We start from the raw sequence: 72089 nt of genomic DNA on the forward strand, positions 1-72089 counted from the left end.
GCTGTAATGAAAGTACACGAGTTTGCAACGCTTGCAGCACGGGACGCCGCAAGCAGGCTGAGGTACGTGACACTTCATCTGCTGGGGTGGGGCGCTCGAGCGCAGCGAACGACGGCGTCGTGCGTGACCGTTCCTAGTTGTCACTAGGCCCAAATCGTTTCGCTTCGAAGCTGCGGCGGTCGGCACTTTGGAACTGATCAACTCTGTCGTAAATCGTCTACTTATGAAACTGCCTTATTGTGAATTCTATCCTGCCATAGTAAAATAATCATAGGATTAACTCTGACGAAGCATTAATCGCAGAGCTAGTACGAGCAGATCGGATAAGCCGAAATGCACCAGCGGCAGCTGGCTGGAGCGGAAACTTGCTTGTATCACGGCTATCGCTCTTACCAGCAATTTGCTGCTGGTCAGCGATCCTCACGAGGGCTTCATACTTGATATTCAGCTCAGTATTCCAAATGCCAACAAATTTTAGCACGCTTTATTTCTGACATCGGTGCTAACGATCCGCTGTGTCGTTCGCGTACGGTATGCGGGAGGAGGGGCCACAGCGGCAGTGTTTACGGCGGTCGAGGAGGTGCTGCCATTGTGCGGTGCTTGAGCGCCTGAAAAGCTCGCGCAGCGCACGAGCAGACGACTTTTGCAGCTACCGGAAGTGTCTCCGTGACGTCATGGCTGCAGTGGGCCGCAGCGAATGGCAGCTTCTAGCAAGCCTTGCCAGTCAACTCACCCGTGACGTCACGGTTTAAGAAAATAGTTCCATGCGACACCGCCAAGCGACAACCTCTCTGCCCGCGAATTTCAAAATACGCTGTTTTTTAAAATCAATAATAAATCGCTGGCTTTGTTCCAAGGCGTTATACTTTGGGTTAATGCTCAAAAGGATTCGTTTTACACACTGAACGCATTTATCAGTGGCTTCTTGGTGCCCGTTTCTGTGGACCTTTAATACCAGTGCAACAACGACAGTCTTTGGGCACCAAGGAGACTATATTCCTTGCACCAAAAATTTATGAGATGCCGCCTTGGAAAAAAAAAAATATTTCAATGCAGTCACCTGAGGAATATGAAAGTACGAAAGAACATGCCTCATTTGAAGACAACTGTGCCTAATAAATTGGTTGCGAACTTATTATCTAGTGAAACAGCGCCTTATATATATATATATATATATATATATATATATTTTTTTTTTTTTTTATTTTTTATTTTTCAAAACACTCATCTCGTAAGCTTTTGCTGCAGATAATAAATAGAAGTGTGGTCATGAGAAAAGCAGTGGTTTCTTGTATGCAAATCTTGCGGCCACAAATGGGCTATATAATTGTTAATGAAAGCAACTTTTGCTGATGTAATTATGGGACATAATTTAAGGTCACTATTTCATAAGTATCCATTGTCTATTTTCTCTTTCATCTGGATGTGAGCACGACGGCAGCATCAGACAAACGCAGCTAGCGGCCACTCAAAGAAACTGCAGGATAGTGCAGGGGAAACAAGACGTGGTTGGTTTATAACCATCTCATGTTTGGGTTCTAGAACCATTTTGGCTGAAGCGAGTCTGGAACTTAACGGTAGTGTGCCTTTGTAAACCAAGTTAGCACATGAATTGTTTGATTTTTCCTTAGAAGTAAGTACATTGTGCAAGATATCTCGGAACTTGAGTGTGGTGTCAAGGTGCTGGAACTCTTTGGCTGTGTATGTACTTCATAACTGGCGATGGGAACTTAATCTTCAGCAGCAGCTCATTTTGGGGGGTGTGCGCATGAAGCGTTGAGGCAGTCTGTATCAGCACCAGGTGGGAAAGTGCTGGAATACCTGCTGGATAGCACTGGCTTTCGAGATGCGCAAAACTTTTTCTTCTTTTTTCTCCTTCCTACTTCTTTATTCTTTTTTTCACGCTCTGGATTTTATTGACAAGCTTTGTGGAAAGTAAAACAAAGGCGACATCATTTTCCCGAAATACACAAAAAACATGTACCAAAACATCCGTGCATATTTCTCGGCGATGACCCCATGTTCTCACCCGAAAGAGTTCTTAAATATTTTTCAAAGGTAGGCTTTTTATGTCAAATTTTTTATCGACGTGGGCTTCAACCCGTCCCTCTTACTTAGATAACTAGCGTTTTAACATTTACATTTCTTCTTTTAATATTTTACTCAGACCACTATACATCTCGGAACGTTTTAGGCTCTATACACCACTGTTTTTAGAGATCATACACTGCAAACGAACTTTTAGGCCCTATACACCATAGCTTTTAGCACATCATCATCATAATCGCCAAAGCTATCACATCAACCGGAGATGGCATTTCACCTTGTGTTTGGCGCTCTTTGGCCATAGATGCCCTTGCGCCAGAAAAAATCAGTTCATCATCATCATCATCATCAAGCTTTGTGGAAAGTGTGCTCACAGCTTCTGTCGCATTTTCCAGCTTCAGCCATGGCTTGCCATGTGGGCAGGGTGTCTGGAAATAACGCTTGTGCCGGAGACATTTCAGTTTTAGTTTTGTTCGTTTTGACGAATATGTAGTGTAGGCATAACAGAATATTTAGCATGACACAGACCACACAGAAGGAGGAGACCGTGGGTGCTTACAACTGTTCATTCTTGGGAAAGCACTCTTTCTCGCTGTTTTCCTCTTGCATGTACGTGTGTTGGCCAAGAAGGCTGTAAATGTCGGCTGCTTTCCTCTGAATAAACGGTTGTAGTAGGCGGCCGGGGTGTTCTCTTTCTTGTGTGTGTCTGTGTGTGCTGCGCTAAATATCCGGTTATTGTATCTACCAACTAGCTCAGCAGTTAACTCTCTTAATGTAGTATGGGGCTGTTGAGGAAGAAGCGCCTGTGGCACAATGCCAATATCATTTCATTTTCTTGAGACATTGCATCTCGATTTCAGTGTGCACCTTGTGTGGATTTAGTGAAAAGAGACTTGTTGTTTCTCTTCCCTTGTGCAGAACCTGGGCATACGGATTTCTGTGCTGAGTGCAGCGTGCTTGCTGCCTCCAGACGAGGTCGTCAACCTGGCAATGCGCTGCCTTTCGATCTTGCGAGATATCCTGGCTGATGGGCCAGGAGAGCTCAGCAACAATCCTCGAGAACTAGGCATGGAGGGCAAGGCCTGCACACTCTTTTTGTGCAACATGAATCGTGCAGCTGACGTTCTCGGAATGGTGTCAGAGTCTGTGGAGAGGCTAAAGGCGAGTGGAACACTTTAGGAAACTTGCACTAGTTATCACCGAATTACTGCTATGTCTGCCAACCCTCCCGATTTGCCCTTTTCACGTCTGTCGCAGTGTGTCATTTAATGAATGATTAAGACAATCACTCTCAGATCAAATGAAGCAAGAGACGTCTCTCTGCGAGTGGCAGTTTAGTCGCTAAGAAAAGGTGTACTTTTGCAATTTGACCTCACGCAAGGCAGGCAGGATATATATGGCTGAGAATTAAGTGGAGACACTGGTTTAAAACAAAAGTTCTTGTAATAAAGGGACAGAACACTGACCAAAATATGTAGCTGGATTATGGTGGAAAGGAAAAAAATCTTGCCTCGTATGCTATAGATCCAGTGCTGCAATATCCAAGAAAGAAACGTTTATAATTTTAATTTGGCACTGAAAGTGCATGAAAACGACTGGTGTCACCTCTTGCAGCAAAGCTGCAATTTTTGCTGTAGTAACCCACGTGACCACATCTTAGGAAAATGTCTCTGGTTTTCGTAAGTTCGCAGTGTCTGTCCTCTATACTTTGAAGAGTGCTCGCATTGTTTTTATTATAATCTGCACTCTCTCCACTGCACCCATCAGCAAAAACCAGCCTCCTTTCGCATCACCTATGATATCTTTTAGCGTTTGTCACTAGGTGGCGCCACAGTTTTGAATATTTTTGATGAAGCGGTTGGATGGCTCACTAAAACTTCTGTCAATGATGCTTACGTTACTGTGCCATACACCCCTTGGGTGTAGAAACTAAGCTTGAGGCTATTGTGTACTAAACAACTTCTAATTACTGTCTGATGGGTGAAATTACATTAGTTTTCGGTGCATCACTTTTGTCGCCCCGCGTTTCGCACGTCCCATTGGTCACCACGACAAGTGCCATTTTCTTTTTTGTTTAGTTCGCCACAGCGGCAGCCGCTGAGCACGGTTCTTTCCTGCTCTTGCGATCATATCAATCTGCACTGATCTTACGGACGTACGTAAGTCAAGAGCGTATAGACATAAAAAAAAAAAAAAAAAAAAAAAAAAAAACTGTGGCTTTAGGTTTGACTTGGACTTCAGTCTAGCCAGTAAAAGTTGCTTTGGTTTCTATTTTGCTTGCGAAAATTTTGTTAAAGCGGAAATGCGCCGCAAAAATGGTTCATTCAGAAAAATTTAGAGCATTAATTCCTATGGGATACTGACTGGGAATAAAAAATTCTTCGTTGTCGCGGTATTCGTTGTGGCAGGACTCAGCTGTATCGTTAAAATACAGGGTACAGTAAAAATGGGTTGTCAGGGCAGATACTCCGGTACTTTAATTTTCAGCACGCAATACCTAATACCGATACACAAAAATTAGGCCGAACATACATGTCTTCGATACATGTATGTATTCAGCACAATTTTCAGTATGCAATACCTAATACCGATACACAAAAATTATGCCGAACATACATGTGTCTTCGATACTGCCCATGACTGCTTGAGCTGTATCGGAACGGCCTCTGCTACCTGGCTTGGCTCTGCATACTAACCAGGATCCCTCAGTGGGTAGTTTGCTTGCTAGCCACTTTCTGTGTGGACTTCCACGGACCTCGCAGCACTGCGTCTGTGGTAGGATATCGTGTTATTCTTCGTGAGCTAGCCTTTTCAAGTAGACTTCCAGAGGAACTCCACAATAGGTTCCGTTTTGTGGGGGTTCATTTTACTGCGCCTTTCCCTTCCTGTGAACCTATTATTTAAAAAAAAATTATAGTTGGGGTCAAAAGCAGCGCCTTTGTAGTCTTGAGAGAAAGAAGTGGAAGATTTTCCTCAAAGGTGGAAAGGAGGGTTGCTCTTGTGGTGTCGTAGATGGCAGCTGCTTCTCTGCCACTGCTTTGAGGTTGGCTAGGAGAGCAAGGGCAGCAAGGTCTGCAGCGAGGGGGCACAGGGAGGGTCAATTCCCACAGCACTCGATAAGTGCAGTGCTGAAAGTTGTCCATGCGTATGCGTAGTCTTGTCGATACATTCTCAGCTTGTTTGTTCAAGATTGAGAAAACTGACAGTTTTATTCCTGCAGTTGCCAGCCAGGTTTTCAGACTTGAATGGTATTTCAGACTTTGAGGAGCTGTAGTGCACCTCGTAGGGATGTGGCCATATTAAAGGGCAGCTGCATCACTTTTAACAAAAAAAGAGTTCGGAATACAGATATATAGTTTACGACCCCCTGAACACGAATACGAAGTTAAATTTTGTCATAAGTGGCCGCAAACTACTTTTTAATCAGAAAAACGTGCACCAACGCCGTGGAGCGTTTTGAAAGTGGCGCTCTTGCCTCTGATTGGTCAAGCGCGCCATGACGTCAATGACGGCGTGCCATTGAGTGGTAGCGGCGGTCCAAGCGATTGTACATGCACGTACGTGCTTTTCTGTGGATGTATGCCGCTGAACATGCAACGATCACGCTGCTCAGGGGAATATGATATTGAGCCGTACTTGTTCGAACCAGCGGCGGCTTTGGAACAAGGTGACACTGGTGGAAGCGGCGACATGACAAGTGAGGAGACAGCGCTAACCTTTTCCCGCATAGGAAATTCACACTGGTACGTACCGCTGCGCTGCACTCCTGTATGAGCCTGTGATCCGCTCTCAATTGAACATATCTCAGTTACTCGTGCCCTAAATATCCTGCCTGACTCGAACGCAGCAGTGTCACATCAATGCGCTTGATGTGCCGATTGTAAACAAATGAACTCATCCAGACGAGCCGTCGCCCCAGTTTTGTTGCGTGAATTTAGTCATTTATATGTCAGCAAGAGCAGCAAAAGTCATACTCTCAGCTCCCGCAACCTCGAGTACGCATAATTTTATTCTGGCGGGATTTAGCAAATTAACGCGGGAGCGCGGTATCGACGAGAAGCCAGGCCGCTGCCTTGCTGCGCGCGCGTAATCCCATTTAGAACACCTGTAAAAATACCGAAACGCTAGGACAGCTATCGGCAGTCACGCGCTGCCATGTCGCGAATTTAGCGCATTTCATTTAGCTGCGCTTAACATCGCGACTTCGACCACAGACATCAAGCTGCCCCGATTTGTTTTCTTAATTGGGATAGTTGTTGAAATGAGTCTGACAGTGGGTAGCTCAAAAGAAAGATGAACACAGAAGGCAGGGGGACAAGACACACACTAGACTTGCGACTGAATTTTACTCCGGAAAGAACGAGTTTATACGCATTTTTTTATCTTTATCCAGGTGCAACCAAGGAAGATAAAAAATGCATAAACGCATCCTCTTCGGAGTAAAATTCAGTTGCAAGTCTAGCGTGTGTCCTTGTTCCACTGACAGAGATATATAACGCGCCCCAGTCCGACGCGCGTGGCTAGCGCGGTCGTTCACGTTCTCCCGGTTCAAGTTACAAAGCACGGCGCGCACTTTGTGCACTGGGTGCGGCGTTGGGGTTCCTGGCTATGCATGAGCGCGTGGAGAAGGTATGGCACTCCTCACATTCCACTAACTACCCACTCCCTCCTCTTAAAAAAAAAAAAAAGTCCCACTCTCTGACATTACTTCTCACAGTTTTCCAGCCGCGTCAGCGGGCGCCAATACTGAATAGTTTTACTTTCACCTGTGCCTTCATCTGCCCGGCCACCCATCTGCCCCACAGAACAAAAACGTAAACAGAACAGAAGAGCAATATGATGTATTGGGCCTCTTCGAGTTTTCTTCTTTTTGCAAAAGCAGCTCTTGGCGGCGGAGAGGTGCTCTTGTGTGCAAAGACAGAAGGCACAGCACCGGTTTTCAATCACGCAGATTTGATCGGTATCCCAAAAGATCGCATCAACGACAAGCTTTGGTGATAGCCACTGTCGCGAAAATGATCTGAGCAGATCACCAACGATTTTGTAGGCTTGAAATCCTTCCTCTTGACCGCGGCAACCCACTGAGCCGATAGGTTGCGCTCCTTTGGGAATTTATGAAACGCGACATCCTCTCGGCCGCCAGTGTTCATGCAGCCATAGGCGGCGTAGAACCAGGGCATGGTCGTTCTTTTCGTGAAGAACGGTGCAAGATGCACTGAAAAAGCTTGCGGTAATTTAAAAAAACAAGCGTGAGACAAGAAAAAGGTGCACTGCGTAGCCTGCAAGCGACAGGTGATGCATGGCCTGCTCGGGCAATAGAAGCGGAAGAGAGGTAGACGCCGTCCTTGACGTCACTACCGCCTGTCGTACTCCTGTCGTCTGCTACTGACATCCCCCCTCCAGCGCTGTGCACTGCGGAGAAGACTGAACGCGGTAGCAACTTTAATCGATGATTACGTCATTATTTCAAAAGCTGAAGCCAAAATAATTTGTGTACTTCACATACAAACCCTGCAGATTCGACGCTCTGAAGCGCATCAAATTCTAAAACCGGTGCAGCTTCCCTTTAATGACCTGTATTTGGAATTCTGCCAAGGATGAAAATTTTATTCTTCTGCATTACTTGCAAATGAGTGCTGCCATTCTTTGCCATCATAGAAGGGGTCCCACCTGGGATTCTAAGCATTCAAGGTACAGCTTTGCTTGGGTGTGGCAGTTTTTGTGCCTCAATGTTTCCACTTGACGAAAAGGCATGCCCTGCCTTTTGTTTCTGGGGCTTATGCTCGGTGACCTTGTATAGTGGCATGGTAGCGTCACTGAATGTGGCTTACAAAGAGAATGCATTGATAATGTTTATTGCAGGCCAAGCTCTACGACCATTACCCAGGGTGTTGTCTAATTTCACTTGATCTCGCGTTTCCTTTCTCACTGGCTTGGTTACTGTGTTTACTCTTACGACAACGTCCTCCATGAAGCTATTCTTGATGGACTTGACGACGTGGGAGTTGGTGGCCGGCTGTACTTGTGGATTGTAAGCTATCTCAGCGGCCGCTCTGTTTACATGGCTACGCCTGAAGGAGATACTACCCGCTTTCAGATCAGTCGTGGAGTTCCACAGGGAGGAGTTCTCAGCCCAACTTTATTTAACGTTGCGCTAATTGGCCTGGTGAGTGAACTGCCAACTAACATCCACATAAGTGCATATGCTGATGACATCTGCATCTGGGCCTCTGGTTCGACGCGCCCACAACTACGTGCAAGACTGCAACGAGCTGTGTCATCAACATTGATGTACTTACGGCGTCAAGGTTTATTTTTAGCGGCAGAAAAGTGTGCAGTGATCGCGTTTACGGGAAAATGTGTCAGCCGCTACCCTATTACCCTTCATGGAGTCGTAATACCATAAGTCTCCAGGCACAGATTCTTGAGAGTAATTATTGACCACAGACTATCTTGGTCGAAACATATTGCTATGGTGAAGAAAAGGCTAATTAATTTTTGCCATGTACTTCGTTACATAGCTGACATTAAATGGGGTCTAACTGAGCGCTCCTTAATACGGCTTTACGAGGCTCTGTTTGTTGGCTACATCCGGTACAGTCTCCCAGTACTCTCTAGTATGAGCATTTCCTGCTTGCGGACTTTAGAGAGCGTGCAAGCGCAGGCACTGAAAATATGCCTTGGACTGCCCAGATGCACCTCTAACAAAGGCACAGTTGAAGAGGCACATGCTCGCCCAATGTCCATATACTTGTTACACGAACCACTTCGTGTATATTTACGAGCACTTACAAGACACCGTTTTCACCCACTCAGCAAGATTCTGAATGAGAGGCCGGACTGCAGTTTTACAAGTGCACTCCGCTGCCATCAGTCGTAAATACCTACAGGATATGCCCTCCCATATCGTGTTCCCGGAATACTAAAGAAATCAATGGTACCAATTAGTGGACTCAAACAACTTACTCTGGCACACATCTGGTCAGAATATCCCAATTATATTCACGTATACACCGATGGATCTGTGTCAGCACAGGCATCCGCTGCAGCTGTAGTCATACCAGCTCAGAAAACGACTCTGCATTTCCTTTGGGACATACCTCTACATCAACCGCTGCTGAACTTATAGCTATTCGGGAATCTATTCGCTACATATGTGGGGAACCACCTCAAAAATGGTGTATATTCACGGACTCGAAGACTGCATTACAAATTTTGGAAAACTTCTTACGCCACACTGCCTATCAGTCCCTGGCACTAAACATTATGGAGCTCATCACATCTGCCCAGCTGCAAGGCCACATGATAATGTTTCAATGGATCCCTGCCCACTGCGGCCTCCATGGGAATGAGCAGGCCGATGTTGAAGCGAAAAGCGCACTCATCATTGGCTTCCAAACAGCTTTGCCTTTTTCAAGAGCGGATACGACGTGTCTTCTAAAGAGTTGTATGAATATTGCTACAGCAGCTTACTGGGCACAACCAGACGCCCGACACATCCGTCTAAGACAGCTCGATCGAACATTTAAATTTAATGTTCCGCGTGATATTCCGCGTCATCAGGCATGCTTGATACATAGACTTCGTTTAAACGTGGCTTTCACGTGCAAGTACTTACATTTAATTGGACAGATGGACTCACCGGAATGTTCAACTTGTGGCATCCCAGAGACTGTGGACCATGTATTATTGGTGTGCCCAGCGTATGTGAACGAAAGAAATGTGCTAGCTGCTTCCTTGAAGCATTTGGACAAGAGACCTCTGTCGGAGGAACTGCTGCTGGGCGCTTGGCAGGACAAGGGGAAGGGCGTCCAGGCAGTGCGTGCTCTTTGCCGTTATTTGAGCGCCAGCGGACTTGATTCGCGCTTGTAAAGCAAGCTGCTGTGTCTGTATATATATTTTATATGCCTTCTTTCACATCGTCACCCATCATGACCTTCTTTCTTCTCTCCTTCCCCTTCCCCAGTGCAGAGTAGCAGGCCAGATTTGAATTATTCGGGCCAACCTCTCTGCCTTTTTCTTTCAATAAATCTTATCTATCTATCGCGTAACGAACCTGCTTTCTTTAAGAAGAGCTGACATCACTTTGGAGGAAGCCCTTCTCCAAAGTGAAAAGGAGGAAGCCCTCCATTATGTGAAAAAAAGTATCATGATGTTTTTTGCGAGAGTAGAAACTTCATATCATCCATCCATTAACAAAACCATGTGGTCAGCCAAGATTGTGTTAGCGGGTTATAGCAATATTTGCTTCAAAGGGTGTTTGTTGTTATCATGGTGTCATTGGATTTTTTGGGGTTTGTGGATGGCGCCGGCCTGTTTCAGATAAAGCAAACTTGTTGAACACCAGGTCACACCAGAGATAGCAAGTGCTTTGATGAAAGTGGAGGGTGGCTGGCAGCGGAGACCCTGGCCTGCTACTGGTAAAGGGAAGAGTTGGGTGGGGTGATTGGAGGGTGATTATGCCATAGTACAGTGAAATTTGTGCTGGTCCAGGTTTTATTGAGCAGACATCACACTCACTTGGTGACCCTCATTTCTCAAAGCATGCTGCTATGCACATCAGTGGTCACTGTGTGCTCTTGGTGGGTGAGGGCCTCTGGATAGTGAGTGCAGCAATTCACAGGCTGAATGATGTCAGCTTAATTCTTACCACGCCTGTTCAAATCGTTGCATTTGAATGATGGCACGGAATGCCTGCGTTCTGTACAAGTGATGCCATCAAGTATGCTGCGAAAGAGTTGTATGTCAGTTTAAGAATTGATTCTTTTTTTGTCACCCACATAGTGTTTTTTTGACTTTGCACGGACCCTTTCTACACAGATGAATTGAAAACGTGAGCTATGCCCAAGGCAGTGTCCTCGTCTTGCTGTGACCTTGCTCAGCAACAGTAGTGTTCTCGATATTTCGCAAGTTAAACACTGGACCCTGTGGGCGTGTGTGATGCTTTGTGATAAAAGGCATCCATTCATCTCATTTTACTGCTAACAGAGATGATTGCTGCGCTCAGCCTGAACTGTCAAAAGGTGGCCATCTGTAGATTTGGTAGCTTTCGTTTCTGCTATTCCAAGCCACTTTGAAAGTACTACAGAGCGTTTTGTGCACAATTCCGTGCCACTTGCAGTGTAGAGGGCAGTTTTCTGCATGATGGTATACCGTGGCACTGCACTATTGAGTAAGCCAAAGCTGTGCACGCGAGAAACTGATATTTTGGTTACTCATCAAAAGGTTCAGCAGAAAAGGTTCTGCAACTTTTTTGTGCTAGTGTGTGGCATAGGAACACACAAAACTTGTATAGTTTTCTTTATTCTAGTTTTTGACTGTTGTGTCTAATATTTTTGTGAATTTTTGTGTGAGGTTTGCAGGGTTGGCAAATATAGGATTTTTTTTCCTTTAGGAATTGCTGTTTTTTGTCGGTACAAAGAGGATTGGCTACTTTATGCTGGGCTGTGATAAAGAAAAAAAATGTTATGCACTGCACCCTGAAGTGGCCTGTTTTTCCTGCGGTAAGGAAAGAGTTGACGCACCACTTGCTCATGTGTGCGTGTGGGTTGTGCCACTCTGCAGAGGACACAGACTCCAGTCAAGGGCCGGCGGGTGCGCTTCTGTGTTCAGCCGAACACCTGCAATACAGAGCTGGCGCTGCAGGTGTTGCGGTTCCTGCTCGAGTCTCCACAGCTGCAGATGATAGTGCTCAACGGTCACCTGGTTCCCCTTTTCAACACATGGAGTGCACTCCTGTCCATTGCGGCAAGTGATCTACTCTCTCTCTCTCCACGTTTGGTTCGCTCCTCAGTTTCACTGCATTTCCCAGACTGAGTGGGACTACCTCTATGATGTGCGCCCTGTATTTATCTGTGCCATTCTGCGGATGTTGTTCCATGCATTGGCATGCATGTTAGACAATTTGCTAGGCTGACCTGACATGTGCTCATAGCAGAGTTACAACTTTGTATTCATTCAGTAGTGCACGACAAGTTTCACAATTTGAAGTGCTCAGAAATAGTTGAGACTTGAGAGCATACAGGTTACAGTTCTGCAGGCTTGTGACCTTAGACTTGGGGATGCCTAAAGACTGGATAGGATAGGAAATATGTTAGTTTCTCTAGGAGGGTCTTGTGCTAGTAGCAGAAGAGTTCCATCTTCAGTCTTCTCACAGGGTCGGTGCCCCTATTCCAGGGCTCCACTGAGCTTCGCTGCTCGCTGGGCGTGCTGGATTAGAACTAGTTGGCAATCCAAATCGCCGCTGGAGAGCCGGCTCTCCCACTGTTCCGCACTCGGGTCTTTGCGAAAGCTGTCGTTATTTTTACATTGCCACGTGATGTGGTATAGCGAAGGTTTGCTACCACACCATGGGCAGGTGTCTCGATATTGTGACGGGTAAAGTTTGCTTAGGGTATGCAGGTTAGGGAATGTTCCTGTCTGCAGTCTTCGCCAGTACACGGCCTCTTGTTGTTTTAGATCCCGATGAGGCGGCAGATAGCGGATCCGTACCCCCTTATAGTAGTTCAGAACGTCTGAGTACGTAGGGCCGACTCGCTCGGGTAGATCGTCCGATTGGGAGGAAGCTCGGCTCGTGTACCCTCGAGCTACCTGATCGGCGCGTTCGTTCCCTGCTATGTCGGTGTGTCCTGGCGCCCTGTAGATGTTGTGTTTGACTTTTGATGGGGTCGCGCTCTGGAGGAGCCTGAGCGCGGCGCGACCTATGCGGCCGTTCATGTAGTTACGGCACGCTTCTCTAGAATCTGTAAGAATGGTAAGGGACGTATTGCTTCGATACCCGGCTACCACCGCAAGAGCAACGGCCAGCTCCTCCCCTTCGGTTACCGTGCATTCCCTAACTGAGGCGCTAGCTAGTTCCTTTAGGTTGGAATCAATAGCTACCGCCACTGCACTATTATGTGAGCTTCCTGTATACGGAGCCGCGTCCGTGTATACCGTTGTGGATCTTGTAGCTAAATTTAGTTGTACATACTTCCCCCGGGCTGCTCTACGGGCCACGTGCAAGTTGGGGTCCATGTTCTGGGGAGGGGAGCTAACCTTTAGCGTCTGACGAATTGCGTCCGGTATGCTCGCAGTATGATTCTCGATTTCCGCAGTTGCACCTAGCCCCAGTCACCTAAGAAGCGAGCGCCCCGTAGGAGTCTGCTGGAGCCTGGCTATCTGCGTGACCAGTTGGGCTTCTTTGATCTCTTCGAAGGTGTTGTGAACGCCAAGAGCTAGTAGTTTTGCGTTAGAGGTGTTCATTGGTAGGTGCAGGGCTGTCTTGTAAGCTTTGCGGATGATGATATCTGCACTTTCCACTTCTCCTTTGTTGAGGTTGAAATACGGGAGGGCGTAGCCTACGCGACTGAGTACCAGGAACTGAACCAGGCGCAGGGTATCCCCCTCTCGCATACCGCTCCTCTTCTGCGACACATGCGTGATCATCCTGGCGACCTGAGTGGTCGATTGCTTGAGAAGGCCGAGCGTATGGCTGCATCGCTGATTGTACATACATCATGTGCCATAAAAATGGTTTCCAGTTCTCTCCACAAAAATCAGTAGCTGTCCTGTTCTCGCTCAAACGAGGCTTGCCTACTGCCCCAAACCTACACTTGAAAACCCTACTTCCTGTAAAAAATGAACATACATTTTGGGCATTACCTTTGATAAAAAGTTAACATTTTTACCCCACATAAACACCCTAAAAAAAAAAAGCATCTCAGTTTTTAATGGGGGGACACTGGTCTTAAAACTATTTTCCTTATTTACCAATCAAAATTGATGCACTTGGTGGGTTTGTGTAGTTCTTTGTGCAGTTTTTTGTGCAGATTTCAAAACTGTAATTATTTTTATTTTGTGATCCAATTATTTCAGGAGATAATTACACCAATTAGTCTAATTCTTACAAGAACAATTGCAAAATGACGTCTGAAGAGAAACTTCAGATGAACACATTGCTGGACACTAGAAAGAAGGAACACAATGTTGCAAGCAAAGCAGTTTTTTGATTGAGCAATTATTTCTTGTTTTATTGCATAACAATGTTCAAAGTTCAAAATATTGCATATAATGATCACAAAAAAAAGCCATTTTAAAAATTTTGAACAAGAAATTAAAAAATCTACTTGCAACATTGTGTGCTCCACATATTTGGCTTCATGCTGAAAAAGAAATTATTACTCTATCTGCAGTAGTTCAGGGGTCGACAATGCATGTTTTGAGAAAAGAGCAAAAAAGAAGCAGAGGTATATTTAACAGACATTCACTGGTGCAATGCACACATTTACATTTTAAAATGGCTATACACCTCCAGGAATGTAGTCTCTTTGCTTTCCAACGTCCAAATGTTGGCTCTTCCATTTTGATTTGCAGTTGCAGCACATTCAGTTGACACTTTTTCGGCTGCGCGAGTCACATGCAGGCAGCGGCTTTTTTTTTTTTTTTTTACTTACGTCGTTTTGCTACGTCCTCACATCAAGACCGCGGTGAGGAATGTTTATTTCGGAAAAGAAATATAATTTGGAGCTGTTTGCTGCTTCCCAGTGCTCTGCATTGCACTTGGACGCAAGTGCATTCACTAAGGACTATGAACAAGGTCTGATCGGCGCAAACGCACGGCGAGCTCTACGAAGACGACGGGTCCTGCAGTTTACGCATTGGAGAATAATGGCAATTTCTTATCCCCGTTCACATTTTTAAATGCCAATATCGCCGCTGTATGTTTTACGCTTTGCCAATCTCTGCAAACTGTTTAGATCTGTCGATTATGAACTCTGCCTCGCCAAGCGGACTGTCCGCCGGGCTGCCGTCATCATCACAAAAACAATCCGTCTATCGCTTCGTTGCTGGAGTTGGCACGAGTTCAAGCTTTTTCTGTTTTGAGCTTATCTTTCTGCTCATCTGCGGCCTTTGATATCACTGTCGCGGTGGGTGCGACCGCTGGCAGTAGCAGTCTCCCGTGCTGGGGAACGCACTAGGCCTACTTCAAGCTCGTACACACGATCGTTCGGCGCACGACTTTCGTCGGCCTGAGCGCGCACGGCCGGGGCAGGATCACTTGAGATGATTAATCAACTATTTTTTTCACTTTTTTCACGAATTCTTGCTGTGAACGCACCTCACGGTTCAGAACCAAGCGCGGCCGGCTTCACATTTCCGCCGTCTCCCTGCGGCTCGGGCGCGCCGAGCAGACGCTGTCAGCCAGCTCCACCAATGCGGTGACGCCTTATCGTCACGTGCACCCCCAAAGCTAATGGGATTGCAAATGCCACATTTTTTTTTTGCAATTTTTTATGCGACCAATGGGCGAATGTAAACAGCAGAGGCGGCAATTTGAAGACGAAAGGCGGCTCTTTCGAATGAGACCAAGATGCCTATGGTGCCGCGCACAAAATGGAAGCTACACCTCGTGGAAAATGGTTGTTTCAGGGATCGTTTTCGGACCAAATTTGGGCGACATCGATTGTATAAATTGGCATTGTGACTAAAATACCGACCCTAGAGATGAAAAACTTTAGCAGATAGGTAGATAAAGAGCTATTGATTTCACAAATCAATTTTCTGAAAAGTGAGTTTTTCGCGATTTTTTGGTCCGAAAGACCAGTGTCCCCTCTTAAACATACTGAAAGTACTGTCAAAAAAACACTGGGGGCCCGGCAGGACATGCCTTTTACATACCTATTGGTCTGTGGTATGCTCTACCTTAGATTATGGAAGCATAGTCTACGGTTCAGCGAGACCCTCGTATCGGAAGCGTTTAGATCCAGTACACAACATAGAATTAAGCCTCTCTACTGGTGCGTATTGAACATCTCCGATAAATAGCCTTTATATTGAAACAAATGAGCCGCCCCTCGCAGACAGGAGAACAATGCTTGCATGCGCATATGTACTGAATATAAGGTCCCTACCGAAACATTGATGTTACTCAATAGTCACAAGCTGCCCCTCTAGAACTCTCTTTAACAAACCCCGAGCAAACAGACCACTAATCCTCCGTTTTGAACAGGCATGCCAGGAATTAAATATAGTGGATTCACTTCCAAATATTGCCCAGAGACCAAGCCCACTGCTACCCTGGTACCATTTCCCCTCTATGTGCGACTTCACATTAACCCACTTTCATAAGAAACAAACACCGCATAAACACACAGTACAAGAGTTCTTCGCACTGAATGAAAGATACAAGATTACACAGTATTCTATACAGATGGTTCAAAGACAGCACTTTACACTGGATGTGCTGTAATGAAAGAGAAATGGGAGAAAATAGTACGGTTGCCCAAGTATTCATCGGTTTTCACAGCTGAATAATGCCATGGCATTTTCATGGCTGTAGAAGAAATATTAAGGGGGGACAACCCTCTTAGAACCATTTTGTTCTTATTTATGGCCGAATTTGCACCATATCTACACCACTTGTGCATTTTCTCATGCTCATTCCAAAACTGTAAACTGTTTTTACCAAATACAGGTGGATTTAAATATATTAGGGAAGATTGATCTTTTGTTTGGAGGAAGCATGGTTAGTAAACATCAGGTCTTGAGGAGAAGAGTTTGATCCTTAAATAATGTGGAATCACGAAGGACTGCAGTAAGGCATAAATGAGCATTCTAGGATGATTTGGAAGAAAGTTGTGGCTTGTCAAACTTGCAAAAACAAACAGCTCATTTTGGTAACTGGGACAGATAATTTATTTTGATAATTTTGGCAAACAAACAATGGTTAAAAAGCAGTATTACTGGAGAACTTGTGATTTTATCTTCGTGGCAAAAAAAAAAAAAAGAATTAGAGTGGTAGCTGCTATAGAAGCCGAGATATCGCTCCTCCAAACTGGTGGCTGTGTCCAAAATTCAATCTTGAGAAATCGGTGAAAAATGTTTTTGACATATTTTTGGATTACCAAGGCTAACAGCAACTCGATAAAATGAGTTTTAACTGGTTTTTGGTGTGCATGCACCATTTCCTGTCGAGATAATTGCCCCTGCAACTCTGAAGGAAATTTATTCCGACAACGTTTGCGATTCCGAGTGCCGCGCGTGACGATGGTTCGCAATTGCCGCTGCCGCCGCGCCACTAACTTTTCCGAGTGCTCGATCTTTCGCGGCCATGAACACCGCTCAGGTATCACTTTTTCTTCTGCATTGCCACAATTGCGATGCTTGTACATGACAGGAATAGGCTCTCACTCCTATCTGTCCTACAGAGCGCCACCGGCTATGTCCTAATCGGCCCATCGCGAAGCATCGGTGCTTCGTCACTGATTGCAGATAACAGGATGCCGCGTCACCGGCGCGCATCTTATCTCTACCTTTCTTGGTATTTTACCGTATTTACTCGCATAATAGGCTCACTCGCATAATAGGCGCTCCCCCAGTTTGGGTGTGAAATATCAATTTTTTATTTCCGCGCATAATAGGCGCACCCCGAACTTGGCACTGAGATGAATGCCGTATTCACACGATTGAAAGCCGACGCGCCTACCTTAAACTAAGGTGAAAAAAAAAACCGCAATTACATTCCACAGCGCGAGATGCCGCATCTGAAACCTACTGTGAATGAGCCCGGAAGTTTAGGCAAGGAACACTCATGACGATGACGGCGAAGTACGACAGCTTGGAGGAAGGAAACAAAGTTTTTTGTTTGCTCCATGCACGGTAGTATCGGTTGTGACGGCCAAGCGCGAAAAACGTGCTTTTGTCAACTACCGATACCCCCCTAGCTGCCACACGGAGAATTTACGCTTTATGCTACCTTCTCTGTGGCAGCTCTGAAAGCTGGGAGACTCGGGGAAATGAATTCCAGGAGAGGAGGAGGAGGAGAAATGTCTTGTCCATTTGTTTTTCTCGGGGAAAATCGGACGCAATGCTACGAGTGACATTGGTCAGAGGCGACGCGACACAAGCGGCATCGTCATCGCCATCGATGCGCATTTTAGGCAAGGTGCTAGGTGGCGCAAGCTGCCATCTGACACAAAGGGTAGACCCATTACCATCTATCCATTCTTCTAAGGGGCCACGTTTCGCCATTTTGCAAGCAGCGTGCGGTTAGGCTTGTTGTGTGTGCTACAATGGGGAAGTACAGGGGCTACACGCCTGGATTCAAACTGAAAGCTGTGCAGTACGCAGTGGAGCACTGAAACTGTGCTGCAAGCAGACATTTCAGTGTCGGAGAAACCAGCGTTCGCTACTATAGAAGTCAACAGGAAAAACTTAAAGCTACCAACAAGTCTTGACGGGCCTTCTGCGGTGCGAAGTCCGAAAAGTATCCGCAAGTGGAGGAGGAATTGGTTCAGCACATACGGCGTCTCCGACAAGACTGTTGTGCTGTGTCCCTCGAAATAGTGCAGACGGAGGTGCGTAGAATTGCCCGAGCGCAGGGCATCGAAGCTAAAGACTAAGGCAAGTTCCGAGTGGACAACGTGCTTCATGCGACGCCATGGGCTAACCCTGAGGAGGAGGACAACATTGTGCCAGCGCTTGCCCTCGGCATACGAGGACAAGGTGGTGGATTTTCACCGTTTTGTGATCCGGCTCAGACAGCAAAAAACTATTTTGTCGCAGATCGGGAATGCAGATCAGACGCCCCTTTGTTTCGACATGCCAAGAAACACCACAGTGGAGGACAAAGGTGCACGAAGTGTGCTCATTAGAACATCTGGCGCGGAGAAGCAAAGATGTACTGTTATGCTAGCGGTGACAGCGGATGGGCACAAATTGCCGCCGTACGTCATTTTTAAAAGGAAGACGCTTCCTAAGGGAACTCTCCATCGAGATATACACATTAGGGTCCAGGAGAAAGGCTGGATGAATGAAAATTTGATGCTAGACTGGATAAAGACTGTATGGGGCGGCGGCCAGGTGGCCTGTTGTATCCGGCCATGCTCGTTCTGGACAGTTTTCGCGGACACCTCGTGGAAAGTGTTAAAGCGAAGCTGAAAGAGCTGCGCACGGATATTGTCGTGATTCCGGGCGGCCTCACATCTGTACTGCAGCCTTTGGACGTGTCCTTAAATAAACCTTTTAAGGACAACGTTCGAAGGCTGTACACTAACTGGATGGCTGGAGGGCAGCATCAGCTAACTCCAGGTGGCAAAATTAAGAGGCCACCTGTGGAAATGTGCGATTAGATAGTGGAAGCCTGGAGAGAGATCTCTGATGATGTCATCAGAAAAAGCTTCAAGAAGACGGGGATCTCCAACGCACTAGATGCGAGCGAAGATGAGATGCTGTGGAATTCGGACAAAGAAAGCGAGTACCCCGTTCAGTGATGAGTGTGTGCTCTTGGACTCCGAATCGGAATCCGAATCTGATGAGTGGAGCGTTAGTGCATGCATGTAAATAAATTTTTCGTGTGCGTGCACTCGACGTCTCTCGTCTGTTCATTGAAACGTAAGTAGCTTTCTTTTTCATTTTTATGCTAGGTTTATCGGCATTTATGTGAGAGTAGCCATGTTCTTGACATATGTTAAATTTAAAGTGCGAGAATGCGAGTCGAAAAATGTGCGGAAATTTTACCCCGCTTAATAGGCGCACCCCTAACTTTGAGCCGATTTTTCTGAAAAAAAAAAAAAGTGCGCCTATTATGCGAGTATATATGGTAAGTTATTTAAACGCTCTTACTTTAACGTTTAAACTAGCTAGCCCTAACTATGTGACCTTTTAAAATGGCACCAGGCCGCAAGCAGTAGACCTCGGCAGCCAACCAAAAGTGGCCATTTGGGTCGCATGCTTTCGGAACCCAATAGTAGCGCGCAATTTTGTCCCTTCGTTTTCCACTTTGGGTGTCCGCTCACAGATGCCAATCGTGACATGGGAATAGCCTGAATCACGGTATTTCTAATGACCAAAATGATGATGGTGGAGAGCGTATTTTTCTATCTGCTGCCGATCAAAACTCGGCGTGTTTTGACCTCAATTTAAGGAGTTAAGTGTTCAGATTCGCAACTTTGTAATGCTGTGATGTGCAAAATAGGTGGTATTTTTCAACAAAAATTTGGAGCTAGTTGCGGAAACGTCTCAGGACCGCGAAAATTAAGAAAAAAAAATCGGACATTTAGACAGATTCTCGGCTGCAGAAAGCAGTGTCCCTCCTTAAAGAAACGCATTGGCAAAAGCATCATTTATACAGATTTCTTGAGCGTAATCACAGCACTGCATCATAGAACTGCTACGGAACCTTTAATTGGAGACATTGTACACAGTGATGCAGAAACAAAGGGGCAGTCAATAAAATTTTGCTGGGTGCCAAGCCATGTTGGAATCCGCGGTAACGAGAGAGCTGACACATGTGCTGCAGCAGCCCGTAACGTTGAAACAAAACTCTCAAACATACCACATAGAGATGTCATGAAACTCATTAAGGAAAAACAGAAAAATGGCAGGCTTCATAGAACAATGAAACAAACAATAAATTACACTTTGTCAAAACAGTCATTGAGGAAAGGACATCGTTTCTGCCTGCACGCAACTGGCGCAGCCGAAAAAGTGACAACTGAACATGCAGCAACTGCAAATTAAAATGACAGACGCAACACTTGGACGTTGGAAAGCAAAGAGACTACATCCCTGAAGGTTTCTAGCCATTGTAAATTGTAAATGTGTGCATTGCACCAGGAAATCTCTAATTAATAATTTTTTTCCCCTTTCCTCAAAACATGCATCGTCGACCATTGCAGTTTTGCGGCCTCAATATCTCTGCACCCAATGCACGTAGAGTTGAAATTCTTTTTGCAGTGGGAAGCTGAATATATGCTGTGTGAAACGTTGGAAGCAGATGTTTTGTTTTTGAAAATTAAAATTATTTTGATGAGTTTATCCCACTTTGTACACACGCTTTGTATACTGAAATTAATAAGGCTGCAAAATGAGTGCTAATTAACATATCTGGAAACTGCTCCAAACATTTCATTCTTTGCTCTTCTGGCTATCTAACCATGCTGTAATTTGAAGTTTTTAATGACCCATTATTTCATAATTTAGGAAGTGTGTGAATTTGTATTGCAATTTGCCAAAAAATAACAAAAATAGCTCCAAGACCCATGTCATTCCGTCATTCTGTACAGCAATGCCGTCAAGCTGTCATTCCTTTACTATTCTGTACATCAATGCCAGACGTGAGTGACAGAACATGATGTAAGCATCCCTTGTAAAAAAATAAGCTCTGGAAAGCTTAGTAAATTAAGAAGGAAATAGTCAGATTCCTGCAGTTCTTCTCATATGTGTTGTGAGCATTTTAGAAAGCGAGATTTCGTTTATGGAGTTCGCGCTAAACAGTTTGATGAGTAGCATCCGAAGGTCTGGTGCGTGCCTTCATGTTCTCTCACTCACTACTTGTAAAGCTAACGGAGACTAATTGCTGGCGGGGTGGAAAATATGCTGGGTTCTGCACGAAGCAGTACCTTCTGACAGCAAGGAAAGCTCATCCAAAAGCTCAGAGGTCTCTGGAAGGTCCCAAAGGCACTACGCACCTGCTCTATGCACCACTCCTCGCACATAGAAGCCCTGTGTTGCCGAGATTCAATAACCGCTTACTTCTGACCGCCTGTGTAGCAAGCTCAGTTCTTGTCACAAATAGCAACTAGGCTGGCCGGTGCATGTCATACTTGCAGTAAAAGCTTGCTGGGCTACACTTTCACAGCTTGGTGACACTATTTTTTCTTCTTAAGACTAAAGCCTTTAAGCGCTCATACTCGCGGTGACCGTCTGTTACATCCAAAGGCTGGAACAGTGCCAGCTGTGACCCTCCCCCGCACACCCTCCTAGCTCCTCAGCAACGGGTGGCGTCGTCGAAGCGCATGTGCAGCTTTGCACAGCATCAGTGATGTCACCTGCACCAGCAGGCGGAGCGAGTACGCGCTGTGACGTGTCGTTGCTATCGAGTGAATGAGTCGGATGGCTCCCAAGCAGCCCAGTGATTCCGCACCAAGCGGTTTGGATAAGCGCAGGAAGGCGGATTCCCCAAACACAAAACGGTGGGTGCGGAACGAAAGCGTTTGCGACTGCGCAATGCTTCGCCTGGGACGAGAGCAAAGCCATGTTGGAAGGCATTGGAAGCCGAAATGGCGCGGCATTTTGTGGCTGCCGTGGCGTTTTGAAAGCACGGTTTGTCGCATTTCCTGACTGAATTCAGCATTAATAATTAGAGTGCAGATGCTTGAAAGGATAAATGTTCTGAAAGTAAGTTTTTCTCATAAGCGATGTTTGATCATTTTCGACGATTTTAAGACTCGCGTGTTCCCTTAATTAACTCTACGGCTTAAGTTATCTTTAAGAATTTTCGCTAAGATATTCCCCGATACCTGCCGCGACCTAGGGTTCCTCTCCTCTCTTATACACACCCCAATTTGGGCCAATCAAAACCGCCATTTTTTATACATGGGGCCTATAGGAAATTTCGCAACTCAAAAGGCTCTGCTGGCGCGCATCAGTGCGCTTTTAATTTTTAGTAAATTTGCGATGTTTTCACCCGCCATTAACTAATAACAGCCTTTTACTAATGTAAACTGTAGAATACGATTAATAACTAAATAGCTTTCTGTTGGGAATTATTCGCCTATGGTCATTATCATCGGCAGCTACATTTTTAGCCTCTGCACTCTTCGGGGAATTCGACCCGAAATAATCAGGGAAAACCTGGAAAAGTCCGGGATTTTGAAAATAGTGGTTTGCTAGACACCCTGATAGTATATCCTCCACGTTATTGCACTACATGGCCCATTGCAGCACTGTGTAATACCAAATTTTATCCTGTACTCCATTTCTCCATTTTGAGGTAACATACTTGCTCAGATACTCTTTCCTGATCAAAACAAAACACAGGCTAGAAACATGGCAGCCGTGCTTCATTATGGGCCATTGTCAGCTCTGTTACACTGCTTATTATGAGGAATAATCGTCAAACAAAGGAAAAGTGGGGCACTCGTTATGAAGTGCTTGTGAAGGGAGCTAACAAGTACCGACACCGAGGGAAGCAGAGGGTTTTTCTGGGGGGATCAATGTAAAATAATGTTGTAATCATAGATATAATTTATTAGAAAGAAAAAAGAAAAACGCATGTTGCCGGTGGGATCCGGACAGTCTATCTCTGAATTATTTCGCATCCGGTTTTGTACCCATTCAGCTACGCTGACAACTGTTGAGTCTTTTACTGTCTTAAGTGTTTACCTTGCGTGCAAACCATCCTCGAGCGTATTCACTAGTGCCTTTTGATGGGTAGAAGCCTCAAGTCTGCATGTTAGGGTGTACCAAAAGTTGTTCATGTCTTGAAAAAGACACTGTGTTGGCATACAACTCTAATGACTTCTGTTTCAATGCTGTGCTTTTCTAGGACACTCTGCGAGACTTGCTCCTCACCTCGAAAGGCCATGTGCAGATTGAAGGAACGATGATGGCAGCCTATGACCTGTTCCTCCTGCTTACCTACGTCCTGCACGGCCAGAAGCATCCGGTACGTTGTTTCAAACCTTTCTAAGCTTCCAGCTTCTCCACTTAGTGCATAAATATAAAGCATGCTCCAGCTTTAAAGCGCAGCATTTTGAAAAATGCCCTCACTTGAAGCTTATGATGATGTCAGTATCCTGCGCTTAAGGGGAGACGCGGGTCGAAAAACGGCGATTTTCAGTAAAAAAAGTCACTTTTGTGATTTTAACTGTTATAGCAACACTGACCCTTCGAAATTATTTAAAAAGTCTGTTAAATCACTCAAGGTGGCTAGAGAAGGGGCAGATATGACCCATGTTCAAGCGCGTGACGCGTCAAATCGCTGCGTCGCATGCCACTGGAATTTTGCAAGGCTGCAGGCCCACGCTTTTTCTCCCTAAAGCTGGCTTTGCCGCTTCACAAACCCCCAGCAAGTAATAAAAAAAAAAAGTTGCCAGCCCAAACCTAGCATTTTCACTGGCCATTTAAATCACGTGGTGAGATTTCAACCACGCCATTGGCTGCCAGCGTGGGAAGCGGCCATAGCTCGTCTGCTCTTCATGTGACGCGCAGCTCGCTGTCACGCTTGCCCGCTAGTTTTCTCTCGGCGTGTTTTCAAAAGTTCACGCATCTTCGTGCTCTTCGCTGCGATAGAAGCCGAGAAAAACGTGATTTTCGGTGTCGAGAGTACCGGTCAAACCACGCGTTCAAGGGAAGTCACCGGCAACGTGAAACAGCGTGCAGTGGAGACGTCCGCGGCAGCTAGGCCTAACCTCGGCGGAGGCAACGCTTTTGACGGCTCGGAGCCGGCTAGGCACTGAAGTGTCAGCGACAGCTTAGGCGATTTCGTCAGTGCATTGGATAAGAAGATAGGGATCTTCGAGAACTTCGAGCGTTGAGGAGACCTAGTACAGCGAGTGCCTTTATCGGCGAGATCGGTGCCGCGAACGCACTGGCGAGCGGAGCAGCTAGCTTGTCAGGAGCGCGGACGGTGCTAACTTTCCGTTCGCGAGCTGGCCAAGAAGCGAAAAGGACTCTCGTCGTTTCTAGAGCTGCGTTGTAGCAGTGTAGCGTGTGCCACGTCCGTTGTGTCGTAGTCGTGCTCGTCGCGGTGTGCAGCTCCGGTGGATGACGCCCTTCAGCCAGCTCGAAGGAGATTTTCTCCGTGAACGTCAATGCAGTGGTTGCGGCGCGCGTTATTGGTGCTGGATACAATCAACTTGCCCGATTTTGTGTGATTCTTGGTTTGCCGAAACAAGTGCACCATAAGGAGTTTAATGCCATAACAAAAAAAGTGCACCTTGTGGTTACAAAGCAGTGGCTGACAGAAGCAAGGTCTTAGCATTGCTAACTAGCGAAGAAAGCACGTCTTGAGAATGCTGCTCACAATGTCACTGTGGGAGCAACATATGATGCTGGTGAATTCTAAAACTGTGCACTGTATCATGATACCCTGGCCTGCATTGTGCGCAATTTTCATGCAGACAGTGCTGCTACAACAGCAATAAGCAGCTTTTGTATCTTTAAATCGCATTTTTCTCAAATTTTTTTTTTTGGCCGAATATGTATTTTGTGCACAATATTTTATGTCGTTATTTTAGTTCAATAAACACCAAATTTGGCTTGCATGATCTTTAGGATGTGTAGAATGCAAGTATCTAGGTTTAAATGCAATCAGCAGTATTTTTGCAAATTAAAAAATTATCTGGTTCTAGCCACTAAAAACAAGGCACCAGATATAAAATTGTCTCAAGACATTGCATGCCAAGGGAAGGTTGCTATGTTGCTTATTTGCACTCAGTGGAGTGTTGGGGACAAAAAAGAGCTAGTTGGCTCTGCCCTACCATGCTTGCTGCTGTTTAAAGCAGCTGCACTAACATGCATTGTTTTTCACTTATGCATGGCATTTAGAATATGAAGGCATTAAGCTATTTTAAAACTAAAAGCATATTTAGAAAGAGGAGATCAATCTCTATACGTATGTGCAATTTTCATTCACCTAGCATCAATATTAAGAAAAAAATGTTTTCGAGTAGCATCTCCCCTTAAAACGCTCTCTCTCTGGGACTCAAGGTGCTCCCTGGGCCAGAATGGTATTTGCTCATTCTAGAGCCTCGGACTGAAGTGTAGGGCGCAGGCCACATGGATGCTGGCTGAGCATAAGAAGTGGGCGTGCTGCTTGGCATCCTTGGATGCTCCATGACAGATGGCCAAACAGCCACTGTACATAGACAGTGGTCATTAGCTATCTCATGCGGAGCTTGCGTTGTTCTGAAAGACTGGGACAGTGCCATGGGCTCGTAGTATAGACACGCCCGTGACGTCAGTGGAGATGCTGCGGCGCTGGCGACAGCAGTGACTTCCGGGGTGTAGGCAAAAGTGCGGGCCGTCAGCATTGTATGTGCGGCGGTTGCTGTGTTTTCGAGCACAGTTCACGATATTCAGCTGTGGCGCAGTTATATGCTCCGCGAGGCATGAGAAAAAAATATGGAACTGTTCTTCTGGCCGGAGAGAAATGATGGAAGAGCAACGTGCGTGGAGTGCGACAGGTAGACCTGCGCCGACGGACCTTTGCAGCGTGCGTGCGCTGCGCACTTCTCCATTGAAACTTCATCAGTTCGTTTGTGGCCCTTGATACTGGTGGTTGCTGTTCGGCTGCGTGACGAATAGCGCAAGAACAAACGGCTGCTGCTCGTGCAAGTCTTGTGTTCTCAATAAAATTTAAGCACGGAATATATATAATATTTCGTGTGGTGGTGTGTGGGATCTAGCTTAAGTCTAATGTGGAGAAGCTGTTGTCAGAATGCGTACTGCCCCAGCATCTGTTCGTGCATAAAGGACACAAACGCTGCAGTCAGTCACCTTGAGCGGTCACACCGAGCTGCTAAATGCGATGTTAACGAGCTTAACCCGAGCTTAAAAATGAATCTCGCAACAGGCTGTAGAAAGCGAGTAAACGGCGTTAGAATCCCTACAAAGTCATGCAATGTCATTTTCCAGAATATTTGAATTTTCGTATGGAACTAGTCGTACATAACCTAAACGCACAAAATGTACCACACATATTGATCAATCAAAATAAGAATGGCATTTATGGCACACGGAGTTGGCATTTTCACTTGTATACCTCTTTTATAAATACAGAATAACAAAATGGGTATTCTTGTGGACCTTCATGCATGCATTAGCTGTGAATGACCTTGACTGCTTGGTGCCTGAAGCATCTGTTAATCAAGCAGAATAAAACAAGTTGACAGCGCACTCTGCAAAGTTAAAAAAGATACGGTCAAGCTCTTCTTATTTGAAGAAACTGTATGAATTAAATTGCTGGCAATTTTCTACGTTCTCTATCGTCGAATTGTCGAATTATCCGGCTGTCGACTTATTGAATGGACAAAAAAAAAAAAAAAGACTAAATGAGCCACTGGATAACATACCTTTATTTCGTAAAGAAGTTAGTTATCACCATTTTTTTTTTTTTTGGACTAATTTGACCGGCGAAAATAGCGCTAATCGCTGCCGGATGTTTCGTGGCACGCGCACCATCGGCAGTCCGTTCGCAGAAGTCCTCCTGCACGGACAGCGCATCTGCGGCTTCTTTAATCGTGTGCTTCGGCGGCTGGGGCAGCTGTTCACAATCATCTTCTGATGAATTGTCGTTGCCGGCACTTGTTACTTCCTGAATTATGTCGTCCTCAGTCAGCTGTCCGGCGACTGCGACGCCATCATCGATGGCGATGTAATCAGCACGCCACACAGAAGGCAAGACATTGTCAAAACAGCTGTCGTCCTCTGCTTTTGCGTCGGCTGTCTCACATGGCAATTTCTCTGCATGACAAAACTCGACGACTCCACTGCGCGAAGGTAGCGTCAAGATGCGCAGGCACAGCACGCTGTACACACACGCAGCACAGTAAACACGTAGGCTAAGCGTGACCATGGATGCAAAAAGCACGTGGCGACGACACACGCTGAGGCTAAACGCAACGACTCCACTGCGCGAAGATAGGGCTAGGAAAGAACGAACTTTCGGCTGACCTCGCTCCCCTTGCATCGCTCTGCTGATGACAGTAACAGTATGGATGGCGTATGCTGCCTTTCTATTTTTATTTTTTGTTCAGCGTCGCGCTAGCGCCGCCCTTGGCTGTTTTTCTGTTTTTTTTTTTTACCCCTTCCACAGTGAAATGCGAAATGGCGGGCTACGGGGCTACGTCGAATTAACCGACGCACGGCAAAATTGGTCGAATTAACGAGATCTTTGCCCCATAGACTCCTATGTATAATTGGAGGGACCTCGCGTGCACGTGGAATTAACCAATGTGCCAAATTAACGGGGGTCGAATTTACAAGCTTTCACTGTGTAAGCCCTTCAAAAGGTTCAAATGATTTTTCTATTAGTTCATGACATTGTCCTCCTCCTTCCTGCATGCGCTAGCCATCGGCCCGGAAGTTGAAGAGCGTAAACGATCCTTATTTTTTATACTTAATGCGTTTTTATTTAATTTAATCATGTATTAGCTGCTACATATAATTGACTTAGAGAATATTATACTATAAATACCTTTCTCTCGACATGCTGCGGAGGTTGTGAAAAGAAAAAAAAATTAAATTTCCTGCTATCAGCGACCCTATTTTTTCGGACGCCTGCTATGATAGAGAGATCTTGTAGTATTTGGCTTTTGCTCATTTAGGCGTTCTCTCAGCGCAGGAAGTTCAATGCGATTGACCGCAGCAGCTGCCTTGAGCATTTGAAGGCAATAGTCCAATACTGTCAAAATGTTAAATACAATCGAAAAAAGAACAAAAAACGCAGTGATGTGCTGTAAGGTAAGCCACTGATGACTAAGAGGGTGTTCTATTGTTAAAGGAATCTCTCTGATTGCTCGTTCGCTAAGGTGTTCTACTTTCTCAGCGTACCATGAACTTGCGGGGCTGATACCTGACCTCGATACCTGATGAGTGTGAGGGGACACAACCATGCATGTAGTTTTCTATTTGCACGTAAAGGATTCCGGATAACTGAAAGCCATTCCTTTTACAACTTTGTCACTGCAGCTTGCCGGACAGCCGCTGAATCTGTTTACATTGGCCGTAGAAGCAATTTGTGAGAGAGGTAGAACGGTCGTCTTACTACGCCACAATCAGGAAATCTCACGTTCACTAAAGCGCCAATGAGAAACACGTGTATTTAGGCCGGCCAGAAAATACGTAAACCCGTGTCAGGTGCAACGTGAATGCGAAAAAAAATAAATTGCTGTACGGCCTTCGAAATTAAAAAAGAAATGCTACGTTTATGCTTGTTTCACAAATTAAATTGTATTTTTTTCTTGTTCGACTTTTATATGAAGCCGATAGCAGATTTTCTGACCATGCGGTATTGATTGAGCTGTGAAATGTGATTTTATTAGGTGAAATGGACATGCCACAAACAAATGTTAACAAATTCGAAGAGTATCAACGCAGCGCTCTTAGCACATTTTCATTGGTTGACAAACGAAGAGAGGAAAAAGGACAAGGTCACGGTAATAGGAATTGTTCATGTCTCCTATCTGCTCTTCCTGTTAAGAGAAAAAAGTAAATTGTCTATAACTATGTCAGCGAAAGTAGCTGTACAAACATTGTCTCTGCCCATCACTGAAGATCGTAACGCAGCCCGAACGACGATGGTGGAGCTGCCTTTTCGTTTTCTGTGTTGGGGTTTTTTGTACACAGCGGGGAAAGGCTAGCGTTGCAACATGCGCTGTTAGGTTACTTCGATTTCCAGTTGTCAATAAAGTGACTACAGATGGAGTGCGGCTTTGATCCGAGACTCTCGTGCCATCACTCCTGGGGAACAGAAGGCACAAAGCATCAGATAGCAACCGGGATTTTAAAAATTCGGAATTTTCTATGACTACACAGTAACCAAATACGTAGATACGTGCCTCTGCTTTTCAAAGAACCATGCTTAGGTCACCCGCCACTCATGCTCGTGTGGAAACCCGTAGTAATGAATCTACTTAAAAAAATCTGACGAGTTTGCATAGCCGCCAGTGCAGCCAACAACGCACCACGTTTTGCCAGCCTTGTTTGGCCAGACTTCGTTTCAGTGGACATATTCACACAACTAGCCCAACTTTCTGCTCTCTTGAGGATATATTCACGTGCAACATCATCTAAACCTTAGGATTTCCAATTTCCACACAAACCAACGACACAGCACGCTCCAATGCGCTGGCAATACGCCGGGCCGGCGCATGCCAGCGATTGAGCGATGCGCCGAGAGGCGGCGCTACCCGTTCAGCTGTCCGGTCCCTATGGGTAGTGCTCAAGGTTATGGGTTAGTGGCGTGTTTGTATCATCCATAGTGCTATGGGAGAGTATGCAGGACATCCAAAGTAGACCATTGGCAGAAATCTGTAAGTCAGCTTCTCTGCAAGGCTTGTTTTTCAACCAAACGGTCTCGTTCCCAGACGCCACACTCGCATTATTTGAAGAAGCGAACAGAGGCAAATTTCCTTTTCTAAGTAAACTCTGTAATGTGCAGCTGACTTCAAGATGACTCGGGAAGACACATCGAAAGAGTACAGTGGTTGAAACCACCCCTTCTTATGTAAAAAGAGGATGAAGTGGGTGGACTTGTCCAGCGCCTTGCTGCTCCAGCGTGACTGGTTTCGGCCCATTCGTCAGGCTCCCTCCCTGTCTCACTTACACGAATCGCCAGCATGAATGCACCATTGAAAGACGTCTGCCTCTTTTAGTTTCAAAAAGAATGCGAGAGTGGAGTCTCTGGAACGAGACCTTTTCGTAGGAAAACGAGCCTTTCAGAGAAGGTGACCTACAGATTTCTGCAAATGGTCCATTCTGCGTATTGCACACCGTGCACTCTAGCCGGGGAATTCATGAATTTGTATCGTCCCGAAATTCATATTGATTGAACATGATGCTACTGTATTTGACTAATTTTTCTGAATTTATCAAATATTTGCATGAGCCTATTTATTTGTGGGCTTGTATCCAAGGTACCTTTTGAATTGGTTCAGTCCTGGAAGGTTTAATGTCCCGAAGTGACTCGGGCTTTGAGGGATGCCTTACTGTAGGGCTGTGAGGATTTCTGCTGTCTGGGGTTTTTCAATCTGCACTGACACCACACAGTATATGGGTGCCTTTGGCTGCCGTATCCTTGGTTCAAAAGTCAAGTGTTCTAATTGCCGTTGTGGGGCCTGAGGTACCTTTTACAGATAAGTGGGGGCATCAGAGTTTTGCCCTGAAATTTGAACCTCTTTTGGTTAAGAGCATTGACAGGTGTAGTTAGTCATGGTATTGCCGTTAGCACCTACTTGGCATTGTTAAATAACTCTCTTGCCTTGTTTGTATGCTGTTTCTGTAATGCTGTTTACCCCAACCATGTGTAGGTGACAAAGGAGAAGTTTGTGGCAACAGCAACAATCGAATGCCAGATGCAGTGGATTCAAGACAACCTGTTGCCAAAGCTGCAGAATAAAAGGGAAAAGAACTGTCGAGATATCTACATCGAAATTGTGAAGGTAGGCCCATTTGATTGTTTCTAAGGAGAACATTTTTTTTACTGATTTATGGCATTTTTTACCTTGTGCATGGATTGCCATTGCCTTGAGGACTCCGTGTCGGTGTGTATTCATGGTTGGAGAAACATTTCCTTATGATGAGCCCCAACTGACATATCTCAGCTTTACCCATCTCATGTATTTATTCTGAATGATAAAGAGGGTCATAGTACTGCTTAAGGGGGGACATGGCTCTTAAAGTTACTTTTTCAATTGTTGACCAAATTTGATAAAACCCGGTATTCTGATTCAGTTTCTTGTACTGATTTCAAATATCTAACTATTTTTCCAATTGGCCAATTAGTTCAAAAGATAGATGAAAATAATTGTTCACAATTTGCACAAACAATGAGAAAGTAACCACACTAAAAAAAATTCATATTGACACCTTGCTAGGTACTAGAAAGCATAGTGTATACAATGTTAGGAGCACTTTTTTGATAAAACAAATATTAACAATGTTATAGCATTTCAAAGTCCATCATTCAAATGTGGGTGCCCTACTGTCTGACCTAGAGCAAAATGAAAAAATTTTTTAAACGTAAATTGCAAAATCTACTCCTAACATTGTGTACTTTGCACTTTTAGCTACATGCCACAACAAAAATTATGGTTCTACCTCCATTGAAGGCAGAGATATCGCTTCTTGACATAAGCAAGAAGTCAAGAATCGGTGTTTTGAGAAAAAAGAGATTGGCTCTCTTTTAATCAAAAATGTAGAGAAAATGTTTTAATATTTTCCGATGTAAGTGACTAGAAGGCACCAGGGATGTAGTCACTGACTATGGCCACCCAAATGGCGTTTTTTGAAAGTGTGCTGCATGTCCGCAGTGGTCTTGCACTTGTTTGCAGATGCCACTGCTCGGCAGTGGTCTTTCTCTGCCATGCGCTTCATGCTTGGTGTCCCAGGGTTGAGGTGCAGCTCTTTCAATATTGCTGCAGAGGAGTTTTGACAACCAGCATTAAATCTCATAACAGCCTCAGCCACAGCAGCTTGCACCGTGAACAGTGAGGCATGCTGTTCTTTTCGTTCCAGTGACCATATCAGGGAGTGGAGACATTCATTGGTGTTTTGAGTGCTGCCCCGTTGGCACCGCTCAAGAAGCCTTTCATCAGACAGGCGCTCCTAAATGGGCAACAAGGCCTCACATACGCGCTGAGGCAGATTGTAGTGGAATCTCGATGATACGAATTCCAAGGGAGCACGCAAAATATTCGTATAATCCCGAATTCGTATGATCCAAAACAAGTCAACTTCCACATGGGAATGAATTGAAAATGAATTAAACTTTATTATGGCGAGCTACTTGCGGCCGAAAAAGTCCGTAATGCTTGTCTGCACTTTTTTGCTGTTGATGTCGCGGACAAGCTCCGCCTGAAAGGCATAAAACCGTGCCGCGGTTTCGTCGCTCACGCTGCCGGCACTTACGGTGCGGCGTAGAACGTCCAAAGCGTGAAGAGTATCTGCCGTTGACGGCGGCTGTTCACACTCGTCGTCAGCGTCACCATCGCTGTCAGGCTCACTTTCGCAATCATTCACTTCGTTGACCAAGTCTTCAATAGACCTCACTCAGCCCACGAGTTGCGGCGTTGTCGTCCACGGTAACGAAGTCCTGAGCCGAAGCTTCAGTTTCCAGATTGTCCCAGCCATCAATCGTGAGGTCTTCATCTGGCTCTTGACAATCTCCTGCCGAAGCCGCATCAAGTCCGATGGCAAATCCGCACTTTCTGAAACAGTTCGAGATTGTGCCTGAAGTTACACTATCCCACGACATGGCTAGAAAGTGCAAAGCATCTAAGAGACTGATCCGCAAGTTTGCTTCTTTATGGTCAATTTTCGCCAGCGGACGCCTCACTAGAAGTCCTTTGAAATGATGTTTCACATTTCTAATTATCCCAGCGTCCAGTGGCTGAAGATGGCTGGTAGTGTTCGCCGGCAGGAACCTGACTTTCACGTTAGTGAATGTCATTTCCTTTGGGTGTGCAGAGCACTGGTCCACGAAAAGCAAACTTTTCCGGTTTCTTGATGGCATTTTCCGATCAAGGCTTGTCAAGAACTCATGGAAAAAATCTCCACTCATCCACACCTTTCGGTTACCTTTGTAGAAGACAGGCAAACGCTCCGCCGATGGAAACACCTCGGTTTCTTCGACTTACCGATGACGGTAAGCTGGAGTTTCTCGGATCCATCCGAGTTGCAGCAAAAGAGTACTGTTACTCTCTCCTTGCTTTTCTGGCCGCCCTGGCTTGCCTGGCCTTTTACGCACAAGCTTTTTTCCGGTTGAAGGTTGAAAAAGAGGCCCGCCTCGTCGGCATTAAATATGTCGCGTGGGGCGTACTCCAAAATCAGCGCCGGCAGCGTGTTCAGCCACTCATCTACAGCTGACTGGTCCACTTTCTTGCCTTCCACTCCTTAAACCGGTGCAGCCATCCCCCAGACGCTTGGAAATTTTCAATTCCAAGCGAAAGCGCGACGGTGTCGGTTTTTTCACGTAGCACCTTGCCGTCCACGTTGACGCTGGCCGCTGTCACTTCGCGGAACCAAGTCAGCAAAACCTCTTCCAGCTTGACATGGGTCGCTGTTTTAGCCTGCTTCACATTCGCACCGAAGTGCTGCACATTCTTCAAGATGACATCTCTCTGCCCAACAATGGTGCAGAGTGTCGACGGTGCCAACCCTAGCTCTTTTGCTAAGTCGATACGCTTCTTCTTAGGGTTTTCGTCAACCCTCTTCAGTACTTCAAGCTTTTCCTTAAAAGAAAGGGCTTTATGCTTCCGCGACATTTCGGCAGCAGCGAACACTTGCGTCTTTCTAACGTTTGGACAGTTCACGTCACAGTGAACGACAGAAAGAAACGGAGAACTACTGCAGCGGCAGCCAGCGTCACAGGCCTCCTGGGAACAGCCAGAGAGACTTTTTGATAGACCAATGAGCTGCCAGCGAATGAGTGACGCACACGACTGGGCACGTGCCTCGCCTTGGCCGTCCTTGTCTAGTGCTCGTCGGTTTGCTACGAAAGGGAGGTGGGGATAGGGTGGCTAGTGGGGTGAGGGGGGTTGGAGCGGCCGTGGTGGATACCCTCTCCCCCTGTGAGCTCTTGCGCTGAGCTGCTCGGTGGCTTTGTGCGTTTGTACAACATTCGTTCATATCATTCGCAGCGGGGGGGGTGGAGAGGAGTTAGCGGCGGCCGCGTTGGTTATGTTACCCTCTTGAGGCCAGCCACGCCGGCCCGCTCGCATGCGCGACTGGTTTGCACGTTCGTATCAACCGCGGCGGGTTCAGAAACTCTTCGTATCATCCCGAATTCTATACAATGTAGTCCGTTCAAAGCATTCTTAAAATTCGTATCATCCCGAAATTCGTACCAGCCGTAATCGTATCATCGAGATTCTACTGTGGCGGTGTTTAGGGGGCAAAATGTAGCTCTTGCTGCATTTTGCCTGCACCATGAGTTCGGTCCTGGCGGACAATAGCCGTGGTCTGACACTAAGTCATTTGATGTTATGTGGCGATAAGTGGCCATCAATGCCCTCTTCATTCCTTGCACATCACTCTTCTGGGCCCAGCCATAGTAGCTTGTCAACTTTGCCACTAGGTCTATGGTCAATTTGCTTTTACCACCAAGGCTGTCCAAACCAGGGCCCTTATGTTTTGTGATGAGGTTTCACAAGCTTGTGCCCATCCGTTTCTGTAAATGGTTGATACAGCCATCTTTCTCAACTGAAATGTACCCATACACCTGGGCATCCTGCAGTGCAAGAAAGTGCAGCTGTCACCATCTGAGAGTAGGGTGGTGTATCTTAGGTTGTGCCGTTGCAGTGATCTCTGGAAGAGGGTGAGAGCAGCCTCAGCTTCCATTTCACCAGCCTTCTTGGTGGTGTTTTTCTGGCATGCATGGGTCTCCTTCCAAGCCTTGTATGCCAGGTCATCTTCGCTTGGGGCACACTCGCAACCAGCGCAAAAATTACTCAGGACCACGTAATCGAGAACCAGTCCTGTAAACAGTTCGATGACCGTGCCGATGCCGATATGGGACGAGTGGCCACTCGTCATCCAGGAATTGTCATATGACACAGCAATGTTTCCGGGATTCGCAACCTGCAACTTGTCATATAGATCCCTGACCGATTGCCTGCACAGAGATGTTTGCTTCTCGGCAGCAAGAGCTGCCGCGGGCGCCAGCTTCTTCACGTACCTTTGCCAAGTTTTGTTGTGGAGGCCACGGTGCGAAATGTTCATGGTCGCAAAAACGTCATTGAGAGCCATTTGTCGATTCCGGGTGGCTTGCATCGCGCGCGCAGCAAGGCCCGTTCACAACGAACGGGTTGCACTTCTCTTTTCCGTTCACACGGGGCGAGCTTCACGCCGACGCAACATCACCGCAGCACGCGCACTCGATAATAATCTTTATGGCGAGGCCATATTCACGTTCACCTTTCCCTACCGCCGTATACCTTGCACTTCACAAACGACATCAACGCGTTCATTGAGTTCAAACTGACAACGAAGCCCGTCTCGATGTCCGATGGCGCGGCTGCAACATCGTCAGCGTGAGTGAAAAAATCCATCATTCGCTTGGTGGCCGGTGTTGACGAAAGAACTTGTAGCTTTTCTTGGGTTTCCATTTCTTTCTGTAACAACTCCGTATGCTGCAATATTTCGGTGTTGCGCCGAATGCGGCTTCTGTCCAGAATGCATTCACTCGTCGGCGATCCGGTTAGGCCTAAGTCCACTTCGGTACTGTCCACGGCCTTGGCATCACTTGTGGTGGTGGCGGACTATTCTCGACGTCGTCCGAAGGAGCTGAGCGCTTCTTGAAGTGTAGGCCGATCGTTTCTTCTTTTTGCCAAACTTGTGACTCGTGGCAAACTTTGGCATTGCTTCTGACATCATGCCGCACTCGTCACAACCCTACGACTGAACAAGGAGAGACGCGTCGCCTGCGGAGGAGCAGACGACGGGAACTTTGCACGGCCAATCACAGCGTGCTTTTCAATCGCGTGTGCTAGCTCGACGAACAGAACCGCGCGTTAGGACTTTTTTTATGCTCTGATTTCAAAGTCACCAGTAAGCCGGCGGAGGTACTTGTGGTGGGAAATGTGAAAAGAAAAGCCGCCCTTTCCAATGAGACCAAGATGGCTGCGATCGCGTGTGTAGAAAACGACCTACGCGCCTTGGAAAAAAACGTTGTTTTTGCGCGGATTTCAGCTAACAGTGAGCGCGTCCACATATTGCTATGCATGATGGCTTGCCTAGTTACCAGTGATCAGTGAATCAGATTGAAAAACACGAATCATCGTAAAGAGCACTGAATACTTTATTACAGGGTACATAAATAAGCATGATATGACGTAAGTGTGCTTAAAAAATCTTAAATTGTCTCTCGCTTGAGTGGCAGCTGAAACTTGATAGTCGCTACGAGCATTGCTGGCGGCAGTTCTTTTGCGGGCACAAAACCAATCAGCAACTGGAATAACTGCAGGATGTCTCCAGCCCCAATGTTAAAATCATAGTGTAAACCTTGAAACCCTGCCAGAAATTCTGATGAATCTGCTTCACCTCGAAAGCCATCGTCCTATTGATCGGTGCCATCAGCCACGGACCCACAATCAGGTAATGGCAATACGCTATGGTATAGGCATCAATTGTGATGACGATAGTGCTCAGTTCTTAACCGCACGCAATACACCCCGGCAGATTTAGCCACGCTGGTCCGCTTGCGGCACTAATGACGTTTTTGTGACATTCTCTTCATATTTTATTGTTTATCAAAAATTACGACAAATTACCGTGGTAAACATCTTCCGGGTGCCCAGAAAAGTATCGTTGTAACAATATTTCGCCAATAATCAATCGTTATATATGGTTTATTTTTACATGGTGACAATGGAAAAGCTGATAAATACCAAGAATTTGATCATTGTAAGTGATATATAGTTATATTGTTATAACTGGGGGGGGGGGGGGGACTACACTGTATCACCGCTTCCTGTATCACCGCTATCAAGCTTCCAGCGATAGGGGGCTCTGTCTAGCCAATTCATTATGCTATTTTCGCAAAGACTGTTCATTGGGAAGTACAATGTTGAGAATGTGAAAGTGGTATTAGGTTGCTCTTAATAGAAAGATAATTGTAGCCGCTAAAAGCATCGGCACAGTGTCGAACACTGCTGCATTTTTTTGGATGAGTCTGCAGTGCCTGCACCTAGGCATCTGGAAAGGTGGTTTTCAGCTATGTTCTGCAATTGGATTGCAGACACTACACTACTACTACACATGGGCCAGAAGTCTCGGCGCAGCCCATTTATTGAACTTGTAGGAGGCCTAATGCGCCACGCAGTTTTGAAGGAGGGCTTCTGTGGGAAGATTTCTGTGACAGTGGACTTTCTGAAAACAGTTCATCTTAGTTTGGTGTGAAATTGGTGTGTGTATTGTGCGTGGGTCTTTTATGCACCAATTTGTCTGGATGTCACTGACGGTAGGAGCCACCGAGCCACCTTCCCTTTCATCTGCTTGGTGTCCGTTAGACCGTTATGCTCTAATGCAGTTTCAGGCTTGGGAAAATTTTGTCCCGCATGGGCCAGGAGCTGTGACATACAGTGAAAGCTTATTAATTCGTACCTCGGTAATTTGAATGTTCGGATAATTCGAACTACAATACTTAATCCAGCCAAGCTTCATTGAGATCTTTGACAAAAAAGCCCATTAATTCGAGCGTGAATCGGTTCCGCTACGGATCATTCGAACTATGCGCTGCCGCGTCTAGGTGGCTTGGTACACAGCTAGTGGCCAAAAACCCACCTCCATGAAAGAGCGGTATAGTTAAAGGCTGCGCACGTCCAAATTAGGACAGATGAAACCAGGTAAAGCCACGGTAGAGTGGGTAGAGTCTAAATGGCACCATGACAGTCGCAGTGGCCGACGGCCACGGCGGTGGCTGCCTGCTCTTTCTTCTGTGGAACCTCCAAAACTTGCAACTAAATACTCATTAGTTCGAGCCCTGTTACTTTGAAAATGCAGATAAGTACTCTCTGTGTGGTCCCAGCAAACACCTATGAAAGGGCGGCCGTGATTGAGTGGCAGTAGACAGCGCACGCCCCAGTCGCCCGCGGCAATATAAAGCGAACATAGTGAAAACGAGGCTTGCACAGCCGGACAAGCTCTGGCACTGTGCCAAGTTCGCTTCCCCCACTTGCTTGAGCTAGCATGAAAAAGTTAACACACTATGATGTTATCGCTGCGCCGCATCTTGGCGCACTGCTAAGAAGTATGATGTGGACCGTGATGGCGCAAAACGGAGGGATGCGTAAGGGCTGGCGCCTCCTGTTCCCCCCCCCCCCCCCCTGAATTCTTAGACAAAATTGGGGGTAGGTGGGTTCATTATGTGAGTGGGTTTGTCATGTTAGTAAATAGGTAAATTTACTGTAATGCCAATGGTTGTCAGTTTTTTCGAGGCCATTCGATAATTCCGACGTCGGATAATTCACTCTTTTCCCGGTCCCATGAAGTTCGGATTAGTGAGCTTTTACTGTAACAGCAAAAGAAACAAGCTAGGAACAGTTAGCAGAGATAAGAAAATAAGTCAGTAAAATATAAATATCGATCAGAAAATTGTAGATAGAACGACTCCTCAAGAGTGGAAAGGTGAAAATCTTTGGGCTAGTTCTACTGTAGCGTTTATTTGACAGAACCCAACGCGGCAGGAGAGTGGCTTCCTCTGTGTGGATTCGAGGTCAAAACCTCCACTCAGTGTCAATGGTGTGTGCGTGTTGTGCCACTTCGTCTTCAGAGCTGCCAGCAGATGACGTGTGGCGGTGTTTGACACACGGCTGCAGCCGGCCATGTTCCCTCCTGGAGAAGGGTGTGAAGCTGTTGTCATAGGTACTACTGCTCATTCCTGGAGAAGGGTGTCAAGCTGTTGTCATAGAGACTACAGGAAAGCTAGATAAGGAGAAGAGATGCGTTTCTCTCTTGCTCGGCGTGGTGTAGTTAGTCGCTCGGCTGGTGCTAGGACGGGTAGGAATTAGATACCCAGTGGAAGGCCATTTTTTTCTTAAAGGTTAATTTAAAAGTTAATGAATTTCCTGAATTTTCTTGAATTTGACTATGCTGGATTGGCTTCCAGATTGGATTGTCGACTGTTTGGTTATGAACTGGATTTTGCTCTGACTAGTCTTGTGGATTGTATTGGTTTGGATTTGGATCTGTCTCATCGGATGCACGCCACTGATGAGCTAGTAAAGGCTTTTGCCTTAAACTGTCTTATCCCCACGTGTCTTCAATCGGTTTGCTGCCTTCATCTTCCAGATGTACCTGAAGGTGGCTCGTGGTGTGGTGATGACGACATGGGCCGGCTTCAAGTTTGTGGAAAAGCTCCTGAACTTCTTGGTCCTGTGCAAACAGACAAGTAAGGGCTTGTTTTTTCTTGAACCTTTTTCTTCATTAGTAATATGTTTTCGTTTTGGTGTGACTGAAAGTACAATACGGTAGATTTTTTGTTTCCAAAGCAGAAAAGAAACAAAAGTGAGCGGGGAAGCAGGGTAATAATGTTCACACATGTGAATGCTTAGCACAGAGGCTGCACATTTTCTTGCAGCTAGTGTGACAGCTTGTAATTAATGATACTCACTCTGCCGCAAAATTTTTTGAGCTAACTTCATTAGCATCAGAGGTATCGGCAATTAGAGATGCTGCAAGAATGCGCATGTGAATGCTTAGCACAGAGGCTGCACATTTTCTTGCAGCTAGTGTGACAGCTTGTAATTAATGATACTCACTCTGCCGCAAAATTTTTTGAGCTAACTTCATTAGCATCAGAGGTATCGGCAATTAGAGATGTTGCAAGAATGCGCATGTGAATGCTTAGCACAGAGGCTGCACATTTTCTTGCAGCTAGTGTGACAGCTTGTAATTAATGATACTCACTCCGCCGCAAAATTTTTTGAGCTAACTTCATTAGCATCAGAGGTATCGGCAATTAGAGATGTTGCAAGAATGCGCATGTGAATGCTTAGCACAGAGGCTGCACATTTTCTTGCAGCTAGTGTGACAGCTTGTAATTAATGATACTCACTCTGCCGCAAAATTTTTTGAGCTAACTTCATTAGCATCAGAGGTATCGGCAATTAGAGGTGTTGCAAGAATGCGCATGTGAATGCTTAGCACAGAGGCTGCACATTTTCTTGCAGCTAGTGTGACAGCTTGTAATTAATGATACTCACTCCGCCGCAAAATTTTTTGAGCTAACTTCATTAGCATCAGAGGTATCGGCAATTAGAGATGTTGCAAGAATGCGCATGTGAATGCTTAGCACAGAGGCTGCACATTTTCTTGCAGCTAGTGTGACAGCTTGTAATTAATGATACTCACTCTGCCGCAAAATTTTTTGAGCTAACTTCATTAGCATCAGCGGTTTTGGCAATTAGAGATGCTCTTCCTCTCTCTCCTCAACTGATACGTTTCAAGCCAGCAGAAAAATATTAAGGAAAGGGGTCAGGGACCGTGCCATCCCATGGGCACCATGGGCACGTCATCGGTTGACGTTTTGTTGGCCAATTTCTGGCTGTCTCGTCTGTTTGGCAAATGTGCAGTTCGGGAAGAAGCCCACACCCAAGCACAGGATGCATCTGCGATGTCTACAATAACAGACACTGGGCTTGAAAGGCAATAGCCACCAGCAGAAAGATGCGAAATTGGTGAATCAGAACCATGTGCGCAACGACATTGGCTTTGCTTGCACGCACCCAAAGGGGTCGCGTGGCAACATGAACAGATGGCTTTTGCAGCTATTGGATGTTTTACTGTTATGGCTTGCAGTGACATACATTCGCTATTATAATTGCTGTACTTGTGACATATATACCTTGATTTCCAAGAGGCAGGTTGAGGAAAAGGCCTTTCTTAGGAACCGAGAACCATCTGCACAGTTCAGCTGCTGTAAACATCTTTTCTCCACACTGACAAACAGGCTTTATAAATAGGGTAATTCGTTTTGGGCTTTATATTTTTTCAAATCCGGGGATAAAAAATTTGGCGTTATTTTTCGACTTGATAATAGGGGAGAAATTGGGTTTTTTGTGAACACTTGGAAATTCAGGTTTTATCGCATTAAATTCACAAAATGATTCGATTTGCCCCATTCGGTAGGCAAAAATTAGGGTTCGTTGTGGACTGCTTTCAAGAAAGTATTTTATAATTCGGCATGTGTTTTTCGAATGTACTCCACTGAGTCTGTGGCTACAGTTATAATGTCTTCGTCTTTCCCTGTCAGGAGAGCCTTGCCGACTCCCCTCTACTGTGTAGCTGTTCGAAGGATTAACTTTGTCAATTGCTTTGCCTCATTTTAGGCATTTCATAGTCCTTTTAACAGGAACGCTGGTGCCAATGGCGTGCTTGCTGTGCTCTTGAGCATCAGAAAGGATTGTAGTAGCTTGAACCAGAACACTGTAAAACATACTTTACACTGAAGTGCTATGGAGAAAGCGGGACCTTCAGGTCGACAGCAGTTTGGTGAGCTTAAGATGAAAAATGCCTAGCTCCTCTCACACCGCAGCTAACCCTTAGACATACACATTACGCACTTGCAACCTGCGAGTTCTTAAGGATGGGTGTTGAGCATGTCTGCTTGATCTCTCTCAATTGGCCAGGATCCTTTGCTATCACAAAACTGTTGGATTGTGCCCTGATAACAGTAAACATCAGTTCATAGGCGATATCCCCATTGTCGTGTTGTGCACTCTGCGAGCTGTGACTGTGTGCTTGTAAATGAATCTCAGCAGTAAACACATCTGCATGAATGCCTTTCTCATGCATTTATTTGTATACTAATTTTTGTTAATTTTGATGAATTTTTTGCTGACGCAAACTTTTTGTGACCCCAAGAGATTTATATTGCAGAGATTCTGCTGTGTTTTTGTGCTGAGGAGCGTGTATTCCGTTGATACAAGTGAGCTGTATTTTCTCTTCAGTGCTCCTTGGGGTACACAATGGTAAAATCAACACCTAATAGCATTGGGGTTTTTCAAATAAATTTTCTTCATTTGAAAACGGTGCTAATAAAGGCGCCATTCTGCAGAAAAATCTGCGCTGTTAGCTTTGTGAGGGAAAAACCGCGAGCATGGTAGTACTCGGGTGATATGGCTTGGCACTGATTGATTGGCATATTCTATGAGGTCATGAGATAACATAACTGGCAGGGGCTGCCACGCTGCTCCTAGGCCACGCAGGCATCGCTTGATTAATTTGGGCCTTTGTGTAATGTCAGGTGGCCTGTCACATAATGTGGTGGCTTAGGGCTGTGTGTTACAAGTTGTGTGAGGTAACAAATGCATGCAGATTTGCTAGTACTTAATGCCAGTTTTCTTTTTTTGGCACTGCAGAAGAGGGCCAATTGAAGACAGCTGTTGATGGCATACCTCCCGTTGTGACGAAATTCATGCCGATCTTCGCCAGGAATGAGAAGCAAGCTTCTATCATTTCTGCTCTACTTAACAAGGTCATCTTTGCAGTGCCTAATACCAAGCGCTCTGGTCGTAGATCCGGCGTTGCTTCTACTGACACTCGCAGAGTGGATGCAGCTACTGCTGAGGACAGAGCAGTTGCATCTGGATCCAAGCGCCCTCTGTGTCATGATCAGGAATCCCCCATTCCTTCAAAGCGCGCTTCTATATTGGTCAGAGCTGCATCTAAGTGCCTCATGAGTCCTGACCAAGCATCACCTATTCCTTCAACGCGCCTCTCTAAGATAGGCACAGCTACTCCTGACGAAGCAGAAATTGCATTGAAGTACCACCTGCGTCCTGAACGGGCATCCCTCATTCGTGCAAAGCATGCTTCTACTCGGGCGTCAAAGGTCCCGCGCCTTCGCCGCAAGCCAAGGGGCGCTTCTAATCTGGGCACAACCGCTGGTGACACAGCAGATGCATCATCCCGCCTGCACCTTGGTAGTGAATCCAGCATTTGTTCAACAGACACTTCCAGACTTCATCTAACCGATGATGACGTGGAAGATGCACCAAAGTTCCTGCTGCCTGTTAGTCAGTCCAGCGTTGGTTCAAGCCCCACGTTTAAACTCTACTCGGCCGCATGGGGGAGCACACATGTTGCATCAGCATCCCCAAGCCCTGCTCGTACACCTCGTAGGAGTGCTTCAAAAAAAGACTTGCAACTTCCGTCGAGCAGTGCATCCTCAGGTTAAATCTCTTCTCTGCCCTGTCAACTTTGCCATCCACCATCTGCAGAATGTTGTTACACATTTACCCATGATGTGAGTGATGTTTTGCAAATTGTCAAGTTAAACGTTGCCTCGAGTTGATTTTCTTCCCTGCCCCATCAGTTTTCCCATATACGATGAAGATGCCTAAGATGTCAGTAATTATGTGTGAATTTTCATGATCACAGTTTCGTTTTTACTCTGTGTGTGTACAGAGGACATTTGCTGCTCATTTCTGATCACATTTTCCTGTCAATAATTTTGTCTGGCAATTTTGGAGGTCAGTTTTTTTGTTTTTTTTTTGCTGTGTGTGGACAGGGCATAAGCTGCCCAAAAGCTCATCATGTTTTTATCGCCAACAATTTTCCTATTAATTTTATTGTTTGCAAATGTTTGAAGTCGGCTATTTTTTTTTGCTATGTGTTTGGACAGGATATATGCTGCACAAATCGCAGATATTTATCTCGAAAAATTTTGCTCTGTTTCTTTTTGCGAGTTTTTGAAGTCAGCCTTTTATTTTAGCTATGTGTGGACAGGGCATATGCTGCACAAAACGCTCGTGTTTTTATCGCCAACAATTTTCCTCTTAACTTTATTGTTTGCAAATGTTTGAAGTCAGCTTTTTATTTTTGCTATGTATGTGGACAGGATATATGCTGCACAAATCGCTGATATTTTTATCTCGAAAAATTTTGCTCTCAATTTTTTTTTTGCGAGTTTTTGAAGTCAGCCTTTTATTTTAGCTATGTGTGGACAGGACATATGCTGCACAAAACGCTCGTGTTTTTATCGCCAACAATTTTCCTCTTAACTTTATTGTTTGCAAATGTTTGAAGTCAGCTTTTTATTTTTGCTATGTGTGTGGACAGGATATATGCTGCACAAATCGCTGATATTTTTATCTCGAAAAATTTTGCTCTCAATTTTTTTTTTTGCGAGTTTTTGAAGTCAGCCTTTTATTTTAGCTATGTGTGGACAGGACATATGCTGCACAAAACGCTCGTGTTTTTATCGCCAACAATTTTCCTCTTAACTTTATTGTTTGCAAATGTTTGAAGTCAGCTTTTTATTTTTGCTATGTGTGTGGACAGGATATATGCTGCACAAATCGCTGATATTTTTATCTCGAAAAATTTTGCTCTCAATTTTTTTTTGCGAGTTTTTGAAGTCAGCCTTTTATTTTAGCTATGTGTGGACAGGACATATGCTGCACAAAACGCTCGTGTTTTTATCGCCAACAATTTTCCTCTTAACTTTATTGTTTGCAAATGTTTGAAGTCAGCTTTTTATTTTTGCTATGTGTGTGGACAGGATATATGCTGCACAAATCGCTGATATTTTTATCTCGAAAAATTTTGCTCTCAATTTTTTTTTTGCGAGTTTTTGAAGTCAGCCTTTTATTTTAGCTATGTGTGACAGGACATATGCTGCACAAAACGCTCGTGTTTTTATCGCCAACAATTTTCCTCTTAACTTTATTGTTTGCAAATGTTTGAAGTCAGCTTTTTATTTTTGCTATGTGTGTGGACAGGATATATGCTGCACAAATCGCTGATATTTTTATCTCGAAAAATTTTGCTCTCAATTTTTTTTTTGCGAGTTTTTGAAGTCAGCCTTTTATTTTAGCTATGTGTGGACAGGACATATGCTGCACAAAACGCTCGTGTTTTTATCGCCAACAATTTTCCTCTTAACTTTATTGTTTGCAAATGTTTGAAGTCAGCTTTTTATTTTTGCTATGTGTGTGGACAGGATATATGCTGCACAAATCGCTGATATTTTTATCTCGAAAAATTTTGCTCTCAAAATTTTTTTTGCGAGTTTTTGAAGTCAGCCTTTTATTTTAGCTATGTGTGGACAGGACATATGCTGCACAAAACGCTGGTGTTTTTATCGCCAACAATTTTCCTCTTAACTTTATTGTTTGCAAATGTTTGAAGTCAGCTTTTTATTTTTGCTATGTGTGTGGACTGGATATATGCTGCACAAATCGCTGATATTTTTATCTCGAAAAATTTTGCTCTCAATTTTTTTTTTGCGAGTTTTTGAAGTCAGCCTTTTATTTTAGCTATGTGTGGACAGGACATATGCTGCACAAAACGCTCATGTTTTTATCGCCAACAATTTTCCTCTTAATTTTATTGTTTGCAAATGTTTGAAGTCAGCTTTTTATTTGTGCTATGTGTGTAGACAGGATATATGCTGCACAAATCTCTGATGTTTTTATCGAATAATTTTGCTCTCAACTTTTTTTGCGAGTTTTTGAAGTCAGCTTTTTATTTTAGCTATGTGTGTGGACAGGGCATATGCTGCACAAAACGCTCAGTTTTTATTGCCAACAATTTTCTTCTTAATAATTTTATTGTTTGCAAATTTTTTTAGTCAGCTTTTTATTTTTGCTGTGTGTGTGGACAGGATATATGCTGCACAAATAGCTGATTATGTTTTTATTGGCTATAATTTTCCTCTCAATTTTGTTTGCGAATTTTTGAAGCTAGCTTTTTATTTTTGCTGTGTATGTGGAGAGGATATATGCTGCACAGATGCTGATCATGTCACCAATAATTTTCCTCTCAATAATTTTGTTCGCGAATTTTTATAGTCAGCCTTTTATTTTTGCTCTGTGTGTGAACAGGATATAGGCCGCACGAAACACTGGTCGTGCTTTATCGCCATTAATTTTAATTAACATGGTGTTTTTTTATTTTGTAGTGTTCAAAACGTGGTTTTAGAAATTCAGGTAGAAGCTTGGACTGCTCCGCTAGAGTGAGTAGATTCGACTAATTTGGGTGGTGTATTACCTTTGGGGCGCATTCCTTCCATCTACATTCTGTAGCTGATGATGTGGAAGATACACCAAAGTTCCTGCTCCCTTTTTGGGAATTCGGTATTAGTTCAAGCCCCACATTTAAATCGGAAGCATCCACTGGTGGGAACACACCTCCTGCATCAGCGTGCCTGAGCCCTGCTCATACACCTAGTAGGAGTGTTTCGAAAAAGACTTGCAACTTGCACTGCCAGCACTGCTTGCTAAAGGTAAATATCTCTCTTTTCTGCACTGCCAACACCATCCATCAGCAGAATGTCATTACGCATTTACCTATGATATGAGTGATTTTTTGCAAATTGTCAAGTTCATTTCCTTGAGTTTATTTTCTTCCCTGCCTCATCAGTTTTCCCATCCACCATCTACAGGATATTACACATGTGCCTAAGATGTAATTTTGTGTTAGTTTTTGTGTTCACTGTTTTATTTTTGCTCTGTGTGTGCTCAGAGGACGTTTTCCACTCATTTCTGACCACGTTTTCCTCTCAATAATTTTGTTTGCGAATTTGGAAGTCAGCTTTTTATTTTTGCTGTGTGTGTGGACAGGATGTATGCTGCACAAATCGCTGATCCATGTTTTTGTCGCCAGTAATTTTAATTAACTTGGTGTTTTTGTTCTTTTGTGTTCAAAGTGTGGTTTTAAATACTCTGGTCAGAATTCGGACTGCTCCGCTAGAGTAAGCAGCTTCGACTAATTTGAGTGGTGTATTATCCTCGGGGTGCATTCCTTGCATCTGCATTCTGTAGCAGATGATGTGGAAGACAAACCAAAGTTCCTGCTCTTCGTTGGGGAATTCAGCATTAGTTCAAGCCCCACTTTTAAACTGGACTTGGCCACTGGTGGGAGCACACCTTTTCCATCAGCATCCCCAAGCCCTGCTCGTACACCCCCGTAGGAGTTCTTAGGAAAAGACTTGCGACTTGCACTGCCAGCAGTGCTTCCTAAAGTTAAATATCTCTTCTCTGCGCTGTCAACTTAGCCATCCATCATCTTCAGAATGTTATTACACATGTGTTATGATGTGAGTGATCTTTTGCAAATTGTCAAGTTAAAAGTTTCCTCAAGTTGATTCTCTTCTCCGCCTCATCAGTCTTCCCATCCATCTGCAGGATGTTATTACACATGTGCCTAAGAAGTAATTGTGTGCGTGTTTTCATATTCACTGTTTAGTTTTTACCGTATGTGGAGAGGACCTTTGCTACTAAGTTCTGATTACGTTTTCCTCTCAGTAATTTCATTCTTTGCTAATGTTTGAATCCAGCATTTTGTTTTTGCTGTGTGTGTGCAAGGTATGTACTGCACAAATTGCTGATCATATTGTTATAGCCAATAATTTTAATAAAATGATGTTATTCTGCAGTGTTCAAAACAATTGGTGTTTCTGGTCAAAGTTTGGGCAGCTCTACTAGAGCGAGTGGATTCGACCAAATATGTATGGTATGTCTTCAAGGCGCATTCCTTTCATGGGCATTCTCATAGCAGACCGTGTGAAGGGGAAATTTACGGAGAACTGGGTGCTTTGAAAAGTGTGGGGGCTCTATTCATCTTTTCCCGAAGAAGGGATCTAAAGCTTATATGCACCCTGCAGCGTAGTTTCACAAAAGTGGTCGCGCCATCTAGCAACTAAATAAAAAAGCTTGAAGGCGCTCCTGCGCACTGGCTGTGCTTTTCTGGCACTGCATGACTTGTGCTTTTTGGGTCACCTTTAGTACCAGAAAGTTGTGTCCAACTTTGTAAGTGCTAGTGGTGCACTCGTTTGTCCAGTTAAGGGCCTAGTGGCATAAAACACTAACTGCTCATTACCAAAGTTAAGACAAAAAAAAAAAGGGCACAGCTTGGCCAAACGGATGCACCACTAGCATGTGGCGGTTGCTTTGAGGCTTTGAGGTGTTAGTTCCCTGTCAGGAACATTGAGGGCGTATTACTGCACGATCAAAGGCTACCGCAGTCTCAAACTGTCTCCATGTGTGAGGCTGTACAGTTCTCCATTGAAGCTTTTTGAAGAAGACACGAAGGTAAAAATGGGATGATCACAGTGCAACGAGTCGAGAAACTGCTGCCTGTAAATAAAAACGTAACCCAATTAAGGAACTAAGAACGAGGTTTATTATTTGAGTTATAATAAAAAAAAATTATCCTTCTGACCGTAAGGGTTCTTTGCATTGGGCAGTCGATGAGATGGGTCAGTTCACTGTTCGTCAATGCTTTCAGTTTCTTTAAAATTCCTCTTAGAACTGCACGGATAGTCTTGCCAAAATAGCGCAGCAGAACTCTTGGCGCTAGTTTGCAATAATGTGCTCTCTAAACATATATTTCTCAGTGGACGTTACTACTCTACTCGTAGACGTGCTGGTAGCAAATTGGGAAGAATCGTAGGTTGGTTTGTGGTGTTTAACGTCCCAAAGCGACTCGGGACGCCGTGGTGAAGGACTCCGGAAATTTTAACCACCTGGGGGTCTTTAACGTGCACTGACATCACACAGCACACGGACGCCACTCCGTTTCGCCTCCAACGAAACGCAGCCGCCGAGGCCGGGATTCGATCCCGCTTCCTTGGGCAAAGTAGTCGAGCGCCGTAACCACTGCGCCACCCCGGCGGGGCGGGAAGAATACCTGTTTACCAGGATCCGCCCACCGCTTAGCCGTAATTTTGTTTGCCTCGATTTTTCATGTGATGGTTCATGGTTAACGCCAGCGCACAAGCGCTCTGGGTTTGTCGCAGTCGGGCCCGTTTCTTGTCCGCTGTCCTCTCAGCGCTCTTCACGTGAAATATAGCGCTTGCTCTGCTTTCATTGGTAGGAATGAATTGTCGGTGCACCAGCGTAGTGCGTGTGAATTTTGTGATGTGCCCTGCTGCAGTGGGTCACTGGTTAGGTTGCTCGGCTACTGAACCCAGAGACTCGGATTCATTACTGGACACGTTTTGATGGAAGCGAAACTCTGCACGGCCATGTGGTGTGTAGTGCGACGTAACATAACCCCAGGTAGTCGAAATTGCCCCCCTTCCCCTCTTCCCGGACGGATGCATGGAATATAGGAGTGCCTCCTTTGAAATGGAGTGGTAGCAGTAGCTATCATGCTCATTTTTCTCCCTGTATCTTATTGCTTTAGATTGGTTAACTAAACCATCATTCTATTCACTGAATTTTTCTTTTTATATTACATTATGTCACTTTTCTGCTTTTGAGCCACCAATCTTCCAGTCGCTTTTTGCTAGCTTCCACCGCCGGTTTATTCACCCGGCCACTGGCATCTCTAAACCCCAGAGCTTCAGGAACAGTGACTGCGCCTGCATCAACTTCCGGATGGATACCATTACATTCGAGTATAATAGGGTCAATTGTTTCACTGGAGGTACCACATACAGCACATGCGTCATCTTCATTGTTAAATTTCTTTTTGTAGCTGCGTGTTCTAAGGCACCCTGATCTAGCTTCAAAAACTAGGGCACTGCCTCTTGAGTTAACAAAAAGCTTCCTTCCTGATCTGCCTTTTCCACTTTCGGTATTATTCCACACTCTTTCTTTTCCATCGAATTTATCCAATTTTTACCTCCTGTGTTTTTCACCTGTTGCTTAACGCTCTTCATTTTTCCGTCCTTGTGACTAGCATACTTACTAGTTAGTTTCCTAGTTCTTTTCCTCCATTGTGAGTCAACGCTTTAGCTGCCCATCTGTTACTGTCCAATTTCCTCAGGCGTTCCTCATATAATATTTTACTCTGAGCAATTCCCGTACTTCGAAAGATGCCCAGCCCATATCTCCCTGTACCGCCTCATTTGTGGTTTTTCCAGTTTTGCCGTGGGTACCTAGTGCTAATCGTCCAATGGCCCCGTTTTATTTCTAATGTCGACTGTACCTCTGTACCCATTGCCGAACCACGGCCGGTCTCGAGGGAGAGCGCGCTTCTATTCTCTTACAGCCTCTCCAATGGGGCCTGTTTCCACCACCCGCCGCGCCTCGGTGGGGTCGCCACCGCCCCACTGCTGCGCCTCTACTACCGCCGTTCACGCGCAAGGGAAACGCGCGCTCGCTCTTCGTTCCGCCCGCCTCAGTTGTAACCGGCAGGTCCTGACATTTCACCCCTTATGGTTTGTACAAAGACGCCGTAATCACCGTCTAAGATTTATCGTGTACGAGGAATAAAATAGTCAACACCGCTCACGCGCGCGCGCGCCTTCGTCAATTCGGCCGAGCGCGGTCGAATGAAGCTGGTACACTTCAACATTTTTTGCCCCCAACTTTCGTACAGAAATAAATTATCAGGCTATGCAGTGCTCTTTCGAAAGCTGTAAGCAAGTGTAGCGTGACGTGACGTGAGTGCATGGCAAACTGTTGGCTGGAGATTCTGTCAACCGCTTCTGTTTTAGTTTAGAGCAAAAGAGGCACCGGCGAAAATTCATGGCGTGTCTCAGATTCAGAGTAAGGAACAAAATTTACGCATATAGTTAAAATTGCAGTTGTCTAGTGGAGTGAGCTGTTCTAGCTTCGTTCAAAACAAATCAGTCGGTTGAAAGACAGAATATGTATATGTAGTCTTGCGACTACTTTTAATCAAGGAAATGGGCATGAACGGTTATGCCTAATTGAAAAGAGCGGCACGCAATAAAAAAATGTCCTTCAAAATTATGCATTGTACTACATATTCATCAAAACGTGACCTGCGGCTAAAAAATTCAGTCTCAATCTTCCTGGCTGGTTTGTTCATATAGGGAGGTGGCCTGCAATTCCTGTCGGTCACTTTCTTGGCATAACTGACAAGAAGGATTCTGATAAATTTTTGAGATATCAAAGAAGCGGACCTTATTGGCTGTTGTTAATTCCTTCAGGACAACTCAGCAATGGCGAATTCTCAACTGCGCTGCTTGAATTAAGATTTGAAGTACTTCGAGAGCATTTGTGTGTGGTAGAGACGAGTTTTCTTTCTCTTTTTTTTAATGAAACCTTGTCCAATAGGGCAACAAACTCTGGTTTCGGATAATGCAGTCCACTAAAATTCTTGTCCTCGTAGAAGAGTGCACATGGGGCTGCTTTTTTCGCTAGTTTCAAGAAAGAGCGCAGCGTCACAGCCGAGATCACTGATTAACTTATCAATGTATCCATCGGCGTAAGCTAAACAAGAATATGTGACAGTGATGAGATGACATGAGATGCCACGACAATTCCTTCTTTTCCTCGGTTACTGATTGTGGCCGGCCAGAAATGATTTCTTCGGCATCGACGAAAACTGCCCTGATTTTGTTCCAAGATGCTTTCATAATAAGCATAATATCATGTAAAATTTCATTAAAACAGCATTTATTTGCAAAATAAAATAATGTTTAAATACAACACATTTGCTAATATATAAATGATAATAACATTGAAAACCCAACCTTACAGTCTTTGCCTTGACTGTTATATTAAAACTTTATATCATGTAAGCATTATGCAACTTATATTACATTTTTATGAAATTCGTTTCATCTTCGGTGCTATATATAGATGGTTACGAATCTAACACTGAGACTGTTTTGCTGTTGCAGACAATTTGCTGTAATGTTAGCCTTGAAGAAGCTTCGATGTGATCACTGCTCATTCACTATTTTTTTTTTTTGCTATAGGGGAGAAAACCTGGGCCAGGGGGCGCTGCGCCGCTCTGTGCGTCAGCGCCCTCCATGGAGACCCCGTCAAAACCTCCGCGCAGAGCGGCCGCGTCGTCTGCTCCCCGCCGCATAGGGGAGAAAACCTGGGCCAGGGGTCGTTGCGCCGCTCTGTGCGTCAGCGCCCTCCATGGAGATCCCGTCAAAACCTCCGCGCAGTGCGGCCGCGTCGTCTGCTCCCCGCCGCATAGAAAAGCATGCTGTCGTCTGCTCCGCGCTGCTTTCCAGCACGTGTTTGCGCGCGCGCGCTCGGTTGTTTCTCTCCTCCTCCGGCCGCATTCTGGCTGGCCGCCGTCGCGCTCTAACAAAGGGGGCAAGAAAAAAAAAAAGAATGAAAAAGTGACTCGTGAAAGTGTTTTTCTCTCTTCTCTCTTTCGTGTTTAAACGATGGTTGTCAGTTTCTTTTTTAGGTATCTCGCACCTCTGTTTGTAACTGGCGGTGCCGCAGCAGCCATCGCGGAACTAAGTCGGCCTCAAGAAACAGATATATGTCATTAATGCCATCACTCGGCGCTTATAAAGGGAAAACACATACGTCAATCGTTCTATCCTCATACGCGATCCTGCTTCGGGAGCTCAAAACTGCGCATTCGCTAGAGGAGATAACTGAACTAGGAATTGCACAGCGGAGCTGTGGAATTAAGATGACAAAGGTTTACTTGAAGAGATGTCCCCGTCTGCATGAAAGGTCGTCAGGCATTTCCTAGCTCTGCGTCTCGCGGAGAGAGGAAACTGCCGAAAAAATGGCATGCCTCGGCTTCTCGTCAGTGATCCAGGTCGTTAAGAAACCTCTCATCGTTAAAGGTAGGTAAGTCATTGATTTCGGATGGCAGCGCCACAGCAGCGAACTTCCCCTGACTGCTGTCAGCAGGAACCAAAGGGTAAGGCGGCATGCTTTGTGCCTTCGTAGGGAACGCGTCCTAAACGCGCCGAAAACAGCCACTACGGCGCCGGCAGCATCGCCTAAAACGTCTGTCCCCAAAGAGTTGAATGGGCCCCTTTCAAGTGAGCAGTCACAGATGGAAAGGAAGCTCCCCAACCAGCGCCCGGAGCACTCGTCGCTGTGTATACGCGTATCAATACTCAACAAGAAGGCTGGACCCTTCATTCTCTGAACAGCATGGAAGAGACATCAAGAGGTGCCGCCTCAAGTCCTTCAAAATACCTGTCGCTTGCCTCTGCCTTCTAGTACTAAATTCGCGATCATGTTTTTTTTTTGTCTGAGCCTGCCAACAAGCGCTCTTTGAAAACAATATCCGCAGCGATCAATTAGTTATAATTTCTCACTTTCGAAAGCACCGATAAAAAGCGTGCCTCCAGCCAGCCTCTATGTCAGCCGGGGCACAGAAAAAAGCAAAAATAAGGAACACCACTGGCAAAGAGCGCCGGCTTTGCGTTCACAGACGCACGACCATCCCCCCTCGTCCTCACTCTCCTTCTCCCGCTCCGCGTGCACGTGCGGCTGCCTGTAGCACGCGCTCCCGAGCGAGCGGGCTGCGCAGACTCCGCAGACAGCCGCGCGCAGCGCGGGCGCGGATGCGCGTAGGTTTTGTAGTTCCTCTCCGCTCCGCTGGAAACCGAGCGCTTTCTAGTGGCGCGAACGGAAGGAAAATGGGCGCCTCTTGCCACGGCCGCTCTCGAGGGAGAGAGCGCGCGCTCTTTCTTACGGCCTTCTTAATCGCCGCGTGAACAATGGGAACTTTTCTCCTTGAGTCATGCTCTCCGCCGCCGCAAGGGGCGCGACCTGCTCACTGTTCGCTCCGCATCTGCTTCAGTGGCGGCGGGTGGCTTTTGCCTGGTTTCGCGCTGTCGCCCGCGGGTTTCGTGGTGAGTGCAGCCCCTAAATGAAAAATTACAGAAGGTAGATGCTGCAGCGGCATCTTGTCAGCGTGCTACGCACGTGAATGGAGTCTTTATATTAAAAAACACTGTCGCTCAGCAAACGCTCGACAAGCATATGACATGTATTGCGGCATGGTATCTAATTTTGTTCATTTTAATCTTAATTTTTTCCCAAGCTTGTACAAGAAGATGAATAAAAAAGTGAATGAGCAGTGATCACATCGAAGCTTCTTCAAGGCAAACATAACAGCAACAATGGCAAAACCGTCTTTCAGCGCTAGATGAGAAGCCATCGAGGTAACACCGAAGATGAAAATAATTTTATAAAAATGTAATGTAAGGTACAATGCTTACATGACATAAAGCATTAGTATAACGTCAGAGTAAACGCTTTTAAGTTTTGTTTTCAATTTTGCTATAATTTATAGACCAGCAAATGTTTTATGTTGTATTATAAACATTATTTTAATTTTGCAAATAAACGTTGGTTTAACGAAATGTTTACATGATATCATGATTATTTCATGAAAACAACATGAAATCTTTTTCAAGCACTAATTCCTAGCAATATTTTCATTCTTTTTCTACTATGTTTTTGAACTAATAGTTCCTTGTAACTATCTGTGCAGTAATGCCTGCCTTAGAGAGCAATCGCTGCCCCATTATTTTGGTAGAATGCTTTGCTTATTACACATGCGCCACTGTTACTCAAGGGACACTCCTCAATAATGGATATAAAAGCTTTTCTCTGTGCTATTTATTCAGATGTGACTATAGGAGTTGTATGTCGCGCTGTATTGCGCGCCTAGGCACCTAGTGTCGACACCGACGAAATCATTTCAGCTCTGCCGCAATCAGTAACCGAGGAACTGAAAGAAGTGATGGTATCTCCTGTCATCCCAATACCCACTGTCACGTATTCTGGTTTAGCTTACGTCGCTGGATACATTGTGAAGTTAATCAGTGACTACGGGTGTGACGCTTGTGCTATCCTTCTTGAAACCAGCGAAAGAAGCAGCCCCATGTACACTATTCTGCGAGGACAAGATTCTAGAGGACCGCATTATCCAAAACCAGAGTTTGTAGCCCTCTTGGACAAGGTTGTGTCTCTTTTTGAAAAAGCTGTCGTGCACCTACCATACACAAATGTCCTTGAAGTCCTACAAATCTTAATCCAGCCAGCACTTGAGGACTCACCTTGGCTGAGTTGTCCGGAAGGCATTGAAAATAGCCGTGCTATAAGGTCCGCTTCTTTAATATGTGAGAAATTTCTCAGAATACTTCTTGTCAATTATGCTAAGAAGGTGACAGACAAGAACGAAAGGCCAGCTCCTTATGTGCACAAACTGTCCAGAAAGATTTTGAGACTTTAATTTTCTAGCCGCATGTACCGTTTTGATGAATGAGTGCAATGAGTTAACTTTGAAGGACATTTTTTTTTATTGCTTGCTGTAATTTTCAATTATGCATATCTGCTTACGCCCATTTCCTTGATTAAATGTCGTTTTTTTATCACTGTATTAAACTATGACTGTCTACGTGTGCGTCATTCGCGAGACTACGTATACATCTGCTGTCTTTCAACCCACTGATTTGTTTTAAACGAAGCTAGAACAGCCCACTTCACTAGACAACTGAAATTTTAACTGTATGCGTAAATGTTTGATCCTTACTCTGAATCTGAGACGTGCTACGAATTTTCGTCAGTGCCTCTTTTGCTCTAAACGAAAACGGCAGCGGTTGACAGAACATCCACCGAACAGTTTGCCATGCACTAGCGTCAGGTCGCGTTATACCAGCTTACAGCTTTCAAAGGCACACTGCATAAAATGGTACATATAGTTTTGTGAAAAATTTAGGGGCAAAAAGTGTTGATGTAAGTGCACCCGAAACCTCATTCGACCGTGCGCGACAGCACTGATAAAGGCGCGCGCGCTCTCGCATTATTGACTATTTTATTGCTCATACACGATAAATCAGACGCTGATTACGGCTTCTTCCTATAAGCCATAAGGGGTGAAATATCAGAACCTGCCGGTTGCAACCGATGCGGGCGGAGCGAAGAGCGAGCGCGCGTTTCCCTTGCGCGTGAACGGCTGTAGCGGAGGAGCAGCAGTTAAAACAGAAGCGTTTAGGGGTAGATCGGCTGGAAACGCTGATTGGTGGACACGCCGCGGCCTGGCGTGACGTTTTTTGCGTCGGGCTCAATGCTTAACCGGACGTGACGTAGTCAAAAACTGGGTTTGCTTGTTTTTTTTCGTCCCTAGACGCTCTAGGGAATCGCTAGGAGCCCCCGCTCTGGCAACGCGCGCGATTCCGGCATTCGGTTCGTGGATCTCGCTGCTGCATGACACCGGCGCGTTCGGTCACCGAGGTGCTCGACGATGGCGGGCCTGCGCGTTTACGTCAATGCGCTTTCGGCACGCCGATCCGTGCTGTACGTTGGGCGGAATGACGTTGATAATGGCGACGACCTGCGGGAGATCGCAAGCACCGTCAAGGTAAGTATAAATTGCGCAAAATTGTCTCTCATTTTGCTTATTTATAAGTGCTGTGTCACTTGTCTCTCCCCACGTGCTTCCAGGACCTCGTGCAGCAGCAGCTCGTGGCATGGACGCTCTTCGTGTTCAAAAAAAAAAAAAAAAAAAAAAGATCGGCCACGGCTATGGAGACCTCCACGAAAACATCCGCCGTCGGCAACTAAGCGCTGCCTGACTGCTATGCTGAGGCGCACGTCTGCCGTGCGCATTCTCAACCCTGATTGAGGTACAAGAACGCAGATTTCTTTGTCGAAGGTTTTGTAATATGTTGCGCATTCATCAAATCGCTATGTTCATAATGCAACTTTTTCTACTCTTTTACAGCACCGTTTCCTGTATGCTGCGAAGAGGCCGAGGATTTTCTTTGTACGCAGCAGCCCATGTCAGGGATCGCGGCATCGATCAGCTCTCCAAGATCATCGCCGCAACCCTCGTAAATGTCTACAGTAGAAGCATCGCGAGAGCATCCAGGGCAGCATATAACCATGGCACTGTGTACGACGTAGTGCACCGCTGTTGACGGTGCACGGCAAAGGGCCACGGACGAGTGCAGGGCGTTGTGTTCGCCACGCCGTCACGTCGCTGCGCATCCAAACGGCCCTTTTCAGGGCCGCCCCAATGTTTCCTGGCAGACCGCAGACCTGCACCTCCCGTACTCCTCTTCCCTCTCTACGTTGCACGTGGCTTCGTATCAATCGTCGCGGCCACCAAAATAACTTGCGCGCTAGGCCTCTTTACCAGGCTATACGTAAATACACGCATGCTTAATCGTGTCAAATTTGATTTAATAAAGTGCTACAGTGCTTATTACCTGCTTCCCTCACGCATTCTTCCGAGTCTTCGCAGCCCATGTCAGGGATCGCGGCATCGATCAGCTCTCCAAGATCATCGCCGCAACCCTCGTAAATGTCTACAGTAGAAGCATCGCGACAGCATCCAGGGCAGCATATAACCATGGCACTGTGTACGACGTAGTGCACCGCTGTTGACGGTGCACGGCAAAGGGCCACGGACGAGTGCAGGGCGTTGTGTTCGCCACGCCGTCACGTCGCTGCGCATCCAAACGGCCCTTTTCAGGGCCGCCCCAATGTTTCCTGGCAGACCGCAGACCTGCACCTCCCGTACTCCTCTTCCCTCTCTTCGTTGCACGTGGCTTCGTATCAATCGTCGCGGCCACCAAAATAACTTGCGCACTAGGCCTCTTTACCAGGCTATACGTAAATACACGCATGCTTAATCGTGTCAAATTTGATTTAATAAAGTGCTACAGTGCTTATTACCTGCTTCCCTCACGCATTCTTCCGAGTCTTCGTGCAGCAGCTGCAGAACACGTGGCAAGCGTCACTCTACTGCCGCGACGAACGCTAAGCCCACACAACAGGCTTAACAGCTAGAGTATTCTGCGGCTTTGTTCAGCGATGTTAATGGAAGTATCGACATTTTATATAACAACTGCATAATCGTCTTGAATATTGCTTCATAAAGTACTGTACTGCTTAGTTCTCACTTACCTCGTGCATTCCACAGCTGCTGCAGCTAGCACTTGGCCAGCGTCGTTCTCTCCAGTGCTGCAGAGACGACAAACTAGGCCTCGCGATAGGCTACAATATACACCGCGGCTTTGTGCCGCTGTGTATTTTTTTTTATAAATGCATCACATTTCGAAGGTTATAGTCGCCATCCAAGGATCACTTAACTCGAGAGCACGGGAAAGGCAGAAGTGTACGCACCTGGATTCGATGCCATGTACAACGCCGTTTTTTTTTTTTTTTCACGAAAGCATCCTACGCGCTAGGCGTCCTAAAGGTTCAAGTGCAGTGTGCCTTTGTATAGTAACCATGTATGGGGTGAGCAGTTGCCATGTTTTCAGTTCACTTTTGTTGGCTGTTTCTTAAATAAAAATGGTCTCTGTGTCTGTCACTGTGTCTAAAGAGCTGCTCTAGCCGAACCACGTACGTAGCGATGGATTGCACCGCGGCAGTATGGCTTTGTTCCAAGTTTAACTAAACAGTTGATCCCAAATCAAAATCGGAAATGACCATTTCCAACTGGATATTGGCCCCCAGTCAACATGGAGTCCAATTCAATGGCAACAGTTCAGCTCTGTGCCAACATTTCGTACAATTAAGGGAGTCGAAATTATGGAAATGGCATGCATTTGTGAACATCAAACATGCTTCACATCCAATTAACATGTCATGCAATGCTAATATAAAAGCTCAATATTCTATCGGGGAACTCTATGAAATCTGCTAGAGCATGGAGCACACGTTCGTAGAGATATTTTTTTTTAATTACCAGCACTCGCAAAGGTATTGGAAATAATTGAATCAAGTCCCATTCAAGGAATCAGATGAACAGTAACAAATCATCCTTTATATATTTTGTTTAGTACCTCAATGAAGAGTATTAGGCACACTTTTGCTGAATTTTTACATAAATGACATAATTCATATTGACAACAGTGCTCAGCTCATCATGTATGCTGATAATAGTGTGTTTATTACTGGCTTTGATCTCAATGAGACTGTTTTACATTGAAATTATTTACTTGAAAAATCGTTTGCCTGGTCCAATTTCATGAAGAAATAAACACAGAAAAACTATTTTATTTTGAGTATGAAATAAGAAAATGATGTAAGAGATGGCTACCGATCTATAATAAAAATATTGACCTTGTAGAAACTCGCATAAGTCTTGTGTGATTTTTTTTCATTTGAGATAGGAAATTCATATAAACAACACTGAAAAAAAAAAAAAGATTTCTTCAATGAGTGAGCTTTACCTTGATGTGGTACTGTCTTTGCCTTTAATTATGCAAGTCCCCACAGATAAGGTATTGCAGTTTTATGTGGGCAAGCACCACAAGAGCATATATCAATAAAATGATAATTCTCAGTAAATTAAATGTGTGTTTCTTACATAACAGATATTGACTGCCGGTTTACGACATGACACCTCTGTGCAGAATACAGTATAATTATCTTTAACTATGAATGCCACTTGTTGCATGTTTCCTATTTTTCTTGGCGGGACAATAAAAGCTTTCTTTGCTCGATGGCACTGCTGCAATTTAGAGCCACTCCGTTTTTAACTCAAAACTCCAACCTCTGGTTTCTCCCGCACTTTCACACTTGGTGCAACCTGCAATCAATAAAACACAATCTAATGGTCTCACTGAATGAACTTAAACAGGTATTCCTGAAATTGTGAAAACAGCTATGAATACACTTTTTAGGGTTGTAAAATCAGAAATGTTGCAAAGTTAAAGAGCACTGCAGAATCTGCATTGGAGCAATGCAAAAGAACGGATGCTACTGCAACATTACATCACCCTCCGTCGATTGACACCACTCATTAACCTCCACCACTTCTCAATTACTCACAACTGCTGCGGACATGATTTTGCAGACACATTCTGCGGACGTGGTCTGCGGACAGAAATCTGTGAAATCTGTGTGTTTGCCAGCGCTGTGTTAATGTATTTTATGTTATCACTTATACTACTTGAGAATTCATTTAGTGTTCTATCAGTGTGTTGTGTTACCTTGCTAACAAGTTTCCTTATATCTTCTTTGCATGTGTTATTGTATGTAGTTGTATCCCCCCTACAATAATGCCTCATGGGCGCTGTAGGTACTTACAATAAATAAACATAGCGAAGTAATACTTTCGCATTAATAGATCTTCTAGACATAGGGTCTCTAATTCTTGCACTTTTTTTTAAATAATGTGTAAATTTTTTTATCCTACTCTGCAGCTACTCCTTTGTAAATGGGTCCAGGACCTAAGTGCATGAGTTGCTCTCTGAAACATTTAATTTAGCTCTCGAGACTATCTAATATGCTCGAATTGAAATCATTGACTCCAGATTGGACATTGAAATTAGTTGCAAAGTTTTTAACTGCAAAGCCTATTGAAATCTAATATGTTTGGGTGTATTTTTACTAGGGAGCAAAATGCACCAGCTTCCTTTAACATCTTAGCCAGCGCACACACAATGCATCATTGAAATGCAGTTTGAATTCCAGTTTCACCATGCATAACAATTGTCCATTCAGTTTGGATGTTCATTAGGAATATCAATTCTAATCCGTAAGATGACCATAACTTAGCAGCCCATAATAAAAATAAATTGCTTCTTTATAGAGAGTTAAAACTATGCAGTTGGGACTAAGTACTTATTCCAGCTGGGAGGTCATCTGGAAACTGGAAGACATTTGATTATGGAAATTCAATTAGGACTGAAAATTCTAATTGGAAAGAATGAAAAGATGCCTAAATAGAATGAGGGCTTCTAGAGAAAGTGTAAATTCTGGAAACTCAATTGGATAATACAAGACTCTTTAGCAGGATCTAGAACACATCTTTTACAAATGAACACTTGAAACTTAGAGCACTGGCTGATGCTCACCGCCGCAGCTCTCAGAATAACTGACAGCATGGGCAAAACTACAGTAGGTGTTAGTGCAGTATACACCAGTGTTGTCACTGCGAAGTGAAGAGCCACAAAGCAGAGGACTGCCATCCTTACTACTGCCAATATAAAAGTCCTTCTCAGAGCCACCCCATTGTTTCCTGGCAGATCATGGGCCTTCAACTTCATTGTCATGTTTCCTCGTTTTTAGTCTTTTGTAGGATGTATTGGGCCTTCAGTGGTCTGTCATGTAACACTGCATGACTAATCCACTGAGTGCAAAGCCGTTAACCAACAGAGATATCTTTTCACTTCATGTGCGGCACACAAACATCATGCATAAAACAGGCCACATGTCACTATTCCATCTTTCTTTACACTTTCTTTCTTTAGCACACTCTAAAACCATTCCTGTAAAAAGCTAGAGCTTCTTTTACGCAAAGTGACATGGCAAGTATTGTAGCTTGAAACATTTTCAAAACGGAAAAATAAATGCATGAGGTGGCTCACAACCATTGTTTTTTTGTAAAATTGTGTTGCTTCATAGGCAGTAACTTGAACAACACTGACAACATTTCTACATTACTTTGAAACAACCCAGGCAAAAATCCTAACTGATGTAAATGGTTTAAGGAACAAACTTCCAGTTCATACCAGTTGGATAACAATGGATCCCTAACTGGAATTCAACTGGGATCAACATTCATGCGTATAAGGTACCCGTTGCATGTGAGCCTTGCTACCTGTTGATGGTTTACAACTCCGAAAGAACACAAAAACGAGGGCACAAGTGCAGATAGGGCGCATGTTTGCAGTCTCCATGACCGGTTGTATTCGTTCCTCTGTATCCCATGAAAGCACTCCATTTCTAACCCCCAATGGCGTAGGTCTGCGACATCCGGTGCAATAATGCGGGGCAACCGCCCCCCCCCCCCCCCCTTCTTCATGAACACACCTGAGCGCAATACCATCAACTACTTTGTCGTCAAGGCTTTCTTCGATTGGGGAAGTTCGTTTTTTGTATCGCACAACATTGTGAAAGCCGAGGCATTTTTTTTCCTTCATTTCTTAAGACTTCAACGTAACAAGCATACCCCACAACTGATAATAGCTATATTACGAGGGGCATATGTCATATTTTTTCTTTTCTTAAGAAAGGTGCATTTGTGAAGAATTAAGTAGAGGTTTTTGACAGATGAATTTCTAGATTGGGACCACTCAAATAAAAGGGCATATAAAAACCACAAGAATTGCAAACTTTGAGCATGTAGAAATACTTGGTAACACGTACAGTAACTAAAAAGTGGCAAACTGGCAGATGCGACCAGGATTATAACACGGTGCCATTGTGAACAATTTCGTTTACATCAGGCATAGCGCAGTGCCAGCAAAAGCCTTGAGAACTGGCCAATGTGCTGTATTGTAGTTCATATTTTTTATGCTTCCACAAACTCTCCATAAGGACTGTTGAAAGCTTTGAACATGCACAAGACAACTGCAATTACATCGGCCACAGTGACAAAGAATAAAGTAAATACGAACCAGCTAGAATGTTAGACTGAGCGTTCACATGCAAATATGGGCATAGAAATGTCATTTGAGAAGTAAGCATGCTAATAGTGAAAGGACAACTCGAACACACAGAAGAGAACTGAAGTTACAAAAACAAACAAGCAGTCATAATTGAGGCCTTCAACAACTGCGCTGTAAAAGACAAATTTTGCAGAGGGACAAGTGCATAATTAATCCTGCCGCACAAATGAAATAAGCATACCCCTCGATCAATTATAGAAATCGCTTGTGTACAAAAAGTGGGAAACACTGAAGTCATCTTGCTTTGAGCAACTAATTTCAGATATTATAAATCTTGTTTTGAAAGCTGGTATTGATCTAAAGAGCATAAAGCAAAAAAAAAAACCGACATGCCAACATTTTCATTTTCCTGTCTTTAAGGCTTCAAAGCTGCTACTCGATTTGTCAAAATCAATGTTTTTTGCCAGCTCACCTACGAGAGATGATAATGCCAGATCTGAAAGCGTCCACTGACCCATCATAGGTCCTCTTCCTCACAGGACACAACCTCCTCCTCTCACAGGATACAACAGACACTCATATATTAGGAATAGTTGCAGGCTGGGAGAGGCTCTAGAAAATCTCAATCTGGGGAACTCCAATGCTGCCCAACCGTTGGCCTCTTCGAGTCCAATGCTTGCCACTTTAATTTGAGGTGTCTCCTCAGCCAAGGCATTTTGATGAAATGTGTTCTATCAGACAGCTTGTTGTAGAAGGATGTAAGCTTCGGAATACATACTTTAAGGCTTGAGAGGTCCCTCAGTAGAATAAAGAAATCTCTTCACTTCGGGACCAGATATGTTCTGCGGCTTCTAAAATCGCTTTTGATTTAATGCAGAGCTCGGCATAAAATCTACCAGTGCAGTCAAGCATCGCCCCTTTTATTTTCTTCCTGCAATGAAAACCCTGAACCTCAGACACATTCTCCTACCATACTCTTTTTGAACTTCTGGTGCCTGTCTACTGATATTCTGAGCTCATTTGATTTTATGAATTTCTGCTCAATAGCCTTGCACACTGTGGCCACACATCATCTTTGAGAAAGAGCTTTAAATCATCCATCTTTGCCACTACTTTGTCAAGGTATAGGTGCTTTGTCTGCAAATGAAATTGTGCAGCATTTACTACTTCAGGTACTGCATGCTATAGGTGCAAGCAACATAAAAAAGCAATGGCACAGACTACCGTAGCCTCCCTGCAAATAAAAAAGGTACCAATGAGCAGTGATGCCTTGCTAACAGAATACATTTAGTCTCAAAGTGGTCTTCAGCAGCGGAGTGATAGTGGGGGTCGTCAGGTTTGATTTCATGATGGACTGACGTGTATCTCTCATTTTAACAATAACCTTCTCTTACAGCAACAAAAGAGAGAAAGCATTCTCTTGAGGAAAAGAACTTAAGGCCCACAGTATTGCAGCATGTGAATTGCCTTGCATATATTTCTCTAACTGCACTCTTTGCATTACCACCCTCTCCCCCCCCCCATTCCCAGCCACACTTTCCTGAGCACTGCATCCAGTGCAGTCCTCACACCCCTATAGGGCCCGCAAGGTTTCTAACCCCTCCTTTATGCTAAAAAAATGCCTTTTTATATCCTGAAAAGCAATCCCACAATGTCTGGACAGCCCGAAATTCAGCAAATACTCGTTTTACTCATCTTTGCACCTTAGTAATGTATAAGAAAGGTTTTTTTTTTTTTTTGCTGTTGACATATTAGATGCATAAAAGGTGGCATATGCCCAGAAAAGTTTGTTAAAAATTGGCTATAGTGCATGCTACCTTTCTCTTTCATAAGTTTTTTGCAAACTGAAGTGGTGGACCACATTAACTTATTCTTCATTGCATAATGCCATCATTGTGCAATTAAAAAAGTGTCCACTTAGATATATTCACAAGTGCTGTTTGATAAATAATTGTCTTTAAACTCTGAGGTTGTGTGAAAGAGATACTAAATGGAAGGAAAAATAGTGTAGCACATATATAACTTTAAATGTGTTTATAAGTGTAAGGTATAGCCAAATAAGAATGTAAAGAATTTCTGGACTGCAAGCAATCAATGTAACGAATGACAAACATTTACTCAAGGCAATGAAAGTTATTAAAGCATTTCAATGTTTTTATGAACAAAAATAAATGCAGTGTTTGAATATTGTCACCAACACACGTAGCAAGCAGCACAACAACCGAGCTGGCCCTTTTTAATTAAGCGAAAAACTCGAGAGAGAGAAGAGGATGACGCTTAGCCACGTGCCAAGACATTCGGCCACTTGGTGGCGCCAGAAGATGGTCAGCGGTGTGGCATTGCCCCCCTTCCAAGGGGCATCGACCCGATGCCGCAAGCGTAGGGGAATAGTCGAAAAGCGGGGCAAGTTATACGGGAAAGTCTCTGGCGCTGGTTTGGATCCTGAGTTGGTTTACCGATTGTAATAGGGCTTCATTCGGGCAACGTGAACTATTTCAGATTTCGGCTGCCGAGAGGAGCGTACAGGGCCTTGTGGTAGCACCTCGTAGTTCACCGCGCTGAGGCGGCGGAGCACCTCGTAAGGTCCAAAGTATCGCCGCAGAAGCTTTTCAGAGCGCCCTCGCAACCGTATTGGGCTCCATACCCAGACTTGGTCGCCGGGCGTGTAAGTCACCTCTCGGTGTCGCAGGTTGTAGCGCTGGGCGTCGTGTACTTGTTGGTGCCGAATTCGCTGTCGGGCAAGCTGGCGTGCAGCTTCTGCGTCACGAATAAATTGGTCAGCCCCCACGGCAGTGGAGGGAGCAGAATCTGGAAGAAGCATGGCATCCAGCATAGTCAAGGGTTCGCGTCCATGAACCAAATGAAATGGAGTGAAGCGTGTTGTTTCCTGGAGTGCAGTGTTGTATGCGAACGTGATGTACGGCAGAATTCGGTCCCAGTTCCCATGATCATCGTCTACATACATAGAAATCATATCGGCAATTGTCTTGTTAAGCCGCTCAGTCAGCCCATTAGTTTGAGGATGATAGGCTGTTGTCTTGCGGTGGGTGGTGCCACTGAGTCGAAGTACCTCACTAGTGAGTGCCGACGTAAACGAGGTTCCTCTGTCAGTTAAGACGACTGTTGGCGCACCATGACGGAGTACAATGCTGTGAATGAAGAAATGCGCACCTTCATCTGCGGTACCACGTGGAATGGCCTTGGTCTCACAGTAGCGGCTAAGGTAGTCAGTGGCAACCGCTATATACCTGTTACCCATGGAGGACTTCGGAAATGGGCCCAGTAAGTCCATGCCGACCTGTTGAAATGGGAATTTCGGGGGATCGATAGGCTGTAAGAGCCCAGCTGGTTTAATGGGTGGTGTTTTCCGCCGCTGGCACTCACGGCAGGTACGGACGTAGCGGTGCACAATGGCAGCTAGCCTGGGCCAGTAGTACTTTCGGCGTATCCGTGCCAATGTGCGAGAAAACCCGAGATGGCCGGAAGAAAGGTCATCGTGGCACGCACGAAGAACTTCGTCATGTAGCGTTGTGGGTACTACAAGCAGATAAGCAGTTTCTGTTGGACCGTAGTTCTTCTTGTAGAGCACACCATCACGCAGGCAAAATGACGACACTCCGCGCCTGAAGAGCTGAGGAGGAGATGACACGGTTCCTTCGAGGTATTCAATGAGGGGCAAAAGTTCAGAGTCAGCCCGCTGCTTTTGGGATAAGGTGGACGTCGCGATAACGCCAAGGAAAACGGAATCGTCGTCGGAGCCGTCCGCGTGGCAGGGAGTAGGGGCGCGGGACAGACAGTCAGCATCACTGTGTTTCTTGCCGGACTTGTGCACGATTGTAACGTCAAATTCTTGCAACCGAAGGCTCCATCGAGCAAGCCGACCCGATGGATCTTTCAGGTTTGCCAGCCAACACAGAGAGTGATGGTCGCTCACGACACGAAACGGACGACCGTACAAATACGGACGAAATTTCATGACTGCCCACACAACAGCGAGACACTCCTTTTCGGTAGTTGAATAATTAACTTCGGAACGGGACAAAGTGCGACTGGCGTAAGCAATGACACGTTCTGCACCGTCCTGCCACTGAACAAGGACCGCACCGAGGCCAACGTTACTGGCATCCGTGTGCAGTTCCGTGTCGGCCTCTTCGTCGAAGTGGCCAAGTATTGGCGTACTTTGGAGACGGGACTTGAGTTCCGTGAAAGCGTTTTCCTGGTCGGGGCCCCAAAAGAACGGCTCGGCGTCTTTTGTCAGGCGGGTCAGAGGCTCAGCGATCTTGGAGAAATTGTTAACAAAGCGACGATAATACGCGCAGAGGCCGAGAAATCGACGCAAGCTTCGTTTATCCGCTGGTTTAGGGAATGAAGAGACAGCGGCCGTCTTCTCTGGGTCTGGGCTAACACCACGAGCGCTGACAATGTGGCCGAGAAATTTCAGCTCGTTAAAAGCAAAGTGGCATTTTTCAGGTTTTAGAGAGAGACCGGCAGATCGGATGGCCTCGAAGACAGCGCGCAAACGTTTCAGGTGCTCGTCGAACGTGTCCGAGAAAATCACAACGTCGTCGAGATATACGAGGCATGACTGCCACTTCAGACCAGAGAGTACAGTGTCCATCATTCGCTGAAATGTGGCAGGGGCCGAACACAGGCCAAACGGGAGCACTTTAAATTCATACAAACCGTCTGGCGTAATAAAAGCGGTCTTCTCACGGTCTCGCTCGTCAACTTCTATTTGCCAATATCCACTGCGGAGGTCAAGGGACGAAAAGTAAGTGGCATGGCGAAGGCGATCGAGGGAATCGTCTATGCGTGGCAGGGGGTACACATCCTTTTTCGTGACGTTGTTGAGGCGTCTGTAATCCACGCAAAACCTCAAGGTTCCATCCTTCTTTGCGACGAGGACAACAGGCGAAGACCAGGGGCTCGTCGACGGTTGGATAACGTCGTCCTGGAGCATTTCTGTTACTTGGCGGCGGATGGCATCACGTTCTTTTGAAGACACCCGGTAAGGACGCTGACATAGTGGACGTTGGTCATCGGCAACTATAATTCGGTGCTTCGTTAGTGGCGTCTGTCGGACCTTGGAGGTTGATGCAAAACAATCTCGGAACGAATTGACAAGATTATCTATGCAGCGTTTCTCACTGGGCGAGAGGTGCGGGTTCACATCAGTCTGAATGGCTGTAGGCGTCGCATTGTCGGGGTCTGACGTGTTGGTTAAAGCGTACTGGCCTGTACATTCTCCAAGTTCTTCAAAATAAGCGACCGCCGTGTTCGCCGTCAAATGTTGGGGTTCACATGTGAAGTTTGTCACTAGCACGTTGGCTTGGCCACGGACAAGTTCGACAAGGCCCCGAGCTACACAAACTTGTCGAGTTAGAAGCAGTGACATGTTAGCTTCAGCAATGCCACTCGTGCCGGTGCTATGATCACATTCGACTGTGACGAACTTGCTCGCACGCGGAGGGATCGTTATGTGGTCGTCACAGACGCGCAACATCGTTTTCCGGAAGTCCGTGTTGCTATCAACGGCTCGCTTGGTTGAAAACGATACCATGAGCTGCTCCCGAAGGTCTATAACCGCACCATACTCTTGAAGAAAATCCATGCCGAGAATCAGATCTTTGCAGCACTCTTGTAATACGGCAAATGTGCCAGTGAAAGTAAAACCGCAGATCTCTATGCGGCAAGTGCACATGCCAATCGGCGTCATTACATGACCACCGGCGGTACGCATCATTGGCCCAGACCAAGGCGTCAGAACCTTACGGAGTGCCGTGGCTAGCTGGCTGCTCATGACGGAGAAATCGGCGCCGGTATCCACAAGTGCGGTCACATCACAACTGTCGGCGGTTACAAAAATTTCCCCGGAAACAATGCGTTCGCAGCACGTCGGTAAGTTTATCGGATCGGGTCGTCGCCGCTCGGGCCGTCGCGTCAAATCGTCGGGTGGAGGCTGTTTAATCTGAAACGTAGCGGCGGCCCCACCCCCGGAGGTCGCCGTGTTTAGTTTTCCCGGTGAGGGGACGTGCCTCTGAATTGCCCAGAGGAAGAGTACCGAGTGGGCGAAGCAAAACGCTTCGGAGATGTCGATCGCGACCGCCGTTGTGGTGACGTTGGCTGCATCTCGTTAGCAGCCAGGTACTCCTCAATCTCCTGTGGTCTTTCGCCATAGCGGGGTCGAGGCGCGTTTGGTGGAAATCCTCTCAGGCCTATTCTCCGGTATGGGCAATTGCGAAGAATGTGACCAGGTTCGCCGCAGTGATAACAGAGCGGCCGTCTGTTGGGCGTGCGCCACAAGTGCGCCTTGCTGATAGCAGGACGCTGGTATTGCTGTGGCTCGACGGGGCGCAGATCTTGTTGCTGCTCGACGGGGCGCATGTAGCGAGGCGGTGGTCCGACAACGGGACGGAATGGATTTGGCTCGGGAGCAGGTCGACGTAAGACATCACTATAAGTCATGATGCATGGCTCCGGTTGTGGTGCTGGTGGTGGTGGTGGCTGCACCGCTCGCCGAATTTCATCACGGATGACGTCCACGGTAGAATAATTATTTGCAGAGGGAGCATTCAAGTGGAGGTTTTGCAGCTCTTCGCGTACAATGCTCCTCACAAGCTCCCGCAATGCCTCGCCGCTGGCTGCTGGCACGGACGAGCAGCAGGGTGTGGCCGCTACGCTTGCCTGGCGGCCGTATTGGGTACTCCGTTCCTGCAGGGAACGTTCCATGCTGGTAGCTTCTCTCGCGAAATCTGCGACAGTTCTTGGGGGGTCGCGAATGAGGCCAGCGAACAACTGCTCCTTCACCCCGCGCATGAGGTGCCGTACCTTCGTTGCCTCAGGCATGGTAGGGTCGGCCCGATTGAAAAGCCGCATCATGTCCTCGACAAACATGGCCACACTCTCATTTGACTGTTGAGACCTTGAACGGATTGCAATCTCTGCATTTTCTTTGCGTGCACTTGAGCTGAATGTTGTAAGTAACTCACGGCGAAAGGCTGCCCAGTTGACAAAGGACGCCTCGTGGTTCTCGAACCACGTCTTGGCCGAGTCTTGCAGCGCGAAGTACACATTCATTAGCTTCCGCTCGTCGTCCCATTGGTTAAATGCAGCCACACGGTCAAAACTGGCCAACCAGTCTTCCACATCCTCTAACCGGTCACCATGAAATGATGGCGGTGATCGCGGTGCGAGAAGGACGAACGGTGGGGCGTTGCTGGAAGGCTGGCTTGTCTGGCTGCTCGTCGTGGATGTCATGGTTCGTAGCGGGGTGGACAGCGGTTCAAACTCAGGTTGTAGGCCTCGCAGGCGACGGCTGGCTTTATGGACAGGAGTCGCGTCCACGCGTTGATGAGCAGCGTCACTGACGTCTTCGGGGGCAACGTACATGGGATCTTATCCTGCACAATCCACCAAATGTCACCAACACACGTAGCAAGCAGCACAACAACCGAGCTGGCCCTTTTTAATTAAGCGAAAAACTCGAGAGAGAGAAGAGGATGACGCTTAGCCACGTGCCAAGACATTCGGCCACTTGGTGGCGCCAGAAGATGGTCAGCGGTGTGGCAATATATAACAAACAAATTTGTGATGGCAGTCAGCAGTCTGTTTCAGGCTACAGGTCCAGTTAAAAGTCACAATTGACACATATGACGGATGCAAAACTTGTTGCTGTGAAAGAAATGCAGAAGACGTAAGATGCTGCTTATTACATATTAGACATGCGAAGGCATGACAAGCTGAAATGGTCCATGCGTTGCATTAGAACAAGCACTAAGTCATTAAAAGATGCATGCATCACATGGATCTCAATTTGACAGCAAACATATGCTGACACTTAGAAAACATACAATGCCATTACTCTTCATGTGATATATACGCTGCAATATTTTCATGTTTTCTAAAGGCTACGCACAGTTCTGTACTACTTAAAAAAACACATCTTATAATGCTCCTATAGTTACCCATATATAACATGACCTCCTTAGTAACAATGTAGTACAACATTACTTCTTGTTGGCCTGAAATCCTGAGGCTGAATGATCTGAAATCCGGTTGTGATAATTGCGACTTTATGATGTGCTCCATCAACTTTATTTGAGGTATGAAGGCATTATGCTCCAAGTGCAAGATCGGGATTTGCTTTATTAAACTTAATCTAAAACAAGCCCTGATTAATGTGAAATGACTTACATAGTTTTATAATAATCATAGCCCAAATGAGAATAGGGTATTCATTAGGCGCCTAATTGTTTTTAACAACAGGGTAACCAAAACAGTGAGAGGTCATCCTTTAATACTACAGCTTATTTAGTTTTTTTTTTTTTTTTCCTAATCAACATATCACTCCCAGCACCACAATTCTGACCTAAAAAATTTGTAGAGTCGAATGACCTAGTACGCATCTCTATTCCCTTTGTCCTCAAAGCTTTTTTCTTTTTTTTGCCCCCTACAGTCATCGACTAGCCAGTTATTGCAGCTAGGATGTGCTTATAATAGCGCCGGCGCCGCGGTGTTGCCGGCCCGCATCATTTGCATTCGCCGGCGCATTAGTTTGGAGTGAGGAAATTAGGCCCTTTTTAGCCAATAAGAGCGGTCACCGAGCGCATTTCTGGTTAAAACAATTCATAATGAACTATTTCGCTTAGAAAAAGACCGAATTATATCGGGACGCGTGGCAACGGGACGGACGACCGTTGCCGACAGCCTGCGCGCCTGAAAGACATCGCACCGAGAAAGCTATTTTGCAAGGAAACGTGTTGCAAATATACGAAATGTGCAGAAGAGCGGAATCACCGCAAACATGTGTCACTGGAAAATTCGCCCGGCCAGCCTACGAACAGGTCACACTGCGTTGGCGAACCTCGATTGTTTTTGTCGCCGAAAGGTCTCACACAGATCTAGATAAAGGAAAACCAATTAAACTGTGATTTCCCCGGCAATTCGTGTGGTGCGACAAGCTGGTTCGGAAACCTCTTCGCGGCTCGAAGCGTGCATATGTTACTTGACGTCGCTGCCGTTTCCACAGTGTCCGCACTGCATGCAAGCTAGGCCTTGTGCCTCTCCGCCGACGGCCATCGACTAGGCAGCTGCCGTTTGCTTGCGGCGCGCCGCCGACACCGTGTCACCGTCGACCTGCCGCGCCCGGGCGCTCTGAAAAGCATGGGGAATCCAGGGACAGTCTAGGGAAAACACGTGCGCCCTACATCCGGACATGACATCATAAAATATCACGTGACCCATGACGTTGTTTGTGACGTCATATATGACGTCATACATATTGGGCCAATCAGCGTTTCCAGCCGATCTACCCCTAAACGCTTGTGTTTTAACTGCTGCTCCTCCGCTACAGCCGTTCACGCGCAAGGGAAACGCGCGCTAGTCGCGCACCCCGTAGGTAGAGCCACGGTCGAAATGCGAGAGGAGGAGCGGCGCCGCCGGAGGAGGAGAGAGGAGATGGCGCTACTTTTAGTTTATTGAGGGGTTTTAACACAAGCGTTTAGGGGTAGATCGGCTGGAAACGCTGATTGGCCCAAAATGTATGACCAACGTCATGGGTCACGTGATATTTTATGATGTCATGTTCGGATGTAGGGCGCACGTGTTTTCCCTAGACTGTCCCTGGATTCCCCATGCTTTTCAGAGCGCCCGGGCGCGGCAGCATGGCCGACGGTGACACGGTGTCGGCGGCGCGCCGCAAGCAAACGGCAGCTGCCTAGTCGATGGCCGTCGGCGGAGAGGCACGAGGCCTAGCTTGCATGCAGTGCGGACACTGTGGAAACGGCAGCGACGTCAAATAACATATGCACGCTTCGAGCCGCGAAGAGGTTTCCGAACCAGCTTGTCGCACCACACGAATTGCCGGGGAAATCACAGTTTAATTGCTTTTCCTTTATCTAGATCTGTGTGAGACCTTTCGGCGACAAAAACAATCGAGGTTCGCCAACGCAGTGTGACCTGTTCGTAGGCTGGCCGGGCGAATTTTCCGCACACCATGTTTGCGGTGATTCCGCTCTTCTGCACATTTCGTATATTTGCAACACGTTTCCTTGCAAAATAGCTT

At 45.7% G+C, this 72089-nt stretch overlaps 1 protein-coding gene and 1 long non-coding RNA gene across 3 annotated transcripts; both read left to right on the top strand.

Moving 5' to 3' along the window:
* Window positions 1–2950: 2950 nt before the first annotated feature.
* LOC146182886 (uncharacterized) lies at window positions 2951–47395 on the top strand. The gene is made up of 6 exons (XM_084608966.1): window positions 2951–3207; window positions 11611–11793; window positions 23357–23476; window positions 30843–30974; window positions 39322–39421; window positions 42393–47395. Exons 1-6 carry the CDS (start codon window positions 3037–3039, stop codon window positions 43208–43210), a joined length of 1524 nt encoding a protein of 507 aa, XP_084465092.1. The 5' UTR covers window positions 2951–3036; the 3' UTR covers window positions 43211–47395.
* Window positions 47396–55661: 8266 nt separating this feature from the next.
* Window positions 55662–56907, top strand: LOC146182887 (uncharacterized). 2 transcript variants are annotated; one of them, XR_014708679.1, is made up of 3 exons: window positions 55662–56037; window positions 56121–56302; window positions 56401–56907. It is a non-coding gene; the product is annotated as an uncharacterized LOC146182887 (long non-coding RNA). The 2 variants fall into 2 exon arrangements; XR_014708680.1 differs by having other exon boundaries at window positions 56121–56907.
* Window positions 56908–72089: the final 15182 nt, after the last annotated feature.

Source organism: Amblyomma maculatum, chromosome 7 (genome assembly GCF_055883805.1).
Source record: "Amblyomma maculatum isolate TAMU_Amacu chromosome 7, ASM5588380v1, whole genome shotgun sequence".
In the NCBI taxonomy this organism is placed as follows: Eukaryota; Metazoa; Arthropoda; class Arachnida; order Ixodida; family Ixodidae; genus Amblyomma; species Amblyomma maculatum.

Coding starts and splice junctions, on each gene's coding strand:
- LOC146182886 (XM_084608966.1), top strand. CDS start 3,037: ATGCGCTGCCTTTCGATCTTGCGAGATATCCTGGCTGATGGGCCAGGA. Junction 23,477..30,842: donor TGCACGGCCAGAAGCATCCG/GTACGTTGTTTC, acceptor AACCATGTGTAG/GTGACAAAGGAGAAGTTTGT. Junction 30,975..39,321: donor TCTACATCGAAATTGTGAAG/GTAGGCCCATTT, acceptor TTCATCTTCCAG/ATGTACCTGAAGGTGGCTCG.